Source organism: Prunus mume, linkage group LG3 (genome assembly GCF_029339155.1).
Source record: "Prunus mume cultivar Tortuosa linkage group LG3, ASM2933915v1, whole genome shotgun sequence".
Lineage (NCBI taxonomy): Eukaryota > Viridiplantae > Streptophyta > Magnoliopsida > Rosales > Rosaceae > Prunus > Prunus mume.
Genome location: NC_142700.1, coordinates 16,668,606 through 16,734,060, shown reverse-complemented (window position 1 = coordinate 16,734,060; position 65,455 = coordinate 16,668,606). Strand labels below are relative to the sequence as shown.

The window sequence follows — 65,455 nt, the reverse complement described above, 5'->3', positions numbered from 1 at the left end:
GATGGATGGTTGTGAGATATGAGTAGGGTAGGTGAGTACCATTCCCTAGTTACTAGGCTTCCCACACACGTCGTTGGCAGTGCCGGTGGGGTGGGAAGGCCATGAGATTACGGGTCTCACACATGGCGTTGGCAGTGCCGGTGTGTGAGACACTTTCCATACGTGTCGTTGGCGGCCGGCGCATGGGAGAGTATGTATATTGTTTGAGTATCATCACACACGTCGTTGGCGCGTGGGGTGATGATACTGTCTCGCGCGTAGGACTTGTTATGAGATTTGTGAGCTACACGTGTCGTTGGCAGTGCCGGCGTGTGAGCTATGGAGTTCCGTCCCCCTTGGACTACTCATCCCGGACGCGGTTCGGTTGAAAATCTGCGCCAGCCAACAATCCCTTGGATTGTCTCCCCGGTACATTAGTTTGGAGTGAAGTATATATACTATACTAGAGTCCTAGCTATATGTATATTTATATATGGGTATTTACGGGTGTTGAGAGTTGCATATATTTTGGGAAATGAGTTGTGAGCCTGAGTTGTGGAGATGTTTTGGACTTTGGGATTTTTGTGTTTGAGTTTTGGTTTCTGAATTGTGAAACTGCATGCTAGAGCATTATTTTTACATGGTGGGGTTACTATGTTGTTTTAAAGTGAAACTTTATTTCTGTCCACTCACATCTTTCTGTTTTGCGCCTGACAGTGAGTTGCTCCCGAAGGCATTCGAGCAAGTCACGAGCTCCGAACTTGTCGTCTTAATAGGTCTGATAAATTCTTTCTACTCCCCTGTTTGTTGTAAATAAATTCTGTAGACGCTCTGTTATTGCCCATGTTAGGCTACTACTTGAGGCCGGAGGCCATTTTGTGTTGGATTGTAGTTTGTAAAAGCATGCTTTGGCAGTTGGTTTGTATATTGATGTAAATTATTGCAGGTTGTTTATTGTTGGTTTGAGCATGTTACAGGGGAGACTCTGCCAAAATTTTGGTAGAATGTCTTGGGTTTTAGTAAGTGGGCCCGGCATCGATGATGTCGGCACTAAGATGGGTCCGCCGGTTTGGAGGAAATTCGGCGGGTCCTGTCAGCTTGGTATCGAGCATTAGGTTCATTTTCCTTCGACACTTGCACTTTTGCTGCATTGTTGATCTAATGATTCGATGGTTTCTTTGTGTAGAACCATGGCAACACGCCGACCGAGAACACGAGGTCGTGGTCAAAGATGGGGCCCAAATCCTCCACCACCATCTCCGTCACCACCTCCTTCACCTCCGGTTCCATCTCCTCCACCATCTCCACCTGCCGGAGAGAATGCCCTGACTTGCGCCATGTGCCGAGTCAATTCACCCGCACCATGACTACCGCTTATGGGAGGCGAGTACAAAGTTCGGAAATTAAAAGGGTGAAAGAGCTCGAGCCAAAGAGTTCATGGTGGCCCAGATCCGGCAGAGGCTGAGTGCTTTGGATTACTGATGTGGAGCGGATTTTCGAGGTACTGGAGTGTCCTGATGAAGATAGGGTCCGTTTAGCTACCTTTCAAAAGGGCCTATCACCGTGGAAAGCTGCAAAGAGGGGTTATGGGAATCCACCGCAATTACAGGGAGGAATTCCAAAGGATCTTTTCGACAGCTTCTATCCACCTTCCTATCGCTATGCCAAAAGACAGAGTTCTTATATCAAGGGTCTATGTCGTGGGCAATATGAGCACAAGTTTAATGAATGTCGAGGTTTGCACCGGAATTAGTGGCTACCGAAGAGGACCGGTGCGACGCTTTGAAGGCGGTCTATGGTGGAGATTCATCAGTGGTTACCGCTAGCACGTATCCTAACATGAGAGCTTTAGCCTGCTGACAGAGTATCTAGGACATGTGCCTTGGGTGCGGAAGACGCCGAGAGATGCGCAGGTTTGGGTGGCCCAAGTCGGGTCCATCCAAGAGAGGAGGATCTAGTTCCGCTCGCTAGTGGTGGATGGTCGGGTGGACGAGGATCCAGCCTGTAGTGGAGATCCGGTACTGGCCCAAAGATGGACTCGCTGTGAGCAAGAACTGCATCTAGCACAGCCTAGGACTCCTCCAGTGCATCGGGTTGACATGTTATGCTTGCGGGCAGGTGGGGCATTTTGCAAAGGATTGCCCTAATTCCTTTCAAGGGGTAAACCAAGCTGAGCGGCGCCCAAGATGCTATTTTTGTGGATGTGCAGGCATACCAAGAGGTTTTGCCTGATTTACCCCTGATGTACCAGCAGGGGATCTGAGCCAAACAGGGCAGTGGTACCATGGGTCAAGATCGAGTCGAGTGGTGCTACTTCCTCCGCAGCAGATCTTCCAAAGAGGTGGCACCGCCATCTTCTCGGAAGAAGTGGCAGAAATTAAGGGTCACCTGGCGTTCTACCACTCAAAGCTAGGGTGTTTTCATGACCCAAAGAGAGGCACAGGCCACCCGGATGTGATTACCGGTATGATCCCTATTTTCGGCTATCTTGCTCGTGTTTTAATTGACCCGGGGGCCACACATTCTTTCGTAGCACACAATTTTGTACCCTATGTCAGTGAGACCGACACCATGACAGAAGTTTTAGTATTTCTCTACCCACAAGTCATGCTTTGCAGACCGGGTATTCAGAGAATGCTATGTTCAAGTAGAAGATGCATGGTTGGAAGCCAATTTGATCCCTTTAGAATTGGTGGATTTGGATATCATCCTGGGGATGGATTGGCTAGAGAAGCATCATGCGTCTGTGGATTGCTACCGGAAGGAAGTGACATTCCGAGTCCAGACAGCCTAAAGTAATTTTCCGGGGGGAACGTAGAATTCTCCCTACTTGCCTTATCTCTGCTATTACAGCTAAGAGATTACTCGAGAAAGGGTGTGAAGGATTTCTAGCTCATATCATCGACACGAGAGATCACCTTGAATGGAAGATATTCCTGTTAGTGAGTTTCCTGATGTCTTTCCAGATGATCTTCCGGGGTTACCTCCCTGAAAGGGAAATTGAGTTCACTATTGAACTTCTTCCAGGCACCAATCCTATCTATCTAACTCCTTATAGGATGGCACCAGCTGAACTCCGGGAGTTGAAGATTCAGCCATTGGGAATTAGTGGATATGGGTTTCATCCGACCTAGTGTATCCCCATGGGGTGCACCGGTGTTGTTTGTGAGGAAGAAGGATGGGACCATGAGGTTATGTATTGATTACCGGCAGTTGAATAAGGTGACAGTACGTAACCGGTATCCTTTGCCGCGGATTGATGATTTGTTTGATCAGTTGAAGGATGCCAAGTATTTCTCTAAGATTGATCTGAGGTCAGGATACCATCAGTTGAGGATCAGAGAAGAGGATGTCCCCAAGACCGCATTCAGAACGCGGTATGGACATTATGAATTTCTGGTGATGCCGTTCGGATTGACGAATGCTCCAGCAAGCATTTATGGATCTCATGAATAGAGTGTTTCGACCTTATTTGGATCACTTTGTGATTGTGTTCATAGATGATATCTTGGTTTATTCTAAGACTTTGGAAGGGCATAAAAAGCACCTGAGGTTGGTATTGAGGACTTTAAGAAGGAAGCAACTCTATGCCAAATTTAGCAAGTGTCAGTTTTGGCTGGATAGAGTGGTGTTCCTTGGACATGTAATCTCAACGGAAGGAATTTATGTGGACCCACAGAAGATTGAGGCTATTGTGAATTGGGTACAACCCACAAGTGTAACGGAAGTACGAAGTTTTCTGGGGTTAGCAGGTTACTATCGTCGATTTGTGGAAGGGTTTTCTTCGATAGCGACACCCCTCTCGCGGTTGACAAGGAAGGACGTTGCATTTGAGTGGACGGAAGAGTGCGAACAGAGTTTTCAGGAGTTGAAGAAGCGCTGACCACCGCACTGCTTTTGGCTCTTCCCGATAACTCGGGGCTTTGTGATCTGTGATGCATCTTTACAGGGATTGGGATGTGTTTTGATGCAACATGACCGGGTGATTGCTTATGCCTCGAGACAACTCAAAAAGCATGAGCGAAATTATCCACTCCATGACTTGGAACTTGCCGCAGTAGTGTTTGCTCTGAAGATTTGGCGACATTACTTGTATGGTGAGACCTGTCAAATTTTCACGGATCATAAGAGCCTCAAGTATTTCTTTACTCAGAAGGAACTGAATATGAGACAACGGCGCTGGTTGGAATTGATCAAGGATTATGATTGTACGATTGAGTACCACCCAGGCCGAGCGAATGTGGTTGCAGATGCATTGAGTAGGAAGACTACTCGTGAACTTAGCCCATATTAAGGCGGCCTATCTTCCGTTGTTGGTGGAACTACGGAAAGATGGAGTAGAAATGGAGATGACTCAACAAGGTGGAATCCTTGCTAGCTTGCATGTGAGACCCATTATGGTGGAACGGGTAATTGCAGGCCAGTTGGAGGATCCTATACTCTGTAGGATAAGGGGAGAAGTAGAGAATGGAACGCGGAAGGATTATGTTATAAGGGGAGACGGAGCCTTGGTAAAAGGAGCTTGTTTATGTGTGCCTGGTAAGAATGTTGAGTTGAAAAGAGAAATCATGGAAGAAGCTCACTGCTCCACTTACACCATGCATCCGGGTAGTACGAAGATGTACCGGACGCTACGGGCATATTATTCATGGCCGCATATGAAGGGAGACATTGCTAAATATGTGAGCAGATGTTTGATATGTCAACAAGTGAAGGCAGAGCGACAGAAGCCATCGGGACTCATGCAACCACTTCAGATTCCTGAATGGAAGTGGAACGTATTACCATGGATTTCGTTTTTAAGCTTCCACGTACTTCAAAGGGTCATGATGGAATTTGGGTGATAGTGGATAGACTTACCAAGTCTGCTCATTTCCTACCCATCAAGGAGACCTATCCTTTGACAAGGTTGGCAAAACTTTTTGTGGATGAGATTGTCAGATTGCATGGAGCACCTGATCCATTGTATCGGACAGGGATCCTAGATTCACTTCTCGATTTTGGAGGTGTTTACAAGAAGCTATGGGTACTAGATTGCAATTCAAGATCGCTTTTCACCCACAAACCGATGGACAATCGGAAAGGACTATCCAGACTCTGGAGGACATGTTGAGGTCCTGTGTGTTACAGTTTAAAGATGCATGGGATGTTCACCTTGCCTTGGTGGAGTTCGCTTATAATAACAGCTATCATTCGAGTATTGGGATGGCTCCTTATGAGGCGTTGTATGGGAGGCAGGCAGGACTCCTATTTGTTGGAATGAAGTGGGTGACAAGAAACTGGAAAAAGTGGATAGTATCCGAGTAACAAATGAGAAGGTGAAGATTATAAAAGAGAAGTTGAAAATTGCACAAGACCGACAGAAGAGTTATGCAGATAACAGGTCCAAGGATCTTGAGTTTACAGTCGGGGATTGGGTGTTCCTGAAGTTATCTCCATGGAAGGGCGTGATGAGATTTGGGAAACGTGGGAAGTTAAGCCCTCGTTACATTGGACCCTATGAGATCACGGAGCGCATTGGACCTGTGGCTTATGACTAGCCTTACCTCCAGAACTGTCTCAAGTTCATGATGTATTCCACGTATCTATGCTCCTGAAATACATGCCAGATCCTTCCCATGTATTAGAATACCAACCTGTGGAATTGGAAGAAGATTTGACGTATGAGGAACAACCAGTACAGATCTTGGATAGGAAAGAACAGAAGTTGCGTTCTAGATCCATCCCGGTAGTGAAAGTTTTGTGGAGAAGCCAAACTGTTGAAGAAGCTACTTGGGAACCCGAAGAGCAGATGCGGGCCAAGTATCCTTATCTCTTCCAAAGAATAGTATGTGAATTTTGGGACGAAATTTCTATAAGGAGGGTAGAATGTAACACCCCGACCCCGTTTATTTTCCTATTTAATTTAATTAAGGGAAAATATTTAATTATTCCTGGGTTAAGGGTGATTTTGGTCACTTTCTTATCCGGGAAGATTTTGGGACCGTGAGTGGTGTGGTTGCGTAGGTGGTACTGAGACGAAACCGTAGACAAAGTGGTAGGCCCAATCGAGATTTAACGAAGCTTTGGCGATCAAAACTTGTTCGGTGGCGTAACCGTAATTATTTCAAGTAAGTTGGGGTAAAATCAGATTTTCACATTTACCCTCACTCTCTCTCCCTCCCGCACACTCTCTCTCTCCTCCCGCTTCTCTCCCCGACTTCTCTTTCTCTTCGATTCTCTCACCCGCAGATCGGAAGGGCCGCACCGGTTCCGCTCGACTCTCGACGCCACGATCACAACCCACCAGCTTATCTCGACCGAAAACGCGAACCGGCCAGTATCGATCGTTCAAGTCGGAATTTTCACGGCGCCGCCGCCTCCGCTGGGCCCAATTCCGTGAACCAGTGAGGTTTCTTCTCCTTTACGATTCTAGCTCTGTTGTTTAGGTTTGGATCGATTTTGAGTTTTGGAACCGAATTGGAAATCTAGGTTTTGGCCGGATTTCAATTTGAAATTCCGGCCACTTGCCGTCCGAATTGGATGTTGCCGTAGTTGGAAAAGTTGCTCCATTCTTCGAGTAGTATCTAGGATTGAAGGGTGAGCGTTGGTTTGGAGATTTTCCGCCGCCGAAATCTTCTACACACCCGCGACCGCCGGCCGCGTGTGGCGCGCGCGGGGCAAGGTGGGTGAAGTTGTTTTTCGTCCCGTTGAGATCCTTAGGCTGTCACGAGTGCGTAGGATTTCGCGGATCTCAATTTGATATCGCTTGACTATCGAACGGATTTCGCATATTGTGCGTTATTCGGTTCGATAAGTTCTGACCGCTGGATCGCTTCCAAATTGAAGTATGTTGATTTAGGTACTCTTAGAAACCTGTAGGAATTCGCGGATCGTGAATTGGAGCCCCGGATGTTCCGATTCAATAATGTGAAGTTTAGGGAAATCGCGATCACCGTGCGATTGGGAAGCGAATTCCAATCAGAATCGACCCTAGGATGTTCCTTTGGACGTGAGCGCACCGGGAACTTGGGGATTTAAGTATTTCCTTTCGTGAATTTCCGCTTTGGAAGTACGCATCGTTAATCAAGGATTTGTATCTTGAATAGGTACTTCGGTTGATCACTCAAGAAAGCGGACCCTCACGGGGCCGGGCAGCTTGGGATTACTTGTGAGTGGACTTTGTTTTAAGCATATGCATGGTTTTAATTATGAAAGTTTTGTGCATATACTTTAAATGATGGTGACTTTGATTTAATAAGTCTTTGGTTGATGATTTGAATATGTTTATATGTCTTGGCTATATATTTTGAGTATAGACATATATATTTGAGTATGATGATTATGTTGATATGGATTTTGGGATGGCTATCTATATTGTCTATGTATAGAGTATGAGAGGTTGTTGTGGTGAGATTGTGGAAAGATAGGAGTTTGATGGATGGTTGTGAGATATGAGTAGGGTAGGTGAGTACCATTCCCTAGTTACTAGGCTTCCCACACACGCTGCTGGCAGTGCTGGTGGGGTGGGAAGGCCATGAGATTACGGGTCTCACACATGGCGCTAGCAGCTGGTGTGTGAGACACTTTCCATACGTGCTGGCGGCCGCGCATGGGAGAGTATGTATAGTTGCTTGAGTATCATCACACACGCTGCTGGGCGCCGTGGGGTGATGATACCGCTCGCGCGCGAGGACTTGTTATGAGATTTGTGAGCTACACGCGTCGCTGGCGTGCCGCGCAGTGAGCTATGGAGTTCCGGCCCCTGCTGACTACTCATCCTCGGACGCCGGTTCCGTGCTCGAAAATCCGCATCACCCAACAATCCCTGCTGGATTGTCTCCCCGGTACATTAGTTTGGAGTGAAGTATATATACTATACTAGAGTCCTAGCTATATGTATATTTATATATGGGTATTTACGGGTGTTGAGAGTTGCATATATTTTGGGAAATGAGTTGTGAGCCTGAGTTGTGGAGATGTTTTGGACTTTGGGATTTTTGTGTTTGAGTTTTGGTTTCTGAATTGTGAAACTGCATGCTAGAGCATTATTTTTACATGGTGGGGTTACTATGTTGTTTTAAAGTGAAACTTTATTTCTGTCCACTCACATCTTTCTGCTTTTGCGCCCCTGCATGTAGTTGCTCCCGAAGGCATTCGAGCAAGTCACGAGCCCGAACTTGTCGTCTCGCTAATAGGGTCCAGATAAATTCTTTCTACTCCCCTGTTTGTTGTAAATAAATTCTGTAGACGCTCTGTTATTGCCCATGTTAGGCTACTACTTGAGGCCGGAGGCCATTTTGTGTTGGATTGTAGTTTGTAAAAGCATGCTGGCAGTTGGGTTGTATATTGATGTAAATTATTGCAGGTTGTTTATTGTTGGTTTGAGCATGTTACAGGGGAGACTCTGCCAAAATTTTGGTAGAATGTCTTGGGTTTTAGTAAGTGGGCCTGGCATCGTGATGATGTCGCACTAAGATGGGTCCGCCTGCTTTGGAGGAAATTCGGGCGGGTCCTCACACTTTCTCCATCTCTATAACCATATAATTCCTACTAAAAACAATCTCCACCATGGACAGGGCAAAAAAACCCTCAACCTTTCCCACAGCTAGTATCGAACCAACCCATTAATGTTGAAGGCAGTGGAGGAAATGGAAGACGTGGATAGATGCAAAAAGAGCTAGGATGTAGAGGATGGAGAGATGCAGACCCACCATGGATAGATGCAGAGATATTGCAGGAAATGGGTTATTTATGGTGATTTTTTTAGAGTGAGATTTATAAATATAAAAAAGGAAAAAAAGAAAAAGGATTTGGTTATTGTGATTTTGTTTTGTTTTGATGGTGGAGTGTGTTGTGTGTTTTGATGATTTGGTTGTTTTATCTTTTCCTTGAGAGAGGAGGTTGTTTCGATGGTTGCCACTACTCATAATATCCATGAGCCAACATCGCCAACCGCCAATGCCTCCCTCTTGTGCCACCGCCAACGCTTGCCTAAGATTTACAGATTGTATCGTAAGGGTTGGGCCTATAGGTGGGGTTCTCCATTTTTGTTTGTTATGTGTAATTTTGATGCGATGAGATTGTTGCTAGGGTTGTATGGTCAGGGGTAGGGTGGGTCGAGTTGTGGTTTGGGTGCGATTGGGTGGGTTGTTGGTTAGGTTCTGTTGGGGCACGAGTGGGTAGACAGAAGAGGTTGAGAATGAGCTGAGGAAATGGAGGAAGTGACGGCTGATGATGGGTCGACGTGGGAAATAGAGAAGGGGCTGGGTTGGTTTTTTCTCTTAATGCTTTTTTATTTGATATAATTTTTTTTTAGAATTGGTTAGTGGGTGAGTCTCATATTGGTCTCTTTCTAAATGCTGTTTGGTTATGAAGTGGGTCCCACAATCGCCACGCAAGATTTAACGTATGACTTTACTTCACAATGAATTACGAGCGTAAATTAGTAATACTTTGAAATGTCGGGTATGAAATTGATTTAATTGAAACCTTGGGGCCCATTTCGATACTAACACTAAACCTCTAGGGGCTAAATTGTAGGTAATCCTAAAAATAAATACAATCCCAACAAAAAAAATACAAATGAAAATATAGAAAAACAAAATTATTGGAAATAAAAAAATTTAAAATATAAAAACAAAAACAAAAACAAAAACAAGAGTCATCATCTTCTCCACAGCAGCACCACCACCACTCCCAGCCCACATCACCACTTTATCTCTCAGAAAACCCATCCCAGATCTCCACTTAGCCAACCCAGATCTTCCACCTAGCCCACGCACCACCGCAAGCAGATTTGGCTCCCTACTCCGCGAGCTACTACGGTAGGGAGAGACACAGAAGGAAAGAGAAACATAGATAGAGAGGGTTTGGGTCGTGGGGGGCTAGGTGTGCGAGAGAGAGAGAGACACACACACACAGGTAAAGAGAAACATATACAAAGAGGGTTTGGGTCTTGGGGGGCTGAGAGAGAGAGAGAGAGAGAGAGAGGATAGGGGAGCTTGGGGGTTGGGTCGCGGGTATGGATGAGTGGTGCCTTATGCCAGTACGAAGCTCGACCATCCATCGCTGGAAGCTTGCCGACAAAATCTCAGACAAAATACAGTCGCGGCCAAGGTTATTTCAATGTCACGATCAATATGCATTACCATTTGGATAGAAATTGGAAAAGAACAAAAGTTACTTTCAACAAAATCAAAGATTTCATGTACTATATTTAGAAAGTGAGTGGATGGGTATGGAGGCGGCTGGGGCGAGTGGGGGCTAGGTTTAGGGTTTGCTTTTATTTTTTTCTTTTATTTTTTATTTTTTCAATTTTATGTTATTTTTTTGTGTTGTTTAATTAATTTATATATATATTTTTTAAAATATTTAAATGTGAAAGATTTTTTATTAACATTTTGTTCATAGTGGAGTGAGCTCCACTTTGCCACGTTGCCCACATAGATTGGTGGTAAATGATCAATGTGTAAGAAATTACAAATATACTCTTGCCATATCATCAAACTTAGCGGACTTTTAGATGGAGTTGACGGCAGTGGGCAATGTGAGATACCAAACTTTGTAAGGGTGCAAAGTTGATTATTTTAACTTTGAGGGGGTAAAGTAAGATTTGACTAGAGTTTCAGGGGACGCTACAATAAATAAGCCTAATTTTAATTCCTAATCATATTCCAAGCAATGGTATACATATCACATTTTGGACATTGTAAACACTTCATTAATAAGGCTAAGACTTACTTCTAAAAGTGAATCTTTATCTTCTTCTTTTTTAATTAGCTTCGTTTTATCCAAATAAATGAGTAGGAGATTTATAAGTTTTTTACTTTTACAGCAATATTGCAGAGGCCATGAGGGCTCCGCGTCCAGGCCGTGGGTGTCAAAAAGATCCAGTGGGTTGTAGTTTGTACTGAACCTCTGAAAAACGGCGCCGTCTTAGCTAACTCCCAAATCTGAACGAAATGGCCATCTTGAACTGCCACTTTACCCACTTCCCCCAAAATAACCAAAACCCATCTGTCTTTACCTTTTTTACCACAGTAATGAACTGACAATTGCTAAGACACCCCAAGGTACCAGCAAAGCCTAGAAGAAGATTTTGTGTCATGTGATGAAAAGGCTTTGAAAAAACCAATTGCCCAAAAAATATGAGGAGCCCTTGAAAAATTATGTTACAGCTCGGTGTCTCACAAGTAGTCTTCTAAACAAATACATTTTACATTTCCTCCACTGCACAAACAACAACAACAACCCATCTCTCGTCTCTCACCGCTCATCTGATTTCCGGGTGCTATAGGCTAAAGGAAGGCTTCTTCTTCCACCACCACCTCCTCCTCCTCCTCCGCCCCTCTCTCTCTCCTCATACTCCGACCCCAACAAGCTCTAAACTGTTGGAGTAGTGCTACAATAAAGTTTCTTTATCACAAAGGAGCAGAGAGGGGTCTCTGTCAAACCCAATACCGCTATCAAAAAAACGAAAAAAACCCACAGAAACTCATCAACATAACCAATAGAAAGGGCAGCATAATTAATATGTAAATTTCAAAGAAAAACTAAGCAAGTGGGGGACACAAAAAAGTGCAGCTCAAATAGTTTTCTTTGCAATTATATACAATTTCTGCCTGGGTTGTGTGTGATATTGACTTGCTGGGCCAACCAGAATCTATCTTTGACATTGGTCTCTCTATTTCATTGATAATGACACCCAGCAGCAGCAACAACAACAGCGGTTTGCTACAGCAGAGCGAGGGAAGGTCGCCGCAGGAATTGAGCTGCGGCGGAGGAGGTGGTGGTGACGTGGTGGAGGGCAGCAAGGGTCTGAAGAAAGGTCCATGGACCGCGGTGGAGGACCAGATTTTGATGGAGTATGTGAGGAAACACGGCGAGGGCAATTGGAACGCGGTGCAGAGGAACTCTGGCCTCAATCGCTGCGGCAAGAGCTGCAGGCTCCGTTGGGCCAATCATCTCCGTCCCAACTTGAAGAAAGGTGCCTTCTCTCCTGATGAAGAGAGGCTCATTCTTGAGCTGCACGCCAAGTATGGCAACAAATGGGCTCGCATGGCTTCTCAGGTAACTACAAATGAGTTTTCATTTTTCATGATAATTTCCTCATTTCATTTCTGTGTTTTTGATTTCTTGTGCCCATGTTTTTGTTTTGGAAAACAAAATGCTGCTGGGTTTGGCCTTTTTTTGCTCTGGAAACAGATTTCATTTGGCTTCTTCCCCTGCTTTTGGAGGAAAAAAAAAACTGCTATGGCTTTTGCTTTAATTTTCTGTTGTGAAACAGAAACTTCTCCAGAGAGCATCTAATCTGATTGTTTCTGTTCTTTTTTGTATAGTTACCTGGGCGAACAGACAACGAAATAAAGAACTACTGGAACACGAGGGTGAAGAGGAGGCAACGCCAAGGCCTACCGCTATATCCCAATGACATTAAACAATCCCAACAATCCCATTCCCATTCCCGATCCCTACCCACAACCACAATCCAAAACCCTTTCCAATCCACCACCAATTGCACAACCCCAACTTTTTCCTTCCAAATCCAAAGCCCAATCCAAGCCCATCATCTGCACTCACTCTCTCCCACTCCACCATCTCTCTCTCCTCTCTCCTCCCCACACCATCCCAAGTCCACTACTCTCACTTCCCTCCCTCTCTTTGATCCCGGCAACCCCACCACCACCTCTTCCTTCTCCTCCTTCACCTTCCACCGTCCCGCCCCCATCCTCGGAGCCCCGGTACGCTACAAACGGTACCGTGACTCTGTCGGATTCTCCCCCCCAGTCTCCCCAACCCCGCAAAGAAGTACTTCCATTCTACGCGCCAATTCAATGCCTGACATTGCCTCTTCTCACTTAACAAGCACCAATTCAATGCCTGAGAGTGCCGCCTTTCAGTTCCCCGGACTTTGAACCCATCTTTACCGCCATTGCCATCGTCGCGAACCCAGTTCGAGTACTCTGAGAGTTTCTTGTCATCTACTGGCTCAGTTTACTCGGTCAAGTCGGAGCTCCCTTCAAGCCAAGTATCCCAAACGCAGTCTGAGGTTACCATTGATACCAAGGTAATCTCGGCAGCGGCAGCGGCAGCAGCAGCATTATCCGCCAGCCAGGCCCATAGCAGTAATGGGTTGTTGGAGGACTTATTACAAGAAGCTGAGGTATTAGCTTGTGGTGGTGGAAATCCTTCAAAGAGAGCAAATGGGCTATTCAGTTCATTTGAGGAGAAGCATGTATTGGATAATTATACCCGATGGCTGCAGTCTACAAGCTCCATGGAGGGCTCGTTATTAGGTGAAGTATTGGTTTTTTGTTAATTTTGTTATTCTTGTTTCTTTGTGATTGAATTTCGGTTTTCATCATAAATGCTCTGTTTCTGCTTGTTTGTGCTTAAATGCTCTGTTTCATTGGGTGCATGCAATTTCTTGAGTCAGACACATCAAATGCTGTTTAACCTGGGCTTTTGATGCTTTCTAAAACCTTAACTTCCTTTTGATCTGCTTTGATTTTGGTTCTTTTTAATGCGTTTCAACTGCTACCTTTACTACCACATAATTGAGTGGAGAAACATTTGTGTGGAACGGGAATTAGCACTGTTTTGCTATCCCGACCAATTATTGTAAGTGGAAAAGTTATCACACGTGACATACCATTATTGCTCGGGATAGCAAAATAATGAAATTCTGTTTCACAAAAGTTTTTCTAAATTGAGTGCGTCGTGAAAGAAAAAAATTATGTTTCAATTATGGTTTGTGACACTAAAAACAGCTTAGACGCATTAACATCTCAATTGTCAAAGTTCATATCCTCAGATTCCCCAAAATGAATTATGATTTGATTTTCTAATATTAGTGATAATGAACAAGTAAAATCATCTTCTGAAGTGGAAAACTTTGTGTGTCATTAGCATCTTTAGGTAAAGCCTTGATGTCCACACATTTCCATATTTCGAATATGGAGACTTTGTGTGTGAAGCGTGTGCGCATGTCTTTTCTTTTCTTTTCTTTTTCGCCCTTTTGAGTAAGTGATGGTTTAGATGGTGCAGATTAACTGACCCTGCCTCTAGAGTGGACTTCTCTATCTTTTAAATTTATTCTCAACTTCTCTTATCCTTGTAAGTTTTTGCGCATTTGAGGGTTGGAACCGAGGATGTCTGAGTTTACAGCTCGTCGCATGCTCATCTTTCATCATATTTGCAAAGCCTAGTTAAAGGCTGTGCTCTCTCTTTCTCTCTCTGCTAGGAGCCATTTTCTCTTTCTTAATTTGTTTGTTAATTAATCTGACTTTCATAATAATGACCTTTTCTGTCAATACATGCCAGAAGCAAAGCCAATCCAGGATGATCAAATTAGCTCACTGCCTGAAGATTTGTCAAAGCTGTTCAGTTTCATCCCTTCCACCGAGCCCATCTCCGATTGGTATAGCGACAGTGGAGAGCTCTCCAACGGTCACTCTTCCGGCGTAACGGATGCTTGTTTGGATTTTGACATGCAGCAGCATATGGCCGCATTGTTCCCTGTTACTGCCACAGCAGAGCATGGCAAAGCCTCTAGCTCTTGGGACAACTTGCCTGGAATTTGCTGAGGATGATATTCAACTATACAAAAATATTATTATAAATTATTACAGAGCATATAATAAAAGCTTTGATGGCTTAAAAGAGACTCTTGTTGTTTCATCTTCCTTGATGGTGTTTGTTTTCATCATGATATTGTAATATTAACTTATATATCTTTTTTTGGATCAATTATGGATGCCACATTATTAATTATAGATCTAATTTATCACTTATGGTAATTGATACTTCGTGTTGATTGCCTAATCCTTGTTGAAGAGCCAAGATCACCTGCCTAAAATGGCAGAATATTAATTAGTCAAAATTATGAATGTAGCCAGGGGCAAACTGAACCCAGAGCGGAGATTAATTCCACACTTCGGGTGTGAGGACACCTCGTGGTATTTATCAAAAAAAAAAAGTGACATGTGAGGATTATAATTAATAACTTATTTTGGAGGCCAGATTAATCATTAATGACATGCGAAGGTTAATAATTTTAACTTAATTTGCAGTCTAGTTATGGTATCCCCAAATTAGCTGGAAAAAAAAATAGCAGTTGTAACTTGTAGTATGCGTGAGAGTCAGTTGTTTCTTAGGACTTTGCTTCTTTTAAAAAAAAAAAAAGGAAGTACAAATATCAGGCTTTTGTTTTGCTTATAAATATTTACCGTTTAGGTTTTCACCTTTAGGAAACAGTCAAGTCACAAACCCTAGAAGCTGACCCTCATCGATCATGGATCCTCAGCCTCAGCCAGAGCAAGTCAAGTACATCTGCGGAGGTACCCACTTTACCTTTTGTTTCCCGAGAAAATTTACCCACTTTTCCTTGTGTTTCCCGAGAAAATCCGCTAGAAAAATTGAAAGAAAATAATTGTTTGGAAACATGAAAAAACAAGCCTTTTTTATTTTGTGATGTGAACTTGTAGGTTGTGGGGAGGAAGTCCCTTTGAAGCCAAACGAAAAGGTTCAGTGCCGTCACTGCGATTACACTGTCTTGTACAAGAAGCGTACTCGTCGTAGTAAGTTTTACTTTTTCGATTTAATTTTTTATTTAATCAATTATTAATATGTATATTTAAACAATTCAACCATTACAATAATTCTCGTGAATTTTTAGTTTTAGTGGTAGAGCATTTATTTTCACACGAATTCGACTTTTATTCTCTTTTTCTTTAAAGTTTTGAAGGAAAAAAAAAACTACTGTAATAATGCAGTTTAAAATATCAAAGAAGGAAGAGTGCTTTGATAAATTTTGAGAGCATTAGGGCATGTTTGGTATTCAACTTGAATCCAACATTTTAAACTCAAAAACAGAATTTGAGTCCAAAACAATGAAAACTTGTTTGGTAACCATATTTTTAAAAACTCAAACTCAAGAACAACTAAAAAAACACCTCAATTATTAAAAACAAAAAAAAAAATCTGTTTTTCAATTTTTTTTTTCTAACAACCCACAAGTTCTCAAATTTTAAAAACTTGAAAACAGTTTTCTAGTTGCATGCCAAATAAGTTTTTGAATCTTAAAAATAGATTTAAGAACTCTTTATTTTTAAGAAAAATTAAAGTTTTTTAATTCCCTATTTGAATAGGATACCAAACGCCCCTTTATTTGTCAAGATACATTCTTACTCAAGAGTCCAAAGTCACATTTTTTTGTGTATGTCACCTTTTTTTATTTTTTTGCGTGGACTGTTTGTAGTATTACTCTATTATATTTTAGGGATTATGTTGTCTAATTATCTTTAAATCATTCTCTGTCGCATGATTTAAGTGATTGATATATGATTTTTGGTTTTTGCAGTCGTGGAGTTTCTGGCACGCTAGGAGAGAATTTGGGATGAATGACGATGGAATAATTATATATACAACTGAGGCATGTGGTGTCCTACATGTTCCGATTTGCTCATGTGGGTTTGGGATTTATCAGCAATTTGTATATAGAAAAGAACGTTAGTAAGCAACTGGTATTGTTCAGCTGTAACTATTTTTCACTTCGTGATTAAAATAGTGTCTTCGCTGTTGATGAGCTTACAAGTCCATAAGCAACTGGTATTGTTCAGCTGTAACTATAAGAATATATTTTAGAAGAGCATAAGAAACTTGGGAAATAGAATGATTATGATGGTGCAAGTCATTCTACGACTAAACTTTCCAAAGCTCTACATAATTGTCATCGCCTCTTGCGAAAGCATGAGACATGACTGTTTGTCCATTTTCATTGGTGGCCGTCAGTCTGGTCCTAGTCGCCAGACAGGTATCAGATTTCAACCTTGTTGATCAGGACCAGCTGGTGGCATTTCGTTGTCCTTCAAAGAATGAGAAGTTGTGTCGTGTTTTACCAACCTTAAATGAGAATGCAAGGAATGGTGGAGTAAAGTGTTGTTCAAGCACTAATGGTGGAGTAAAGTGTGGTTCAATCACTTTAAGAAGAGATTGAATCTGCAGTAGGGTTTGAGTACCAAGCACATTCAATAGATATCATTGCACTCTAGGTAGGAAATCATCAAACACAAACGCAAAACATGAACAATTGGAAAGAAAAATAAACATCACGCATTCGACAATTTACTCACTGAACTCATAGAAGGATTAACCATATGATATTTCCAGCGTAAGGTCATAGATCCAACTTCTAACAGTAGGCATTATAAGAAAAGCAACCTCAAATTTGGGACTGCAATAGCAGAAGTTGAAATCCGAGAATTTACAAATTTTTCATCCTTCTTAAAAGTCTTATTTACATATCAACTTGACTGCACTGGCATTAACCAAATGTGTTTTCGCCACTGTAGGTCATGTAAAGGAAACCATCCTCATCTTTGTTTTCCTCATAGATTGCAGACATCATGGCAGCTGCAATAGCACAAAACCAAACATATGTTGAGAAATAGGTCATTAGATGATGGTATTTCTAGTATTTATGAAACATCTTTGGAGCATTATTCTTACCAGTGGGTGGCAAAATGTTCTTGACAAATATAAAAATAGCCTTCTCAGCACTGAGTTTTATCCTCTTACGAACCACATAAACAAACTGCCCAACAGTCAAATCAGCAGGAACCAGATATCTGTTTCGATCATTGATCATCACACAAAATCCATTGAATTAGATCGTGCACTGTGAAAAGAATGTTTTACAGATAGTGTAACAATCAAAAGTCCATTTGTTAGAAACTAACATTTCAGCTTCAATGCAAGGACTAGCTCTTCCTAATTTCTTCTGGTAATATTTATGAAGTGAGAACCCGTGATGGCTAGTGATACATGTGAAGTTAAATTTCTAGATCAAAGATGCATAACTTGTTTGTGCTCCACGGTAAACACTTAATGATACACATGAAGCACCCTATGTAGGAAATAATCTATAATGTAACCATAGTTTGGCGATGTCAAACTTAATCCCATGCAAGACGTATATAGCCAACAACACCACACACATTCTTTCAAAATGGCTTGGAAAATTGTAAAGTGCCAGCAAGCAAGCCCATGCAGAACTCATCAAAGCAGGGGAAACAAATCTATAACATAGAAGCATGTATCAAGTATTGACCTTACCAAAGAAATGTCACACAACACGTGCACATTCTTCAAAAGGAAAACCTTTTAGAAAATTGCAGAGTACCAGGAAGCAAGCATCATGACATAACTCATCAAAGCAGGAAAAATAAATAATCTATCACGTACAAGCCAGTATGAAGTCTTGATTACTAAGAAAATTGGGAACAACCAAAATAGAAATATATAAAGCACACGTGGAACAAATAAAGACAAGACTGACTTCTTCTTATCAATGTCTGGTATGTCACTTCTTTCAGCCTTCTCCACAATAACCTATATAGAGAAAAAAGAAGATGAACACATAATTAAAGAACAATTATGTATAGGACATACAGCCTATGGACAAGGATCTTGAAAATGTTATAAAAATGCACCACACTTCAAGCCCAAAGTTAAACGAGTATTGCATGGAGAATTTTCAACCTTCACGAAGTCCCTTTAGAGAGGCGCACAAGTCAAACACAAGAGCACATGCTGTTTTGCAAAGCACAAGGCTCAAACAAGCTTTTCTTGGTTCAAGTTTTGTATTAATTAACATTCTGAGAAGTCAAACTTTATAATTGCATATTGCTTAGGCTCTAAAGGGCCTTAGCTTCTAACTGCCCCATGACCATTTTTATAAGATGGCTCTTGATGAATTGCAAATGATATTCATACCGGAATTCTGTCAGGATACTTCTCCCTGATCCGAGCAGCTTCCGCCTGCCTCCTCTCTGGCAAAAGAAAAAACAATAAAATAATTAAAACAAAAGAAAGTAAAAATGAATAAGCTTGTAGGATCTGATCTACTGGAAGATATCAGAACTACAGTGATGCTCACTCTATAGAATGCACACACAACGAAAATCAAAACAGAAAGGCCTAGAACAATTCAATTACAGAATTAAAGGTAATATTCATATACTGAGGTTGACAATTCATCACTCAATTAAATCTCAGAAAATCAGCAACACAGATCATACAACTCATAAATATAAACAAAAAGGAAAACAATAAGGGAAAAGAAGAGATAACCCAAATCAAGAAAGATGAAGGTTGAAGCTTAATTCAGTATAAAAATAATCAACAAAACCCATATGTAACTCCAGATCAATCACATCAGAGAGGGAGAGAGAGAGGGAGGGAGAGAGAACCGAGTGGGTGTTCCAGCTTGAAGGAGCTTTTAGCCATGGAGGATTGCAAGTCTTGACGGTTTCGCTAGCACTTCCGAGTTACGATCACAGCATAGAAAAAAGAACCGAATTAGGGTTTCCGATTGAAAAAAAAAAAAAAAAGGTTAATCGAAAGATTACAGAAAACAAAAAAGTCTTCTCTTTTCTGCAACTTCTTACCACAGAATATCTGAAGAACAAGCAAAGGCAAAATATTTGGAAAAGAATCTGCGAGCGAGAGAAATAGAAACTGAAGAAATACGAAAGCGATCGGGAAATTGATATTGCTCAAAAGAAAGAATGTGACTCCTTTTACTACTTACCCCGAAAGCAAATTTCTTCACTCGTCACTCATTCACCTTCTCCACTAAACGACGGTCGTTGTTGTCGTTTCGTTTGCTGTTCAGAGGGCCACAACAATTGGTTGAGTTGTCCTTGGACTAATCTGGACTGCGATCCTTTCTGATCCTGCTCCATAGTGGGCCGAGTTTCCATGGACCACAAATAAAACTGGGTCAAGTCTGACCAAAAAACAAATACAATGCTAAGCTTAATAGTTTTCTTTAATTTGTACTTTTCTAGAGGATTCAAATCCGAAGTTTCACCTTTCAAAATACCATTATTTATGTATTTTCATGACTCAAATTGTTTTTTCCTTTAATTTGAGTCCACAATTTCATTAAATTGTTAAAGAATGATATAATCCTTTTATATATATATATATATAATAAATTGATGAGTATTTATAGAGTTTAGGATGTGTTTTGAGGTCGTATTGAACTTAGAATAATATATTTACTTATTTTTGCTTTTGGATTTAAATTTCAACTATTGAATTACTTTTTTCCTGTTGATCCAGCCAAGTTTTAATATCAGCCATTAATTTCTAGCCTTTAGATTTAAAAAAAACAAAACAAAACAAAAGAAAGCAGCCCATTTGAAATGCAACCATTGAAGTGCAACGTTAATTCCGCCTAGATTGGAATCTCAGACCAAATCCCACCCCATTTTTCAGTCAACCCAAGTTTCCCCCCCTCCAAATACCAGGATTGGAGAAGGTTTGGGGCTAAAAATTCCAAAATTTGGATTTTTGTCTCCCTGGTTGGAGAAGGCCTTATGTCCAAAACTGGAGTCAACTTACAGATTTGTCACCGGTTGCTGTTGCTGGCATTCTTCTGCGGATCGTACTGAAATCTGTAAAAGCGACAACCTAAGGCACCAATATGGTACCAACCGAAAGCACTATGATTAGATTAATAGATTGAGGAATTAATTTGACAAAGTGACAGTGCACTTTGCGATTTCTTATATTGAACTATTGGAAAGACGACGTGGCCACATGGTTCGGCAAGGGGCCGGCTAGGTGGTTCAGCGACGGTCATCACTTCAAGGCCCACTTCTTACGAATTATGCTGGATCAGATATAGTATAAAATTCATGCACATGTTAGGATCTTCTTATCTATTGGAAATGAAGTTTAAATTTGGTCCTGATTTGAGTAAAGGATATAATGCCAAAGAAATAAATTTGGAGGGTGCAGTAGTACTAACAATCAAATGGACCTTCTGCAAATGTTAGGATCTCTTTGAAGTACTACGGTTTCAATGTAATCGATTTTACCTTTGTGGTTTCAATGTAATCGGTTTCAAGGAATGTTTGTCAATTTTTGTCGTATAAAAAAATTGTTATTTTTTATTATTTTCGTTTTTACAATTGATGAAGAAGAAGAAAATCAAACTTAAAATCTCTTTCAATATTGAGATGCTGGCATGAAATGCATTTTAAATGACAGTCACACTACTTTTCGACAAATTTTTGGAGCTTCATCTTCACTCTAGTAAGGCCCAGTTTGGAATCATTGTCACTTTTAAAAAGTTGCTTTTATCTTTGAAAATAATTAATGTAAAGAAAGCAATCCATGTTTGGTAAATAATATTTTTAAAGTGCTGCTAGTACAAAAACAATGTCAAAACCGTTTAATAAGTTTTAATATAAAATTATTGTGATTATGAATAATGACTAAAATAGACATGATGTTAAAAGTGTTATGTATTAATCATGTGGTAGTAGTGGTAGTGGTGAAGTGGAGGTGGTGGTGGTGATGAAGGTGGAGTTGGTGGTTGTGGTAGTGGTGGTGGTGGTGGTAGGGATGGCGCTTGTAGAGATGGTGGTAGTGACAATATGGTGGTGGAGGTGGCAGCATGGTAGTGGTGGTGGTGTTGGTTGTGGAGGTGGTGGTGGATGTGGAGATTTTGGAGGAGGTGGTGGTGGTGGTGGTGGTTGTGGTGGAGGTGAAGGTGGAGTTGGTGGTGGTGGTGGTGATGGCAGTGGTTGTGGAGGTAGTGAATGTGGTGGTGTAAGTGGTGGAGTTGGATGTGGAAGTAGAGGTGGTGTTATTTTTAAAATGAATGATAGTATTTTGGGAATTAAAAAATCATTAAATATTCATCTCTCTTTTTTGAAATTACTTTAAAAGAATCCATAACTCGCTTAAAAGTTCTGTCAAAAGACTACTACTTTTAAAATAAACGGGATATTTTATTTTTATCAAACATCTTCAACTACTTAACTTTAAAGTAAAGCAAATTTTTGGCCAAAAAAAGGAATCACAAACGGGTGGTGGAAGGTTCTGCTTTGGGTCTGGTAGGTGAGAATATGGACTTTTAGTGGACGGAAGTGCTCCACTTGTCAAACAAGATGATTTGTGTTAGAAGCATAGACCTTTATTTGAATCTGGAGAGACAGATATTCCAACTACTGGGAAACACTTCAAAACTAGTCATTTCACAAATATACATACGTACATACATACATACATACATACATACATACATATATATATATATCATATTTCATTTTATGTTCTTCAGATTTATGGAAGAAAACCCATCTAAGTCCTCTCTTCATCCACCTCTTTATGAGAAACAGCAGGTGGCTCAAACATGCTAAAGACCCTATAAGCTGAAATCACAGCTAAGACAATGAAGCTGCAAAGGGCCAGGGCATGGAGAACCAAGGCCACCTTCATTCTACTGCAGAATCTTCCATAAGAACTACAAGCTTCACTCCATGAGACTGTCCTGTCACCATTGGAGGCCAAAGACTGTATCTCCATAACTGCAGCTACAGATGTGAGCATTAAGTAAGCCACAATCTGCACCCAAAATTCAAACAAAAGAAAAGGACACAAAATCAGCAAGGCCACCCTCTTACATATATTTGTGCCAAATTTGGGACCTTAATTAGTGGTTTTCAACATTACAATTAAGCCTTCAACACAAATCAGGATAAAAACCAAAATGGGTAATCACACATTTTATCAAAATGTTGACAACCTTTGAGGACATATGTGAAAAACATAATAAGAACAGAACTATTTATGAGGGTAGGTATTTCATTTTTTCCCCAAAATTCCAAACATCCACCTCCTATATATTATTATTATTATGTCTGAAAGTGAAAAAGAGAAAGAAAATAAAATAAATTGAAGGGGACAAAGAAGGATAAAGAAAATGAACCTGGTCAGAGACAAAGAAAAGCCAAGCTTTAGTCACCAAGCATCTGATCCATGAGGCCATAGTTGCCAGAAAAACATATGCAGCAGAAATGGTGCTGATGCAAACCATGTACCTGCAGAAAGACAGCTCAAATATTAAATTTAAAAACAGAAGAATTAGGCAGACAAATTAATGTCCAAGAAAATGAAAAAGAAGATGAATGGGGTTCTTGCTTGAGGCCCATGAAATTGCTGAACTCTATCTTCCCATAGCTGATGTTGTCTTGTTTGTTTGTCACAGTGAGCCATATGGTTGCAATGCTAAGAGGAATCACTGAAACCCTAAGGGAGCAATCTAGGAGCTTCAGGGCAGGAACAGGAAGGTTGGAAGTGAAGTTAGGAGAATTTTCATCAAAGTTTTCTCTCATTTTTGGGCAATGCAAATAAGACCAACTTTCACTTTGACAACAACCTCTGGTCTTATTATATGAGAGTGCAGGCAGACTGCACAGAAAGATAATTTCTTTTCTTTTCTATTTTTTTTTTAATGCACAAGAGAGATGAAAATGTTGCTAAGACTAAATGGTAATGTGGGTAATAAATATAAAACAGTTTAGGGAAGATGTTACATATACTTATGTACTTGTACCTTGTTTTTTTTTTTTTTTTGGTGTGGAAAAATAATCAATATGGGTTTATTTTTATTTTTCTTTTATTTTACTTAGCTAAGGTTTTATTTTATTTTTATATATAAAACAAAATGCTTGAAAGAATGTGTGGAGATACATTACATGAAGTCTTGTTAGTGAGAGGGGAAAAGATAGATGATAGTGGGGCTGTTGCTTTTCAAGTGCAGGAAATCATGACATGGTGTCGTGATTATCTAGAACAAATGCCATGATTGATGGTGATTCTACATGACATCAGGCTTCCCTGATACTTTAACTACTTTATTATGAGAAAGGAAATTCTTAAGCTCACCATCTTTTAACTCTAGTATAAAATTTAATTATATTGCGAACAATTGAACTTATGCATTCAAAAGCATAATCAATTCAACCATTGAAAGCATAGTTCCTCACTTTCATCTCTTTCAAGTTCATTGGGTGCACACTTTTTAATAGATACAACCACACATATTAGCTATATTTAATTAATTTTTTTTTTAAAGTACAAACGATAGTTTAAATTACAGAGAATGGAGATTTCTCACACACACAAAACTATGATGTCGTAGCTAAACTCCATTGGCAGCTATGGTTAATTATAATATAACAGTTGGCAAACATTGAGTGAAATGATGAAGCTCCACCACTTAAAAGTAAAGATAATGAGCAAAATTATTTATCCAATTCCCATTCAAGTCCTTGTGTGAAAACTTCATTAACTGAACTAGAAATCCACCCTAGAGAGGATTGTTGATCATAAGTCTACATGACCTCACAGTGACATATTTAATCTCTTCTTGTTTTTTGTGTTGGGAAACATAATTTCCTAAAAGAGCCACCCAGAATGCTTTAAGTACAAGAGATAGATAATCTCCTTGGTTGCCTCTGATGGTGATAACTTATTTGTCTTCACCCATAATTTTTTATTTTATTTTATTGGTAAATTTTCTCCCATCAATTTGGTTGAGCTGTTCACTTAATGGATGACCTTTGTTTGGTCACTTGATGCTTTTATAGTTCACCTACTCAAATTCATTAGTCTGCGCCAGGCAGATGGGAGTATTAATTGTGAGTTACATTTAATGCAGTATCTATGATCAACAAATTGTTAACTCAGTAAATTCAAGTGAATTGAGTCAACTAGCCTGTGGTCATATATGCTTTGCACAGTGAAGCTTCATCATCAAGAAAGAGCACCAAAAAATATCTATCCTCATTTCTTCTACTATCATGGAAAAGGTATAAAACCCACAAAAAGTTTAACTGCAATGCACTAATTTATAAAGTAAAAGGCAGCAGGACATTGGCACTTATTGTGGAGCTCCATTAGCCATGGAAGACTTACAAATGGCCCCGGAAGCACTCAAAGAATGAATTAACTACAATCTCTTGCCTCTTTTAAGTTTGTTATTGGGGTTCTCTCCTCTTCTAAAATGGAGTAGAATCCCAGAAATAGGAAAGCAACTTCCCCAGCAGGGTGCCAACCCATCTCGCTATGCATCTCATTTTACATATTGTGTTACAAACATTTTTCTGTGCGGAACTTTATGATACAAGCTCAAGCCATTTACATGTTCCTCCTGAGTTAGGAAGAAAGTTGCTGGTTAGAAAACTGCATTCCACAAAGCATTCTCACCTTCTCCACAACGCCGATGGACCTCCTTGATCCTCTCGGAAGATTTGCAGATTCCACTGCAAGTCCAATCGAACGAAGCAACACAGACATTGCCTGCCTGAGCCTTCCATTCACAATCTGTGGTAACAATTAACACCATTAAACTTCTAATTGTACATTTCATTATGATAATATCTGTTCCTAGCTTGAACCATGCACCGTTAAGTTTCACCCCCATTTTGTTTTATTTGTAATTTTAACATGCAAACTTATCATGAATGAATGGGCAAATCCACACAACTCACCCACTAATAACATGGAAAGAGCACCACAGGGAAAGACAGGTGTCTTTCACCCATGTTGTTCCGCACATGATCAAACCTGGCCTTGAAGTCTTAAACAGAAGTCACATGAGAACGTACGTCATAAACAGAAAGAAGCGAACTTCTGGTAAGAAATGGTCAATAGGTCGGAAGATCCAAGCTAAGATCTCATGACGAGTCTTAGATGTGCCGCTAGTCACCATGATCAAGTGTCACCAGCTAAACAGCAAGTGTGGCAATTAATGGGCCATAATCAACCCAAAACACAATCCTAGATATGAAAGCCACTGCACAGACTTGTGTGTTGTAACAAAGGTCATAGCTAAAGGGCAGGCGTGCTTTAAAGTGGGAGTAGTCATCTCTTCTAATTATTATTATTTTTCAGAACAGTAAACACAATGGGTAATTGTGTCTTTCCCACCTTTTTTTACACTAAATACATCCTCTGGCATTTCAATTCTATGGGTCTGTAATGAGTGAAAAACTCAAACCTCAGCTGCCCGTGGACCTAGGCCTTGTATACCATGTAAGCCAATGCCTTGTGTCACAATCACCAAACTATCCCCATTCCTAGTGTGCCACATAATGAAAATTGTGCTACCCAAATAAATAATTCAACTTGTTTGCTATAAGAGTCAGAATAATAAACAATGTCTTGGTGATCCATTGGCACTCTAAATAACTGAAACACAACGTTGAAGATATGGTTTGTGCAACAACCCAGGTTAATCAGATTCTTAGAGACCAAAATTTCTTTTCCCAAAACTAATGCCATAGCAATCCTCATTAATACCCAGATAGTTGAAAGGAAATGGGACAAAATAGATGCATATGAAATTACCAGGTGGTGTTCCACAACATAATCTCCGGTCATCAATCTGCTCCACATCCAATCCAATGAACCACGACCCCAGAGAAACATCCTCATTGGCATACTTGTGTAGCACATGCCTACATGATTAGCATAATGTAAGAAATATGTAAACGTACTTTGGGCAGAAAGATTGCCACCATACAGAATATGGAAACATACTGGTTGATTGATATGTAAGTAGCCAAGTCTTTTGAGATAGCATAGAGCTGTCCAGTGGCATGACGGAAATATTTGTTCCCTTCCTCGCCAAATTTCCAATACTCGGGCTCATGATATCTCACTCCCCTGTTGATAAACAAATAAGGTAAGGGAAAGAATGGCAAAAATGACTAGCTGAACGAAATAGTTTGAAGAGCGTTCAGCTCACTTTCGAGCAAGGACTGGACCAGATTTCATGCATCCAATATACACCCTGGGGTTTGATCTATGTCTAGCTAAAGTTGCTCCAAGTGTTCCTGCAAAAACAAGATGAATGAATTCGACAATAAGGAAAATGGAGAAAGATATAGGCATAAGTTATTACACACTGGCTGCAGCAAAAATGCCAAACATTAATGACTACTTAAACAAGACTCTGATTTCAGCTTAATCAAGAAAAGCCAATTTCCAGTTTTAAAACCTTGAAAACACAAATTTTCAACATTTTTGGCCACAGTACTACCCACTTGGTTGCAAAACATAGTCATATAAAGACAATGCTTTACATCACTCGGTATTCATCATGAAAACATTTAGAGGTTATGTAAAGCATGAATACATAGGAAACTTTATGAATACCAAGTGGACAAGTAATTTTGAGCTTGAATAATGAATGCTTCAACTCAATAAAACAAAAACAAAAACAAAACAAAAAACTTTCCTGAGTAAAAGATTTCTTATGCTTTTATACCTACAAAAGAAACAGAACACGTGATAAATATATACCTATATTTACATGTACATCATCATCAACTTTGACGTAGAAATCTGCATCCCATGAAGCAACAGCAGTGGCAAAAAATATCTTTGTCTTTGCTGACAATTCAAGATAGCCCTCAACATGATCCTGCTTTCACAAAATTTATGAAGACAAATTTCGATCAGCTTTTTCCTAAGATCAACACATTATGAAATGTCCCTACATAGTATATCTGTTGTGCAGTCAGATAAAAGACTAACTGAACTAGTTGAAAAGATAAGGGCTTTACCAGCCGCAAAATGTCACCATGTTTTTTGTCCTCTGCTTCAACAGCTCTATCAAGGATACCACCTGATGTAGCACTAGCAATGGAACAGGTGATAGAGGAAAGACAAATCAGTTTGTGATCATTAAAGTTTATATTTTTTATCTTTAAAGAAGTGCAAAAGATTTCAAAGTTGAGGTGACTATATCGTAGATAACCGGGGGGTAAATCATGTGACAAAAAATTAACTTTGAGATAAAACATAAAAATAAATAAGAAATAAGAAATGCAGTAGTGAAAACAGAATGCATACATACACATATAGACAATGGAGCCTGAAAGCTGTCTAGCATGCATACTTGTAGTGTTTCTTTACATGATGGAGAATAAAATTATGATGTGGATAGTATAAGGGAGGGGGAAAAGAAATTAGAATTTTAAGACATAACCAAAGGGGAAAAGAGTATTTGATTCTATCACATTGTATGATTCCCAGAATGTTTTTAATAAATAAAAACTCTCTACATAGATTGAATCTATGGCAGGCTAAAGATCTCAATAGCAAAGAACCAAATTACATGATTTCCTTGTGAAAGACTGAGACCTTCATGAAATATATTGATAGAATACCTAAACGATAAATCAAAAGAAAATTGGTATCAACAAACAGCTTTGAACTCAAATGCCCACCTGTGACCTATTACAAATCGAATTACAATGCCCTTTTCTTCCTCAAGCTTCTTTCTTTTATCGCCTAATCATATAGTAAAGAAAAAGTGGAAAGGAAATGTCAGACGCTTTCAAATCTAATTAGAAAATTATACAAGAAAGCAGGTTGTCAATCAACAAACCTTGAGGCATCCACGTAGCACGAACTGAATCTCTGCGCTTTCGACTGCTAAAAGCAGTATTTATCCCTACGACCATCAGATATTTTCTTTTCTTTCTTGTCTCCGAATTTTTAAATTTTCTGCAATAGGTGAACCATTAAGTATGGATTCCTGTGCAGCCCTTGCAGCAGCTAATTCCATCTCCAAATTTGAAATTTTTTTATCCAGTGTGCTGCATTTTGTAAGAGTCATGAGATATAACACTGGCAACTTCAACAAAATTTAGATAAGCTCCGGCATTGGCTTACTGTATAGCATGATGAGTCATTGAAACTTCCCCATAAACATCCTTCTGTTCATGTTCTACATCCTTCTAAACAAAAAGAAAGGTAGAGATAAATAAACAAACAAAGAAAAGAAAAGGACATGGTTATTTGGATAAAAGATACTCACAATTGTTGGATCACAGCCAGAAACTAACTGCAGCGTTTCTTCTTCATGCCTTGCCGTCCTCGCTATGCCTTTAATTTCAGGCACTGACCACATTCTGCTGGCAGAGTTTATTTATTATTTTATAAGTATAGAACATGCCTGGAATTATACCCTACCATAGAACATGCTACTTTATCGCTTCTGATAATGTTCCAAGTAATAACATGTTTTGATGTGTATGCATGCACATTTTGCAGAAAAATAGCACGTAGCAACGGGAATGTGACGTGTAAGCAGATAAGCGATGCCAGAGGATGTTATCAAAAACCGATATCCTAATCTGGAAATCATGCAGGAGAAACCCATCAAAAGGTTTTCCGTCAATGAGAAGCAAAGAGAGGGAAAGGAAAGGTCAAGGGAGGGAGGGGCCGCACAGAAGATGGTGCAGGACCACTTAATGAAGAAGGGACCAGAGTCCTCTCTTGAACTAAATGATTAGGACATCAACTGATGTCCAAGCATGATGTCTGAATTCAAGCAGTACGATGAATAATATTCATATAAACTTTCAAAAGTTAGATCTATTCCATGAAATTCAGATCTATCACAATCTCATAATTGTAATACAGAAAAAAGAGAATTCCAGGACACATAAGCTTCATTGTCTGATTAGTAAAACTGCATTTAAAAACCACGGCCATCATCATTAATCTCCACTTTAAGATTCCCAGAAAACAATTAACAAATACACTAAAGATGCTTTAATTACCAAACCCAGAAAACCGTTCAAAATCCATCATCACTCGCCAATATTCTTTAAGAACTATTGGCTGACACAATTGATGCCAATATACACAAACCCACCAAAATTCCAAATCTTTTACTAAAATTAAGGGGAAAAGGAAGCTACAAACTTCACCAAATTAGAGTTACAAGCTAAATACTTAAAAAATGGATCGAATTCAAAGAAAAATGGAAGCTTTATGTGAGTAGAAATTACCTATCAGAGAAGAGCATCCCAGCACAAAAGCAACCAATACAAAACAAAATGGTCCATTTCCGAGACACTGCACTCTTCGAAGCTGACTCGGCTCCTCTGCTCTTCCAAGACATTGTACTTCTCTTCACTCTAACCAAACCCAATAGCTAAATCAATACATGACTCATTACCAATCCCAAGTCAATGAAGTCAACTCACTTGCTTGACCCAAATTCAGATCCAAAAATTCCACGCTCCTCAGGAAAAATCGAACACCCAAATTTTTTCACAGAAACCTCTGCATGCTCAAAGCATGGAGGTCTGGTCTCTTGGGTTTCTGGGCCGGTGTCGTTGTGTGTTTCTAATTGGTGTTAAAGAGAAGGTGGAGGTGCGTGGAGGTGAGGAAGACCCAACAACCATTGGTGTTGAAACTTGAAATACTGTTCGAAAATTACATAACTGACCTCAACAAAACTTTTTAAATTCAATTTTCTGTCCCAAGTTGTACGTCTGAAGTTCTGCCATACGCGATAGACATCTTAACCACCTAATGATTTGTGAAGAAGCCTTTGTGCCTCAAAAATACTATACCACTTGAGATCTTGAGTAAATTTCTGACCCAAAATAGAAGGCCTATGAAAGGCTTTGAGTATGAGAAGTAACAAATCCATAAGTAAGAAGCTTTATGTGACAAGAGATATAGACAAAAAAAAATGGATTTTTCGCAGCTATGATCCCGCAACTATACCCGTAATTGTATTTGGGTCACTAAACTCAATTATTAGTGCAGAGGTCACGCAACTATGTGTTTCGTTGCACCAAAGACTCCTTCCGTCAAGTCCGTTAGTTTTTTCCGTTTAAAATGATGACGTGGCAAGATCTATATCCAATTATTGATGACTTTTCAGTTAGGATTATTTGTAGCGTTGATCCCTCAACTATACTTGGAGTTACATTTTGATCACTTAACTCCAAAAAATAGTTATAGAGGTCACTCAATTAGATGTTGTGTTGTACCATTAGTCCTTTCCATTAGAGAGACTTGACGGTAGGGACCAACGGTGCAACGAAACACATAGTTGAGTGACCTTTGCAACTAATAATTGAGTTCAGTGACCTAAATGCAATTACAGGTATAGTTGAGGAACCATAGCTACGAAAAACCCATTAATATGTGCAACCGTGAACCCAAAAATGCCATATTTTTCTTTTTTAAAGTTTAATGAAAACTTATGAAACAACATGTAACTAGTAAGAAAATAATGAAAGTTTTGAGTTATTGGCCTCCTCAAATATGGAAAGGTTAGCTCCGCCTATGTACCTATGATAGTTAAGTTTTTCCAGACACAAGATGGAATTGGTAAGTGAAAGGGGAAACATCTGCATAGGTATTTGGCAATGAAGCAAAATTGGAATTGGATGGTTTTAAACTTGTTTGGAATGTTACTCAGAGGATTATGGATTTTAGACAGACATTACAAAAGAACTTCACCAGACCATAGATCAAAGTTTTTTCTTTTGGTTTTTTCATTTGAGCATATCAAAATTTACAGGCGAAAATTAGGCGTATATTGAGCATTACCCTTGTCGGAAGATGCTAGACTTACCATATTTTTATATCACATTGTGTACCACCTCTCTAATAGAGGTGGGTCTTATTATATTAGTGGGCTCCACCTCTATTAGAAAGGTGGTACAAAATGTGATAAGCCTAGCATTATCCTTGTCGCTAAATGTTAATGAACTAAATTGTATGATTTAATTTAAAACGTACTATTACAAAATTAATACAATATTGCATTGTAAGTGAAGAAAATAAATGTTTGTTGAACAACCAGTGTCACATGTCGGCATAAGGTGCAGAATAATTTAATTTATTTAGAGAATCAAACGGTGGACTCTTTACTTCTAAATTTATTTGTCTTCATAAATGCCCAACTACCCTTACATCCAGAAGACGGCATGCACACATGGACCACGTGCAAAGAACATGACTCAAATGATGGATTTTACAGGTCCAGAGGCCCCATCAAATGAAATGAATGATCAAATACCTGCAATGACCCATTATACATACCTTTTGTTCAGGGTTATAATTTGAAGAACAAGACCCACCCCAAACCCTATCTAAGATTTGACTGGGTTCAAGCGGGTATGAAGCTCGGGTTGAACTTGCGATAGATAATTTCTTGGATCTCATCAAAATCAAATTGAGCTTGATTAGCCAAAATTTAAATATTAAGCAATAACAATAATTAAAATAGAAATAAAAAAAATATGCATTGGTGGCATAAATGTAATTCAGCACATTTTTGCTCGTGCCATCATTAATAGAAAAACTTGCATGTTCTAAACTAGGGTCTAAACGGAACATGTTAAACCATGTTACGTCTTTGGCAATCTTGACATCTTTTGGAATAGTCAAATGCAATCTTTGTCTACGATATCGGTGATTTAAAAACACGGAAATATTAATGGAAATATCGAAAAATTATCGATATCGGTAAAAATTGAATAAAAACCACGAAAATTGAAAAAACTTGAAATTTTTAATTGAAATTTTAGAGGTTGTTTATTTAGTCAATTATCTATTATTATATCACCCAAAAAAAAAAGACGGAAAATGAGTATTAACATGTCAACAACATGATAATGGATTTTAGTCACACACAATTATTGATTGCTAATAGTATATATGTGATGTGATACATCGTAGATTTGTATATCATCGTGGACTGGCCACAAGTCACCACCATTCATCTAGTTATCGACCTTTTGGAAATTTGGAGCATTACAAAATCCATTCCATTTCACCCTAATTCAAACCGTAATGTTATATTAGTTCGGTATGCAATTTGAGGCGTAATCAAACTCGTGATATTACATCATTTTGGCGTGTGATTTAAGGCCTAAACCAAACCAAACCAAGCATAATTTAAGAATCATCTCTTGCCTTTCATTTTCATTTTATATTAAAGATTAATCATGTTGTGGTTTGTGTCATGGAAAAACATTAGAAAGAACAGTTACTGCAAATCGAAATGGATAAGTAACCACATGATACACTCGAACACAACTTAATTCACCAAAAATTCTACCATGGACCTGGTGTATCAGTGCTCGAATTTTTTCAACGTTGGATCAATTGTAATCAACGGCTATTGACAAATGTAGAAAAAGCTATAATTGGAACTTGCACAACCGGTAAAAAGAACAAAAGTATGAGAGAGAAAAGCAAAACTAAAAAAGGTTTTTTAAAAGAGCCTAAACAAAACAAAATAAGTTATATCCATTAAAAAAAACAATTAAACCCCCCAACTCCCCCAGCTAGGGATGGTAATGGGTCGAATGAGGGGTCGGTATGCCATTCCCATCCCCATTCCTATTAAGTTTTTCCCCCATCTCTGCATTCATACCCACAATATTTATATCGGGGATTCCCTGACCCGCCCCATTACGGAAGAAAAAACCAATATATAACTACTTTGTTGAAAAAAAAAAGTACTAAGGCATTAATGAATATATATATATATATAATGTATACTTATGAGACAATATGAGAATGTTTATATATGTACTGGAAGTGAACTAAATAAATAAGTAATGTGACTTAAGGTTTGTATAAATTATATAAATATAATAATATAAAATATAAAACTTAGTCGGTACGATCACTTTAATAACATATATATATATATATATATATTTTAAGTTGGAGATTAAAATACCATCCCCACCCCTCCCCAAACACCATACCCAAAAAATTCCCCGTACCCATCCCCTTACCCGTTTTATGTCCTTCATACCTGACCCATTAGGGTGAAATTCCAGTGAAAACCCTTACCCATGGGGAAAATTGTCATCCCTACCCCTAGCCAGCCATCCCTTCCCATTAGATAATTCCACTTCTTCCTTTTTTTCCTTGTTTTTTTTGGCTACATGCTTTTCAACTTATATTTGTCTGCACTATATTTTCTTTTCTTTTTATACCATGCCTTATATTTTCTTTTTCTTTTTATACCATGTTATATATTTTCTTCTTTCTTTGGTTGTCATGTGTCGCCATATATCGTTTAATTTAATTTCTAAAAATTATAATAAATAAATTATAAATCCAAAAAATGCACCAAAATTTAATACAAACTCCTTGTGACATTCTATACTCTCTCATGCTCCAAAAATATAATTTTGACACTTAAAAAAAAATAAAAACAAAAACTCATGTTTGTTTCTAAACAAACCAAAGCATTAGTTAGTGTTCTTTAATGGCATTTTCATTCTTTAAGTTGTTTTGATGGTCATATAGAATTTTATGCCGCATAAAAAAAAAGAAAAAAAAAAGAACTGATTCCTCCAATCAAGAACTGAAACCATTGAAAGCATTGCATAGATAAATAGATGAAAGAGGTATTATTCAATTAATCACAGAAACATGGAAACGAAATAATAACGGAAAGGAACTGATAAAAGAAAATTGCTCAATACCCTGTGCGGAAACCATTTCCAATTGCAGGTAAAACCTCTTTGAAGATTACATAAACACAACCAAATTACATAGATATGGACATGTATAAGCATATGCACCAAACCTGTAAAAAAAAATCCCCAAAATCAAACAATCCAAAATTCAAAGATTCCAAAACCAACTAAAACAATCTCTAACCATTCCCCAAAATAAAAACAAACACTAACAGACCAAACAATTTTTTTTTGCTTCTTCATATTTCCAGCTATATATCTCCGATAGTTTTTTTTTTTTTTTTTGGTCACTCAAGCTTGCTTCATTAAAGCATCAGCCAAAGACACTAAGGACCAGCAAAACAACAGAGAACGACAAACAAAAATAAAATATAAACTCAAGGCACCCGCACAAGAACACGAGTAGGTTAAGTAATAGCCCAAAAGGGAACCCCTCATGCACACTCAAGGCACCATTATGGGAAGCATTGTTGGGACCAACAGGAGTCATTCTTGGTAGTCCTTCGCTTAGCACACTCCCTCTAATCAAATAAAATTCACCAAAATTTGACAAGAAATACCTTAAAATCTAAGCTTGTTAAGTGGACCTTTGAAGAGGTAATTAGAGAAAAATTTCATATTCAATGAAAATTTCAAAAATTGTGAGAAGATCATCATTATATAACTTAACACATAACTTTAGAGAAAGAGTTTATTAATAGTAGGAAAAGCTAAGAGCATAAATATGATTATATTCACAGAATCCATATTTACAAAACAAAAAAAAAAAGATGCAGCAAAAAGCTGTTTTAATTTGTATAGTAAACATGAGAGAGAGAGAGAGAGAGAGAGAGAGAGAGTGGAAAATAACATACAGCAAAAACGAGAGAAAAAGATGTGTGGGGCGTAAGAGAGAGAATACATGAGCAAAGAGAAGAGAATAAAAGGAGAGAGGAAATGAGGTAATAATTAAAAGGGTATTTTAGGAATATTAGTGGGTGGAAAAATATAATTGTATTTTTAAAAATTTATATGATGAGTGAGAAGATAAGGTAATTGAGAAAATAAGACATGTGAGTGAAAATAACAGCTATTTATATGATATTACCTGCTACCTGCTGTGGCAGTTATGAAAAATTGGCGCACCGGTGCACCGGAGACGTTGCCCTTAATTCACTAATATGTGATACATGTGATGTGGTACAGTACAGCTATATAAAGCTCCAAACCAAAAGTATTGATCGGCTGGTTACAACAACCCAAAAGTGACAATCGCACAGCCATTCATTTGATTAGATGTTTTGTCTTTTATTTTTCAGTACTGTAAGTGGGCATACGACATGCAGCTCAGTTAATTATGCAGACAAGGAGGGCCACACGACGTCACTTGCTGGCAAATTAGGCAGAGCAAAGATTCCACGAATGAAGCAGACGACAACAAACAAGAACAAACCTACCTCTGAGACTTTCCTATATAATTGTATCTAACCTCTTCACCTTCCTCTCTCAATAAGCTTCTCTCACGCCTCCTCCTATCCTAGATATGGCAGCTGTCCTTCGCATTAGCATCAACCCGAACCCATTGGCAACTATAATGTCAAGATCAAATCCTAGCCGTCCATCTAGGACCACGACGGCTGTAATGTCGCAAGATCATCCTTATTGGGCGTCCGTGCATGCCGAGATAGAGGTCCATCTCAAGCAGCACATCCTTGTCAGGCCTCCACTCTCAGTGTTTGAGCCCATGCACCATTTCGTGTTTTCCGCCCCGCCAAGCCCCGGACCGGCCTTGTGCGTGGCCGCATGCTCGTGGGCGGCCACCGCGACCAAGCCATTGCTGCGGCGGCTGCCGTGCACCTCATGCATGCCGCAGCTGTTACTCATGAGCAACTTCTATCAACCGATAGGCCCAAGACCAAGCCCAAGCCCAGGCCCATGGTTCACAGACCAGGGGTAGAGCTTCTCACTGGAGATGGAATATTTGCATTTGGGTATGAGTTATTGGCTAAGTTAATGGATCCGGGCCAAAACAATTCGGACCGGATTTTACGGGTTATCGTTGAAATGACACGTGCCATGGGGTCACAGGGCATGGTGGATGGGCAATACCATGAGATACTGATGCTGTGCAAACAATCAAGGTACTACAAATACGTGTTTGAAAAAAAGGAAGGTGGGTTCCATGCATGTGGGGCCGCCTGTGGGGCCATATTAGGAGGTGCAAGTGAGGAGGAAACGGAGAGATTGAGAAGATATGGTCTGTGTGTGGGAGTGATGAGAGCGTTTTCAAATAGAGTTGAAGAAGGAAATGAGATGGAAACAATGGAAGTGGTGAAGGAGCTCAGAAGTTTGGCACTCAAGGAACTAGAATTTTTCCATGAAGGAAAGGCTGAGGCAATTTCTAGCTTCCTTCGTTTCTTCAGCCTTTGACGTTGCGAATCGATATATAAAAATGCGAGATTATATGTATATATGATTGATTGATTGATTGATATAGAATTTGCAGTAAGTTCGTAGTGCATATACGCGTGGAGTGGCGGAGCCAATATAAGGTAATTTGACTCCAATAATTTCGAAACGTGCCTTCATGGACGACTATTTTTAGCCAAACTACAAGCAAATAATTGAACTAAGAAGAGGATTATGATTTCCCTGTTTTAGAATGTATGTCGACAAATCAATGCTGTAAAGTTTAGGCGAAAAAATAACAGATAAGGGATTTAAAAGGTAAGAGCACTGAGCCACCATGTGGTTGAACTTGAACCTAAATTATTATTACTTGTACAAAATAATGCATAAGTTTTGTCGTTGAGTCTTGAGTGAGCATGTACCGCACTTATGATCACCATCTTAGCTAATGAGTTTGTTTTGTTTTTCTTGGTAATTATTTATTTATTATCCCAAAACTTCAAGGCGTATCACATTTGGGCTTCAGTAGTCCAAAATGGCTATTTCAATATAGGTGGATTATTGTCCTTACATTTGTGTAGAACGAGAATAATATTATTTTGTTATTTATGATTAATTCGACATGTTAAATGAAAATATATCACACGTTAAGTGAAAATTTATCACGTGTGATATATTGTAATTGACTAAAAATAGCAAAATAATATTATCTCCATTTCACACAAATTTGTATGCTCTTCTAGAAATATATTGTAATTGATCATCCTTTCCTTCTGCTCTATAAATTAAAAACTACAAAATACCAAGACCACGAATGAAAAGTCAGTCAAATTTTTGAAATTTCTGATAAAATACTCTGAACTGAAAACAATTTTACTGAAGCCAAAATTTGCCATCTCAGCATAGAGTGGAGAAAAGCAATATATTTTAAATAAATAAAGTGCAATTACCATAAATAAAAAAAGCAAAGAAGGGAAAGAAAGAGACAACACGTGGTCGTAGCCCAAAGGTCAAAAGAGGTAAACTGATTAAACAGTTAAAGCATGATTAAGTGGGGAGAGTAAAAAAAAAAATTAAGAAAGCTCAAGGAAAGCTTGTTTTCTAGCTGAGGAACACTCTGAATTGAAAGAGATTGCAGCATTTTTATTTATTTGAGGAAGAAAAAACAAAAAAGAAAAAGAAAAAGAAAGAGACTAATTCATTCATTGCAGTTGGTAACAGGTCTTTTTCAAATTCTCAGATTTATCTGTGTGGTGGTGAGGTCCTTCTTCTTCTTCCACATCGTTGAGGAGGCTGGGCACGCAGTAACAATAATTGGGTTCATTCAAAGGGCAAAATGCCTTTTTGCCCATGTGGGATGTGGCCCAATAAAGGTAACTTGCTTAGACAGCAGAGGTAGATCTTTTATGTATTTTAGTGTTGTGCAATTATGGATTAAAAGAAATGTTTTTGTTGCTTAAATGGTTAGGGGCATTTACCTCTGCACCCGAGATTCTAGATTCTAGATTCGATTCTCTCCTTTTCAAATATCGATTGTATTAAAATAAAAAAAAATGTTCTTCGTGTGGCCGATGCACGGAATTTTATAATATTTCCTTCCCACCTAACCATACTTGAATAGAGATCATTCTGGGGCCAGGCCAACCCAATAAAATGAATGTATATTGCGAGTCAATTTTGGCCACGTTCATAAGGGGGCAATGAGATTCTAAGATAATGTTAGTAGCAGTATGATATGTTCCTGGTTCTCATTATTTTAGTTCTGACATTACTGATTTTATGATTTTGTGGCATATGAATGAAACTTCATGCTTTCACCCTGAAAAAAACAACGGCAGCAGCTCGTTGCTGTACCTGCAATTAGTTATGCTTTGGGCCATAAATATTCACATATTAGGACAGTAAAAACCTATACATGGAAAATGGAAATGTGCAATTAAAAACCCATGAGGAAAAGGGAGATGAATTTCATGGCAATTCTACAAACTAAAATTGGATTTCTTACACCCTAAAACATTAACTGCACAAGACATTCTCTGACCAAAAAAAAAAAAACCCATCACAGAAACCCCTATACATGACATGACAATTATAGCAAGACCTTCATGATTGATTGCATTGGATGAGACCTGATCACAATGATTCAAGGAAACCAGTTTTTGTTAAAACAGCGTTTCTCACTTTGCTGAGGTCCCTCCCTTTGAGGGTCCTTCCAGCACCTTCAACAACAGAAAAAGAAGAAATCTGGCTCCTTGCAAGCCTCCTAGCAATAAATTCATGAGGGGGTACCTTTGAGTCATAGTCTTCCTCCTCATCATCATCATCACTGTCCCCATCATCATCCCCAACTTCTTCTTCATCATCAGCATCATCATTCTGCCATGAAACATTCTTGGGGGCCTTCTTTGATTTCTGTCCATATACTTCTGACCAATCAGGAATGTTGACAGGTGCTGATTGTTGCACAATTTTGGCTTCATGAGTGATGGTGTTGCTGCTACTACAGCTACTGCCACTTCCATACTTGTGACTGCTAGCTTTTGGGATCATTCTTGAAGCAGTTGGGAGGTGTCTTGGAACAGAAACAGAGGATTCCTTGGATCTACCAACCATTTTGTTACTAGAAATGTTCCTATCTTTTAGAACCTCCCAAACATCCTCTTCCTCAAAGTCTCCATCTCTCAAGGCCCTCCAAACTCCACTGCACTGCCTTGTTAGACCATACCTATTCTCCATTGGTGATTGCCTACCTGTCCAAAGATGACAAAAACATTTCATAGAGGTCAGAATTTAGATGCGGATCATCTGCAGTCCAAAGAAGCTGTTATACCAAAAATGAATACAAGTTGGAAGTTGAGAGAGAGAGAGAGAGAGAGAGAGAGAGAGAGAGAGAATTCTTAAGATTACTTCAGAGGGTTGCCACCCTTAAAAGGGTGTCTCAGTTGAGGGAAATAAGAATCTACCTTTCTCTGATTGAGAACTGCCAGGCACCACAACTTTCCCAAGATTCCAAAGGGGTATCTGTAACATGGGAAAGCAAGATTATGTTAAAGAGAAAATTTTGAGTAGATGGTTTTCTTTTCTATTACCAGAACTTAAAAGCAGAGGGAAGACGATGGTTCTTATAAGAATCTTATTTCTTCTATACAAGGTCTTACCTGAGGATGATTGGAAGAATTCGACTAGGGGTAGATTTTATGGAGAACCCAAGCTGCCACAGGTACAAAAGGGCAGTGAAAAATGACATGAATAAGACAGACCTGCCTTTTGTAGATCTCCAAGTTGATGGTTTCCCATGTATTTACTTTTGGTCCCCAAGAAGTCTGACTTCGAAGAAGGTAAAACAAAACCAGTTAATAAGATCTTTCTCTTTGTAAATTCCAAGCAAACCCCAAACAAAAAAACAAAACCAAAAAAAAAAAAAAAAAAAAACCATAAAAGAAAATAAAGAATATGTCTTTGTAAATTTATTTGGCCAGTAGGGATCTTCTCAGATGATGCTATGTCTGGTTTAGAGAGAGAGTGTTCCTTTAAGAAAGAAGAAAAAGGTGCAAACAACAAATGGAAAACAGGGAATGAGGGATGCTGAATTGATTAGTTTAAAGTAGTGGATGCTTTCCTTTCAAGTCCACTGGGATTTGAGGTTATTATCATTACATTTTAAAGTTTTATTGCAAACGTGGGGAGTGTCATACAACAATAATATAAGGCACAATTAAAGTTTTCTCTGCCTTCTGTCTCTTCCTCAGATTTGATTCACATTTTTCTTAAAGCAGGAGCTATACACATGTTACATTCGGAAAATATAGCTCTGCAATGCAGGAGAGTCAATACTTGTGACTAAAGCAGCTGAAGCAAAGACAGAAAAATTATGGGGCTGTGACAAATAATATTTTAGCTAAGATCCCTACTGTCTTCCTTTATCTGTTGTTTCTCTTTTTTATTTCGATCTCTTTGGGCTGGCTTGCCCTGGAGGCTTTGCTTTGTAATTCTCTGTTTCGCATAAAAAAACGAAAGAAAAATTCCTTAGTAAACAAAAAGAGAGAGGATAATATTAAAAGAAAAAGCAGCAGAAATGGTAGCCCAACCTTGTCTTCACAGCGCACAATTTAGTTACTATCGGGAAACAGAGACCAAAAGTAAGAAAATAAACATGAAAGATTGAAAGAGAAAAGTGAATTGTATACGTCAAATGGAAAAGATTAAAAAAGCACGCGAATCATATAATAAACACAAAAAAGGTTTAACCTGAGAGAGAGAGAGAGAGAGAGAGAGAGAGAGAGAGAGCCGTCTAGGAAAGTTCTGGGACGACAAAACAAGAGTGATGCATGCATTATGCATATGTAATAAAAGAAAGAATCACAACCAAGACAAAATTGCACATTGAAAGGGAAATCTAAGTTTGGAAGGACCTGTTATAAACAGCAATATGACCCACAAACAATGCCGAGAAGCCGTCATTCATCGTACCTGGGCTACCGACTTGCATGCCAAAGAAAAAAACAGATCATTTTGCCATATGCACGACAAACCAACAAAATTTTCCAATGCTTTTCACCAATTCAACCACCTCCAAGATTACTTTAAAAAAAAAACAAAGGAGAATCTTAGCAAAGCAATCTTAGCAGATTCAAGTTGCTGATGCTCATGCAATGCATTGGAGGGCTGTGGCCATAAGTGGGGTCATCAAGTGTAACCATAAACTTGTGGAAATCTTATTATTCTCGGCTGTTTTCTTCTGTTGTTGGTCCACAGTGAGACTGAGGAAGGAACAAATTTTAACTTTCCCCCGTTGTAAATTTTAGCTTTTTTACCAGCAGCAAAGCAGGACAAGTAAAAACAGACAGATAACAAGAGTTAGCATTCCACCAAGAAAAATATAAGTGACTTTGTCTTAAGTTTATGCGTTTATATGACTCACTAATGTATTCTAATCCATGGGAGGAGGAGATGTTGAGATTTGAGAAGTCTGTATATTCTGGAAAGCTGCATATTAATTACATTATTGCCCCCGAAAGATACCTTCTTCTCTTCAAAATATATGGTGGTCACTATCAACACTCAACGGTGTGATGAATTTTTAAGCACCTAGAAGTTTCTCCTCCATTTTTCCCCTTTTTTTTCAAGGAAATGAGACTGATAGTTTCCGTATGACAACTTCTTGATTGATTTCTTCATCAAGCTCCTAAATTTCTATCAGAGTTGCCCAATCAATGTATGGAAACAATCTTTCTACTAGGATTTTACAATCTTTGAAGATTAGAATTCATTAATGCAACATTTCAAGAGTAGATGATTTTGTAATTCTACTAGTTGATATCATCATCTGCATCTCCACACTGCTAATCAATGAACAAGAATGATATTATTTTTTCCTCCATTTCATAATATGGTTCTCAATGTGAGAGCTCAGACTATCATTACAATTAAGAAACTCTCTAGCTAATGATGCTTTGCACTAACTTATTGACTATGAATAAGTCACAAAACTTCCACCATGAAAAATATGGGAAAAAAATGAACGAACTACAAAAAGAGGAAGATTGAGATTACTCAAAATCTTTTAGTGCCTCAGCTCCAGCAACAATCTCCAATATCTCCCCTGTAATCTTTGCCTGACGTTCCCGATTGTAAGAATTCGAAAGAGTCTTCTTCAAGTCATCTGCATTGTCGGTCGCATTACTCATAGCATTCATTCTCGCTGCGAGCTCACTAGCTGTTGATTCCTGCAATGCCCTCAAAATCTGACTGTTCAAGTAGAGAGGCATCATGGCATCAATAATCTGAACAGGGTCTTGTTCAAATTCCATAACCGGTGAAAGCCCTTCCCTCTTTTTCTTCGCACTATCCCTCTCCACACTCAGTTTGCCTCCCTTTGTTGTCAGCCTAAAGAACTCATCCTCCATTGCATCAACGCAATTCCCATTCCCATCAACAACCTTGCCCCTCGGTGACAATGGAAGCAGGGTTTGAATAACCGGTTGGGATTTCACCAATGACACAAATTTAGAGTACACAAGTTCAACTTTATCAACCTCCTCGCTAATAAAAAGTGAAAAAACATCATCCGCAATGGCCTGAGCCTCTTTTGTTGTTGCAAATAGGCCACCTTCTATAAACCTATCAACGCTAATCTCAGGCCTACGCATAAAATAGAAGTTACCCTTTTTGCCGACACTGATCACAGTGACATCCAATCCAAGTTTCTTCAATTCGGCGATCCGGGTCTGGGTCTTTTTTATCACTAAGTTGTTGAAACCACCACAGAGACCGCGGTCGCTGGTGATGACCACAAGAGCAACTCTTTTGACGGGTCTAACACTTGTCAGGGGCACATCTATGGCTTCACCTTGAAGCCTCTCATTGATGTCGTAAAGGACCTCCGCGAGGGTCTCGGCAAAGGGTCGGCCATTGATGACTGCTTCTTGGGCTCTTCGAACTCTGGCAGCTGCGACGAGCTTCATGGCTTCGGTGATTTTCTGGGTACTCTTTATGGAATCAATTCGCACTCGGAGCTCACGCAGACCACAGTGGATTGTTGGGGTCAGTGAAGATTGAGAATGGAGACTTGGACGTGAGATTTGGGGCAAAAGGGGTTTAGGGTTTTGGAGAAATGAGCTAGAAAATGGAGGTTTTGCAGAGACCCACATGATTGAATTGGACAAAGCCATTGGCTTTTGTTGGGTTTTGCAGAGATTGAGCAAATTCAAGTCTCTGCAAAATACCTACTTGGTTAATGGACAATTGAAGCTTTATGAAAGCATCAAAATTGAAAATTTCTTTAGGTAATTGAGTCTCTAAGAACCCATTTTGTTGGTGGAAATCTGCTCCCACAAATTGGGAGTTAATTTGATTGAGCTTATCTGGAGATAGACTGTAGAGCTGAGCATAAGTTTTGAATTCTCCGGAAAGCCTAAATGCCAATACGAGTAGACACCGTACGAACACGTATAACACTGTTTGGTTCCCGAGATTCTTGACGGAGGGGAAGCCAACACACCAGTAGTCATTTTAGTTTGACGAACATTTCATTTTGGTCCTCACTCCTTATTTTATTGTCAAACATGTTACTGAACTTCGCATAGTAGTTGAGGAATACATCAATGACTTTTTTACTTAATTGGAATGAGAAAGGGATGAATGGAAGAAGTTAGGAATATGTCAGAAAATGAAATAGTATGAGATTAACTATTTTCTAATTCATATATATATATATATATATATTTTCTAATTCTTATTATGTGTTTGTAAATAAAAGGGAAGTTAAGAATAAAAATAATTCTTAAACTTAAATATTAGTAAACGTAAGGGGAAGTCCGAAATGAGAGTAATTCAATCTTTTTCAAGTTTATTGGTTTTGTAATGAAAAGTATAGGGTTTTCTCACCTGTCCAACTATCTCTTAATTCAAATACTCATTCCATATAAGTAAACATGTCACAAAGAGTTATCCCAACTCGTATATCAATTCTTTCACATAATGAGTAATATCACACACATCAAGATTTTTTCCAACTCTTTTGTCAAATTCTCTTCCATAGAGTGAACCTTATATGAATCATACAAACTTTTATAGTATCATGCTCCCTTTATGGGAGAGAATTTGAAAAAGAGTTGGAAAAAATCTTGGTGTGTGATATTACTCTTTTAATTATCATACTTTTATATGCATGCTTAGTAACCGCATAACCAAATTTATGTTACGCAGTCATGTATATTGCACTCACAATTAAATCAAGAGCATTTTGATCTCTCCTAGCTATTAAAAAAATATATTTTCAATGTTGTGAACATAGCAAAAGCATCAAAATTCCATGGATATAGTGGTTATGCAATAATCATATGATCACCTTTCATCGAAATCTTAACATACGTTAAGCTTTCTCTATAAATTAGAATTCAAATAATTGTTCTAGATTAAGATCTAGAGCATTGGTTGACAGAATAAGTAAACCTAAATTTGGAAAATGACCTAATGGTTAGTAGCACTATGAGAATTCTAATTTTGAGTGATTGATTTACTTTTGTGCTTCCGATTGCGTTTGTATTATTTTGCACTTGTTCTTTCTAAAAGATGAAAGGTCTGATTCCTAACACATCTATCCATCCACCTATTTAATTTGGCATATCAGAGTTGATTGCGAGCTAAACTACAATACATGCCCTCAATTGTCGCTATATATGTAAACAAAGTGGAAAATGAACAATGTTGATTTGGGTTCGGTTGATCAAATTGGGTTGGGTTTGAGTTGACAAAACCTGCATTCACGCTCAGCCCAATTTTTATTTGGGTCAGAGGTTATTTGACCCAAACTAAACCTAATTTGTACACTTCTAACCCGGCCATACAGTTCAAAATTCGGGTTGAACCGTACAAGTTGCATCGCAAACCCCAACAACGACCACGACGAGGTGGCTTAACTGGTATTATTTTGACCGGCGAGGAGGCGCGTGGGTTCAGAGGGATTAAGTTAAACGGAGCCGAGGACGATGCTGTCGTAGATTCAAACTAAAACCCATAATTTGTTTCTTCTATAACCCTGCAAACTGCAAACGACTGTCGAACAGAGCTAAACATTTAGGGACATCAAAGAAGATGCTGGTGATGGCAATATACTGATAGCGAAGTGAAGCCCATTTGAGATTTCATTGGATTTCGGGAAGAGAAATGTCGAAGTTTTTTCAGAGGGTTGCTGGGTTCTTCACCAACAGGACTATGGTGGGAATGGACAAAGCTGGCAACCGTTACTTCGCCAAAAAAGATGAGGTTGATGGCATCAGTATGTGTCTCTCTTTACTCTCTCTCTATCTGTTTTTTTATTGGTTGCTTATTCTTTTTGCTGCAATTTTGATTCATGGGTCTTGTTCAGATTGTGTTGAATCTTTGTTTTTATCATTATACTCTGTTGTGTTCTATCTGTTGAATTAACCAATTGGGTTGTCATGACTATGCATTGTACTTCAAGTTTTGCTTCATGGGGTTTTAAGGAATTGCATTAATTTCTTGAGGCATGAATGAACACTATTGTGATTTATGATTGCATTAGCTAACTTGGTAATTGCGTTGTTCTTATAATTTTATGTTGTCTTTGGACAAGAAAATGTATGCGAGTATAATTAAATGTGTCTTCTCTTATTAGTAAGAATTTTTCATACTGATAAACACATTACAAACAGAACTAAAGCTGCACATACTGCATCACAGAAAACAAATCAAAAGAGGAATTAGGCCCTTACAAGTACTGACGGAAAATGTCCGAGGGAACTGCATACTCACACAGAAGTATAGTAGCAGAAGAACCTTTAACATTTCTAAACCCAGCAACTTTAAAACAAAAATCTTCAATGATCTTTTGCACAATCTGCAGTTCAGTGTGAGTAGGACCCTTACATAGTTGATTGTTTCTTCCAATCCAGCAGTGTTAGATTCCATTCGATGTCAATTTAATAACCAATAGAAAAACTAGTCACTGGCCTGTTTAGACGACACTCATTCAACAAGTCTATCCCAATACTTTTGGTGAAGCTGCAAGTGCAAAAGAGGTGGCATTTTCTCTCAAAGAACCGATGAAAAAAATATACACATTTTAAACCACATGCATTTCCATGAAACTCATTCTCTTTTCAGTAGATAAAATGTCTTGAATTGCTAACCATGTAACAAATGAATGCTTTGGGAAGCAGAAACATGGTCTTCAATGGAATGATTGGGCTGAATTAGAAGATAGCCGCAGGTTGATTGGGCTGAATGATTGGCCGGCGTCTGCCGGACACCAAAAGTCACTGAGCTAACTTTAGAATTTATAGAGCTAGCTGCATAATACATAAGTCTTTGTCCTAACAGAATCCAATAAAGGCCTCTCGTGATGCTGTTCAAGCGACAGATGAGTTTTTCTACCTTTTTTTTATTATTATTTTTTTAATGATACTTATGAAATCTTCTAGGATGAGGTCGTTTTGAAAATAAATAAAAAAGGTTGTAGCAGGAGGTCTTAAATTTAGCATCATCCTCCATCTTGAGCAACATTGACAAGGTTTATTAGAAATATGGAAATCCTTGCTTTGCAGCACATAACTCCTTACCCAGGCCACCCACAGGAACCAGCCAGGGCATACATACTCCAACTTCCAAATATGTCTTACAATTGAGGCCTTATTTTGGTCTTCGAATTTCTAAATCTTCAACCACCTTCTCTTTTTCTCCTTCATATCAGTAGCTTTACCTTCCTGTAGGAAAGCTTCCATTTGTCGCTCAGTTCTTCTCTTTATAACTTCTGGGTACACTTCACTAGTTCGTGAGCAAAAGTATATTCTCCAAGATTTTCCTCCTGAACAAAATTCGCTTGATTCATACTGATAAAATCTGGTGGAAATTTCTTGATTCTGTTGGTCAGTGTCTGAGGGATACTTTTATAAATGAGGTTGCAGCAAGAAATGGGTCGGAATTGACTCATTTGAGAAGGATTCTTCACTTTAGGAACTAAGATTATAGAAGTGGCATTCACCTTCCTGGTAACTTGCCTGGATCATAGAATGATTGAGTCAATTCCGACCCATTTCTTGCTGCAACCTCATTTATAAAAGTATCCCTTAGACGCTGACCAACAGAATCAAGAAATTTCCACCAGATTTTATCAGTATGAATCAAGCGAATTTTGTTCAAGGGAGGAAAATCTTGGAGAATATACTTCTTGCTCACGAACTAGTGAAGTGTACCCAGAAGTTATCCAGTACCACAAATACGAGAATATACTCCTTTGTATTGAGTTGTGGCATGATAGAGTTCATGTGATATAGCTTGAAGAACATGAAGCTGTATATGTAAATTGTGCGGGATTTAATATTATGTTGTCAATTCACTTCAATTAAAGTACAACTAATATTCGTGTTTTGTTATTTTTCCTTTTCTCCCCTTCTCTTTGACGCACTAGTGAAAGAGAAAAGATGGGTGGTATTCAAGAGGGAGGAGGACCCAACCTCTATTCCAGGTAATTCTTTTGAGTTAGTACAGCTTTTGTTCAGTTTAACTTGTTTTGGTATCTTAGAGATACTATACACTTCGATTTGGAAAAGTTTGCATTCATTGTTTCTATGGCTTCATTGTTTCTTCTACTACCTTTATGTTCACCCTTTGATCATATTAGTTGAGTGGATATGTTGGCTCAACGGACAGCGGAAAAGGGCTCCAACACCAGAGGTAATCTAGACATCTGCTTCTCTTTAATTCCTTGGTGTATTAATTTCCCTTCTTCCATTAATTTGAAAAAAAAAGAGAAATTTGTGCAAAACATTTTGGTAAAGAAGGTGGATTATTTGTCTGCCATCGTCTAATATAAAATCACCATTGACAAATCTTCCCAGATGCTCATGCTATCATGGACACTATTTTCTTTCCTCATAATGATATCTTGCTTAAGATACATTCTGGATTTCCGCTTCATTTCTACCGTCTGACATTTTTTTTCTTTCTATGCCTCCAGGAACTGATGGATTTGGAAGCAAGACGTGAACGTGTCCGGCAGAATGTTGCTCGTATGTGTCATTTCTGCCATTAGTTAACAATTTTGTCTGGTTTCTTCTGCTACTTTCTGGCTCTTTTTGAACCATCGAGTTGTAGGTTTACTAAAAAAGATCTTTATTACAAAATCAATATTCAACTTGTGACTTTTGTAGGAGCATCGTTTAAAATGTAAGGTAAGTGAATGAAGTCATGCATTAATTGCATATTGAGGTAGTATGCGTCTGTTATAATATCCCAAAATAAGAAAATATAGTGGCTAGTAGTACAAGATTACCCCTCATCAGTAGCACATAACTATCCCAACTGCCTTAAAATATGCCTCTTAGTGGTAAATACCTGAATGCTGCCAATAGCGCCAAAATCAGAAGTTATCTTACTTTCAAATCTTATGTGTGATAACTGTTCTGTTTTATTTTTAATCAAGAGATTACTCTAAATGGACTGTTTTCCGTATCTTTGGATTGATTGTTATGTTTCAACCTCAATCACCTTGCAAATAACATGGGGATTCACAATGGTATCAGCCATAAATTTTTTATAAATTAATTGGATTCAGAATGGGATTTTATTCAATGACTGGATTCTGTTGTTGTTGCATTTTTTACTGAGGAATGAAAAAGTGATCCACAAAGTCCCTCCACCTCCTCACCATGTTTATCTCCTTAAAATGGCATGTCTGTTATCTATATAACCTTTTTTTCCCGTCTAAAGGCTGGTAATTTTAAGATTTAGTGGAAACTGGTGTCACTAACTTATAAGTTTGATTGCTCTACTACACTTTTCAGTTTAATACAGATACTTTAAAAAAACATTTATTTATTTATTTTTATTTTGTAAAGTTCTAAAGAAAGAAGAAGAGGAAAGGAAAGCAAGAGAAGGCAGTGCACGTAAAGTCATCAACACTGGTCAGCTTCTTACTGGAACCTTTTATGGTGGTATCTATGCCATTATGCTCATGCAATTATTCATGATTATACTCTGTGTATAGATAAAGTTGGAGGTCCAGATTTGAAAAGTTTCATTCGGCAATTTGGTGATCCTTCTGAAGGTAACTTGTCTTTTATCCTCTCCCGCCTTCACATACACGTTGCTTAGGTGTTAGGATGAAGATTTTTATTTGAAGTATATCCTTCAGATTGCATAATCATTCAGTATTTATCTTGCATTACTAACTGTTGGGTTAATTACTGTTCTTTCTAGGTAGATTATGCCAGAGTAATGTACTTTTCCACAGAAAGGTTTCTTAGAATGTGGATTTTTATTTTAGGGCCATCTTTCAGATTGCAGAATCTTTATTTGCTATTGATTCTGTGGCGCATTACAATTTTGTCACATTAATTTGTTGTTTTTTAGCTAGATTATGCTAAGTTGATTTGGTTTTTTATGTTTGTCTTCCTTGTTTGTTCACAAAGGTGATGAAAATCAGGAAGAATCTGTTTCGATGGAAGGAGTGAGGTAGGTCTGCTAAGATTTACACACGCGTGTACTATTCATGTAGTTGCTTTGTATTTACTTTTTAAAAAGAGTACAAGCATTTTATTTTTCTTATATATACCCAACCAGTTTCTTCTTGAACCGTGATTACCAAAGAAAAATAAAATAGAGGAACAAAACTCCCTGACCTGCAGTCCTGCTCAAGTTTGTTTTTTCACCAGTATTTCATGTTTCTTTATGTTAGGTGGGGGTGGGAATGCTCATGTCTTCATGCTTACATTGTTGTGCTTGTTAATATGGCAGGAACTCCAAAGAGAAAGAAGCTAAGAAAGCAAAACAAGATCCTGAGTATGTTCGATATATTCTTCATCTGCGTGTTTGTGCAACCATCACTACTTACACCTTGAAATCATAAACAATATACTAATGAGGGGAATTGTAGATCTCCTTGCTCTTAAATCTTCATACAAAGAGACCTAAAACCTATAAGTTTAAAGTGACCTGATACATTACAATGAATTCAGTTTTCCTAGTTCTTCCCTTAAAAATGCACGCTGTGTTGACTATTCTACATCGTTTGATTATTCTACATTGTTGAACTTTTGTTTTCCAGGTCTACAGAGCCAACAGGATCTGGTCAAACATTCAGGCCAGGAACATGGCAGCCACCAACATGAAGTCACCCCTTGTGTCTAAGCATAAAACATTGATGTGTTCTGCCAATGCCGACGGCCATGGCCCATAGCTGAGTTGTGAGTGAAACTGTAAGGTTTTAGGGAGGGCTTTTTTGGCGGCACCATGCAATACATTTATACTTTGTTTTCCCTTTCGGGCCAGAAAAATGAAAAACCCAGACAAAATACATCCTTGACCACGCATTGATTGAGTTTTGTTGCCCCTTTAACTTTCAAAAGTGTATACAAAGTTGTACGCCCAATTTATTATATTGATGTACATGGAGTTCCTTTTCTTTTTCTATGCTCTAGGTGAAGGTGTCTACGATAATGCCTTTTTCTCTTAATGATCTGGCAAAAGTAATCATTTGCTTATTGACAATAAAATCTTTTAGAGGAATACATGAATTTTAGTTTCTGAGTCAGCTTTTTGAGCGTTGAATGTTATTTTTGATCGGTGTGTTTAAGCATTATTGTCAACATCATAATTCATATATGTATACTTTCCTCATACCACTATGGTAGCACTTCAGAGAGAGACGTGGGAAAGGGCTGATACAAAAAAAAAGGCCTTTGCCGGAAGTGATTGTCTTGCTTGTATCCGATCACGGCTGCATGTGGTGGGTTGCCCGTAATGTTGAAAGTTGTTCTGAATATAGGAGGTGATTATAGATCTAAAACAAAAAACAAAAAAGTAATTTTTTGGTGGCGCCTTATAAGGGGTCCTCTTTTTCATATTTATACCTATCTTTGACACGTGGAGCCTAAATGATTGAGGGATTTCTTTTTTTCCCAAAAAAATATAGTATAGCCGGACGGCTATACCACGTCCTCTTCTCATGATGACTTCACGCTTTTACTAGGGGGCGAGTGTGGGCAGAGTAGCCTGTCACAAGCGACAGTAGTCCCATCTGGTCAGGTGTTAATTTAGGTGGTTTACACGTGACTTTTAAGAGGACATGGGCACACTTTATGAGGTGCAGCGAACTTGTGGTCATAGGAGGTCTTGTCGTCGACATGGTTGATTTGCATCCCTTCGAATTTCCCCAAGGTAGCTCCGAGACCGAAATTAGGACTAACTGCTATGGTGAAGGACCATGAAATTACCTGCATACTGTTGGTTAAGGCTATAGAATTACGTTAGTGAGGCTTTTGCCACCTTACAAGTGGAATGTTTTCAGATAAAAAGCTAGTTTAGTCATATTAGGGTATTACATTAGTCCCCTGGTGGGTTGGCTGAGGAGGAATGTGTTTGTTAGACAGCTACAATCTATGAATTCAGGGTAGCTGCTTGGATTTTTGATCGTTATTTTTGGCAATACAAGGCGTTTAAGGCTATGATTATTTAGGGGAATGGTAGAGGAGAAAGAGCAGAAGAAGTTTCGTGCAGAAATCATGGCCAACAGTGGCTGGACGGTGAGGATTTGGTGGCTGGAAGTTATGTGACTGTTCGAGAGAGCACGTGAGAGGGGAGATAGAGGAAAGATAAAGTGGGGAGAATCTAATATGATTTTTAAGAATTTGACTTCTCGAAAATTATGGTTATGCCACTGCACTTTCGTTGATCATAACTTTATCGTTAAAACTTCGATTTGAACCTACTATATGACTACAAACTCGTGAGGCGAGCTCTACACAATAGAACGAAGAAAATTTTCAAAATTAGTCTCGAACAAAAAGTTAACCTTAAACCACTGAAAAACCCTAAGGGGGAAATTCGTTAATTTTTTTTTCTTTTCGAAATTATGAAAATAAAATTAAAATTCGGAACTCGAGAAAATGAAGAGTCCAAGGAAATTATAAAAGAAGGGCTACAAACAAAAGAATTCATTTGAGTCCTTAGAAGTCATTTTATAAATGGGTAAATTTGTCTTTAAATTTTTTGAAAATAAGGTGGGTGAGGAAATAGGCCAGGGGGGTTGTAAATAGCAGCACTCTTTATATTTTAGTAATCTATGAGGCTGTTTGTTACATATGCTTGGCTTGGGCTGGTTTAGACTAAATTTAGTCCCATGTTTGTTTCATATTGTCCTAGTATTAAATGAGATTGCTAATTCCGGGCTCACCAAAAACACTTCTTTAGGAGGGGACTAATAAACCTATGTGGAAAGAGAGGATTACTAGTTTCATGCTCACCAATGTATAAGATGCATATATTATATTGTAATAATAATAACATATATTATTATTATAATATACCTGTATATATTATTATTAATATATTATATTACAATATACATATATGCATATACTATAATACACATGTATACATGTATAAACTTATATACATATATACACGTATATTATTATTATAATACACCCATATATATTATATATTATGATATATATGTATATGTATTAATTATACCAATGTATATTTTATAATATACATATTATATAATATATAATATATGTATGTATGTTATATAATGACATGACATGTCTTCGTGCATCTGCCGTATTTGTGCCTTTATTGTGTTCCGCTGTGTACTCTGCTATGTTTGTGCATATGTAGTATTTGTGTCTCTGCTGTGTTCTGTTGTATACTCTGCCATGATTTGTTAAGTTTCTGCTGCAATCATGGGTGATAACTCTATTGTTAGTGTTGTTGCTGCTAAATTTGTAAATTTGTGTGTTTCTGATTCTATTCCAAGTACTGGCTCCAATACTTGGATAATTGACACTGGTGCTTCTGATCATATGACTTATGATGCTAAATTTTTTGATGAGTTGTATAGTAACACCCGTGATCCATACATAACTAGTGCTAATGGCTTGCTCTCTCCAATTACTGGTGAGGACACAATCTCTCTCACTACTACTCTGTCCTTGTCTCGTGCGTTTCTAATTCCTAATATTCATTGTAACTTGTTATCTGTTGGTTGATTACTTTATACACTTAATGCTTCTGCTACTTTCTATCCTACACATTGCTCTTTTCAGGATCTCAAGACTCAAAAGACGATTGAGCATGGTAAACGGATAAGGGGGGTTATATTATTTGACATTGCCTTTTGCACCAGTTCGTGATCATGCCTTAATACTTTTCAAAGTTGCAGTGTCAAAGACAAATAGCAAATTTGGTTATGACATCGTCACTTGGGACACCCGTCATTTGGCTACCTTAAGCGTCTGTTTCCATCTTTATTCCACTCTTGTGATGAGTTCAGTTTTAAGTGTGAAACATGTATTTTGGCCAAGAGTCATCCCATTGTGTTTCCTTTGAGTGACAGTAAAGCTGCAAAACCTTTTGATTTAGTGCATTATGATGTGTGGGGTCTGGCTCGAGTTTCTTTGAACGAATTTCGTTGGTTCGTCACATTTATTGATGATTGTACCTGACTCACTTGGGTTTTCTTGTTGAAAAATAAACATGATGTTGCTTCCATCCGTCCAGAGTTCTGTACTATGGTATCTACTCAGTTTCATACTCCGGTCAAAGTATTCCGGACTGATAAAGGAGACGAATATGTGAATAACACTTTGACATATTTCTTCCGTGCTCAAGGTATTTTTCACCAAACGACAACCTCATTTACTCCTCAGCAGAATGGTGTGTCTGAACGCAAGAATCGTTAGTTACTTGAAGTTGCCCGCTCGCTCCCTTATGTTGAACATGTTTGTTCCCCATCATCTTTAGGGGCATGTTGTTTTATCTGCTGCCTATTTGATTAATCATACTCCTAACTGGTTCTTGATTTCAAGACTCCACATGATGTGTTTGTGATGCAATGGAACAAGAACAAAATATATAATTTTAATTCCGTTGATTCTAAGAATGCCCGGAACTAAACTCTAATCTGTTAATTCTGAGAATACCCAGGAAAAGAGTAAAGAGATGAGAGAAAAATCTCAATCTTCATTCAATAACAAACATCAATGCCTTTCTTACAATTTCATGCATTATTTATAGATGTCTCTCAATCAAGATGAGATAACTCCTCATAACTCACAAAGATGAAAAGACTCTTCATAACTTTATTCATGCACCTACATAACTCCCACATACGAAGAGACACTTATTTCAGACATTTATTTAATATAGGTTATTAAGACTTTCCTCATACACGAACGTGATCCCAATGGTCCATGTATGTATTTGCTAAACTCACTGCATCATCCTCTCTGGGTTGACAAAAATTCGCCCTCGAATTTGGATCATCATCGGAGTTGGAGCCACGGAAAGGAACAAGATATTTCACATTGAACACATCAGACGTGCGAATATGGCTGGGAAGCTTCAATCTGTAAGCATTCGGATTAATCTTTTCAAGAATTTCCACAGGTCCAATTTTGCGAGCAGCCAATTTGTTATATTCACCAACAGGAAAACGATCCTTGGTAAGAATGGCCCAAACAAAATCTCCAACATTAAACTCCATAAAATGACGCTTCTTATCAGCATCATGTTTATACTTGCTAGTAGCGTCCACCAAGCGCTGTTGTGTTGTGCGATGGACTTTTGGAGTTGTGAAATCAAATCTTCAGCCTTGCCATGAACTCTCTTTAAATCAGCAACAGGGGCTAAATCAATTGGAGCTCGGGGATTGTAGCCATAATTGACAAGAAATGGACTAAAGCCAGTGCTGCGATTAACTGAGCGGTTAAAAGCAAATTCTGCTTGATATAATTTCTGATCCCAAGACTTTAGATGTTCACCCACCAAACTTCGTAATAAATTACCCAAAGATCGATTCACGACTTCGGTTTGTCCATCGGTTTGTGGATGGTAAGCGCTGCTGAAATCAAGTTTGGTGTTAGATAGACGCCACAAACAACGCCAAAAATGACTAAGGAAGCAGGTGTCTCTGTCTGACACAATGGACAAAGGCAGCCCATGAAGACGATAAACTTCTCGAAAAAACAGTTGAGCAACATTGATGGCATCAGTAGTCTTCTTGCAAGCCAAAAAATGGACCATCTTGGAAAGTCTATCTACAACAACAAAAATGGAATCATTTTCACGTTGGGTGCGTGGAAAACCAAGGACAAAGTCCATACTAATGTTGGTCCATGGTTGTCTTGGAACAGGAAGTGGCATATAAAGGCTAGCATTCGAAGCGACACCTTTGGAAATTTGACAAACACGACAGCCCTCCACAAATTTGGTGATTTCTTTCCGCATGGAAGGCCAAAAGTAAGTATTCATCACAAGCTGCAAGGTCTCGTCACGACCCAAATGACCTTCATTATGCAATTCTCGAATAATTTTCAAGCGTAGGCTACTAGCAGGAACACACAATTTATTTCCTTTAAATAGGAAACCATCATGCAAAACAAAATCTGTATGCTTTCCAATACCAACATCAGGAAGTATTGGTCCAAAATACGGATCAGACGACAACAATTCATGAAACGAATCAAAACCAAGTACCTCATTTCGCATAGAAACCAAGAGTGTTGAACGACGACTCAAGGCATCGGCAACCTTGTTTAAAGATCCTGATTTATGCTTGATAACAAAGGTAAACTGTTGAATAAAAGCAGCCCACCTTGCATGCTTAGAGGAGAGCTTGTCTTGGCTGTTAATATGTTTCAAAGCATCATGGTCAGAATAAAGAACAAACTCACTGTAGGCAAGATAAGAACTCCAATGCTTAAGTGCTCGAACTATAGCATAAAACTCAATGTCATAAGTGGAGTAATTTGACTTAGAACCACTCAGCTTTGCACTAAAAAATAAAACAGGCCTTCCTTCTTGGCTAAGTACAGCACCTATGCCAATTTTGGAAGCATCACAATGTAACTCAAATGGTTGAGTGAAATCTGGCAGGATGAGGATGAGAGCTGAAGTTATTTTCTGCTTGACTTGTTGAAAAGCTTCCGTTGCAACTTCAGTCCATAGAAAATGTCCGGCCTTCATGCAATCTGTTATTGGCGCCATAAGAATGCTGAAATTAGGAATAAAGCGGCGATAGAAGGACACCAGCCCATGAAAGCTACGCACTTCATGAATATTCCTTGGGATTGGCCAATTTAAAATAGCTTCAACCTTGGACTCATCAACTGAAATTCCATCCTTAGACACCACATATCCAAGGAAAATAACACGGTCTGTCATGAACACGCATTTATTCATGGCTGCGAAAATTTTTTCCCTGTGCAAGACTTTCAGAACTTCTCGCAAGTGCTGAACATGCAGATTGTGGTTAGCACTATAAATTAATATATCATCAAAGTAAACCACTAAGAACTTGCCAATAAAGGGACGAAAAATTTCATTCATCACACGCATAAAAGTGCTTGGTGCATTAGAGAGCCCAAAAGGCATTACCAACCACTCGTATAGGCCATCACGAGTTTTAAACGCCGTCTTCCACTCATCACCAGGCCGTATACGGATTTGGTGATACCCACTTTTCAAATCCAATTTCGAAAAGATTGTTGCTCCACTCAATTGGTCCAAAAGATCATCCAACCGCGGAATAGGAAATCTGTAGCGGACTGTAATCTTGTTAATTGCACGGCTATCCACACACATCCTCCATGTGCTATCTTTTTTTGGTGTGAGTAAGGTGGGTACTGCACAAGGGCTAAGACTTTCCCGAATGTGTCCCTTTATAGAAGCTCTTCCACTTGGCGACGAAGTTCTTCATGTTCTTTGGGACTCATGCGATAATGTGGTCGATTGGGCAAAGTCGAACCAGGCACTATGTCAATTTGGTGCTGTATTTCTCGAAGTGGAGGTAAACCACTAGGAAGCTCACTTGGAAATATATCTTGGAACTCTGCAATCAAACCTTGGGCTGCTTCTGGGATGCCATGTTGTTTTTCACATTCTTTTCCAATCAACACATAAACAATCCCTGATTTTTTAATCTCATCACTGAACTGTCTCCTTGTTAATAGAGTATTAGTTTCCACAGTTATTGATGGCTTGGAAACAATCTCCTTATTGGGAAATAAGACAAGTCTGGTCTTGCCAATCAAAACGTTATATGTATTCTTCTTTCCATCGTGAATTGCACCCCTGTCATATTGCCACGGCCTCCCCAACAAAATATGGCACGCGTCCATAGTGATAACATCACACCACACTTGATCTTGGTATTTAGTACCAATGGAAAAAGAAACTAAACAGCGTCTTGAAACATTTACGTCATTTTCTTTCTTTAACCATGATAATTTGTAAGGATGAGGATGCTTCTCTGTCTCCAATCCCAACTTTTGAACTGCCTCTTCAACAACTACATTTTCACAGCTACTAGAGTCAATAACAAGTCGACAAACCTTGCCCCTAATTGTGCATGTGGACTGGAAAATATTATTACGAAGCCATGAATCACCATCAGCTGCTCGTGGAGTGAGACAAACCCTTCGAACCACTAATAAAGGACCATTATCACCATGAACATGTTCTTCTTCAAAATCGTCATAATGGCTATCAAACTTGGGGTCTTGTTCAATATTATATTGCTCGTCTGTTGGTGTGTCTTCACTGTCAATGAATAATCCCTTCCCGTGATCGATCTCCCTTCTTGCAGTAAGCCATTTTATGCCCAGGTTCACCACATTTAAAACAGCATGTTGCAGCTCCACTGGTTCCGCTAATAGCTGTACGGGTAGGTGGAGGGTTTACTGGTGGTTTTCAGTTGGTGCTTGAGAATTGACACTTCGAGACTGAATTGGGGATGAGGTATTCTGGCGATTACTACCACTACCTTGCATTCCTGGCTTTCTATTCATTTGCTTTTCTAATTGCAAAGCTCGCTGGTGTGCTTCAGAAACAGAAATAGGATCAAATAAATTCAATGAATCTTGAAATTGAATTCTCATACCTCTAATATAGCGAGATACCAACTGATCTTCAGACTCTCCCAAATCAATGTGGGCAATCAATTGATAGAAGTCTGTTGTGTATTCATCGACAGAGCGAGAACCTTGCCGCAAGTTCTGGAGTTGTTGATACAATGTTCTGGAATAATTGTGTGGAAGGAATGTGGATCGCATATACTTTAGCAATTTTTCCCACGTATCAATTTTCTGCTTTCTGGACTCGAGTTTGCTTCAGTTGCTTGCCACCACGCAGCCGCTCTGCCTCGAAATCGAGTAGCCACTAAGGGAACCCGCTTGTCTTGTGGCACATCCTTGAAATCCAAAACTTCTTCAACTGCAGCAACCTAATCTAAGAATTCTTCTGGCTGCAAACATCCTTTAAATTCTGGAATTTCGAGTTTGAAACCTGACTCCCATCGTCCATGATCTCGTGGAGGGACATGTCTTCTCTGTCTATGATTCCCAAATGGATTTTCAATTTCTTCACTTTCATAATGTTCTTCCTCATCTTCATGACGACTTTGAGATCGGTTCTCGATATTCAGTGCAGTAATCTGTTCTGCGATCATGTCAAACCGCTCCTCAAATTGCTGGATTCGTTCCTCCAAACGTGCGTACCTTACATCCTCAGCATTTTGTCGTCCACCGCGGCCTCCGCCTCTTGGAGCCATAGAGCTAGACTTTTTTTTTTTTTTTTTGGGCACAAGGATTTCGAAGTGCAAGCTAAAAGCCCGCCTGATACCAACTGGTGCAGCGGAACAAGAACAAAATATATAATTTTAATTCCGTTGATTCTAAGAATGCCCGGAACTAAACTCTAATATGTTAATTCTGAGAATACCCAGGAAAAGAGTAAAGAGATGAGAGAAAAATCTCAATCTTCATTCAATAACAAACATCAATGCCTTTCTTACAATTTCATGCATTATTTATAAATGTCTCTCAATCAAGATGAGATAACTCCTCATAACTCACAAAGATGAAAAGACTCTTCATAACTTTATTCATGAACCTACATAACTCCCACATACGAAGAGACACTTATTTCAGACACTTATTTAATATAGGTTATTAAGACTTTCCTCATACGCGAACGTGATCCCAATGGTCCATGTATGTATTTGCTAAACTCACTGCATCAGTTTGGTGACCATGTTTCCCTTGTCTTAGTCTCCAAGTTGCCCCCTAAAGTTTTTGGGTGTGTTGCCTATGTTCATATCTACTCTCATCAACAGAGTAAACTTGATCATTGTGCTCTGTGATGTGTCTTTATTGGTTACTCTTCTATTTAGAAAGGTTATAAGTGCCATCATCCACCTACCTAGAAGTTGCATGTTACTTTGGACGTGACTTTCCATGAAAAAGTGCCTTATTATGTCTCTCTCTCCTCTCCAATTCAGGAGGAGAAGGGGAGTGAATTGGAGAGTCTTGAATTGGAGAATGATGTGTTTAAAGATACTCCTCTCAGGAAGGAAACGACTTGTAGTATCGAAGCAAGTTAATGGTCGCCTATATCTGAAGATGAAACTTGTCGTCCCTCGTGAAAAAATGACTGATCGCATTTTGGAACTCGACTACGCTCATATCCAAGATAAAGCAGTGCTCTCGGTGTCGAAACAACCACCACACCAAGTAAGTGACCCGTCAGATCTGAAAATAATGACAATGATTCTTGTATGGATGAGTTCGATGCAATACCCTCTTTGCTCTGCTAATGCCCCAATATACTCATGATAGTGAATCAAGTGAGGTAATTTCTAATGATCTATTTGTGTCAACTTATCAGTTACCCCCACGAACCACTCGTGGGAAACCTAAAGTACAATATTCTCCTGATATACATGCAAAATTTAAATATTCCATTAGCCATTATGTGTCAACTCATTGTTTGTCTAAGTCATATGCATCATATTTATGTCAATTATTTAGTGTATGTGTGCCAACTAAGCTGAAGGATGTTTTATCTAACCCTAAATGGGTGGAAGCCATAAATGTTGAAATGGATTCCTTGAACAAGAATAAAACATAGGATTTAGTTCCTTTGCCAATAGGGAAGAAAGCTGTTGAATACAAATGGGTGTTTACTTTGAAGTATAAAGCTGATGGTTCCATTGACCATTAGAAGGCTATATTGGTAGCAAATGGTTATACTCAGACCTATGAAGTGGATTATTTGGAGACCTTTGCTCCAGTGGCAAAACTCAATACTGTGCGTGTACTATTGTTCCTGGCTAACCGCGACTGGCCCTTATTATAATTTGATGTCAAAAATGCATTTCTACATGGTGACCTCAAGGATGAGATTTACATGGATCTCCCTCATGATATTCCTGTAACCTATAAGGAGGGTGTTGTGTGTAAGCTGCGGAAGTCTTTATATGGATTGAAGTAGTCTCCAAGAGCGTGGTTTAGGAGATTTGCAGCATCTATAAAGAAATTTGGATTTGTGTAGAGTAACTCGGACTATACGTTGTTTCTAAAGCGTCATAAAGGTAAATTAACAGCTTTAATTATTTATGTTGATGATATGATTGTGATCGGAGATGATTAGGCAGAAATGAAAATCTTCTGAAGTATCTGGTTTCCGAGTTTGAGATGAAGTCATTGGGTGATTTGAAGTACTTTTTTAGGATTGAAGTTGCCAGATCTAAACATTGTATCTTTCTGTCTCAAAGAAAATATATTTTGGATTTACTTGCAGAGATTGGAATGTTAGATTGTAAATCAATTGATATCCCTACAGATAAAGAGCGTTACCAACAACTTGTGAGGAAATTGATTTATTTATCTCATACACGTCCAGATATTGCATATGCAGTGAGTGTAGTGAGTCAGTTTATGCATTCTCCTAGTAAAGATCATATGGGTGTTGTGATGCGCATCTTGAGGTATCTGAAAGTAACTCCTGGAAAGGGGTTAATGTTTTGCAAGTATGGTCATACAGATGTGGAAGGGTATACGAATGTTGATTGGGCTGGTTCACTCACTGATAGACATTCTATGTCTGAGTATTTCACATTTGTTGGCGGTAATCTTGTTACTTGGAGGAGTGAAAAGCAAAAAGTGGTGTCTAGGTCTAGTGCCAAGGCCGAGTACTATGGGATGGCTCAAGATGTGTGTGAGTTACTATGGTTGAGAAGATTATTGAGAGATCTTGGGTTTGGACCCCAGAAACCCATGGATTTGTATTGTGATAATAAAGCTGCAATTGCAATTGCGCATAACCCTGTGCAACATGATCGTACAAAGCACGTGGAGGTTAATCGACATTTTGTAAAAGAGAAGTTGGATGCTGAAATTATTTCTTTTTCGTTTATATCATCCGAGTATCAACTTGCAGATGTTCTTACGAAAGTTGTGTCTACTACGGTCTTTCTTAACTCACTTGACAAGTTGGGCATGCATTATATCTTTGCTCCAACTTGAGAGAGAGTATTAGCGAAATCCTAGCTTAATTAAGATATTTATTTCCTAGTTTATTAGGATTATATTTCTTTCCTTTTTGTACATATATTGTGTAATTATGTTTTTATCTTGTTTCCTAGTTTGACCCTACTAGGGTTACATCCTTGTACTATAAATACATTCTTTTGGAGAATGAAATACAACCTGAAAAATATTCTACATATATTGTTTGACTGCATCAACCTTTAAGTAATATTATTTCTGAAAACAATCGAGGAGCTATGTTCAAATTGCTCCACCCATCTGATACAATAGATACAACATGAGAGTACCACGTATCTTTAATTGGAATAAAATCTTTACATTTCTCTTGCACGCGTCAAATAAGGAAATTTGGCCTTCTCAAACAATAGAGCCTATTCAGGTCCATTATTATGGCAGTCACATACTCATATCAACCATATCCCTATCCATTAATTTGAATGTGTCTTCAATTGATCCCTTCATTGATGATGGTTATTGCCGCATCACTGTTGAAGTTTCTAGGAATCGAGAAACACCTTTGCTTTCTGCGTCTTGTACTGTTTTACGTATTCTTTCCAACAATCTCGTTCTCTTAGATTCCATGGTCCAAGAGAGTTGTGGTCACCCACTCCCACCTTTATATTAGATATAAGGGTTGATCTTAGTTGGTGTCAAAAATTCAGAAATAAAGAATTCAATTTGAATTTTAAAAAACCATAACTAATCTAAAAACTGAATAAAATAAGGAGCCACCCATGCCCTCAAAACTTACATCATATACTAAAATTTACTCAATCTTCAATGTGATGGTCGCAATTATGATATTGCTTGGGTTCTACGAGCAGGGGATGGGTTGAAATGAGTTGCGTTCTCGTGAGTGGGATAAGAGGGGAAATGGTATGTGGGTAAACTTGTAAACGATTCGGATTCAAATCAGATATACCTCAATCCAACTCCAAATCCATTTGTAATTGGATTATTGGATTCAGATGGTATTGAGAATTAAGTATAAGTTCATGGGCAATTCACTAGTTTACCTAAAAAAATGGTGATTGTGAGATATAACGAACATTGGCAAGAAGCAAATAAATTGGACCGCACTTGAATGTTCGGCCATTAAAATGGGCTGGATTGTTTCTTCGGCCTGGGCAGGCCGGTGTATGGGTCCAAACTTCAAAATTAAAATATAGCCATGCCTCATAACTGAAGCCCACGCGATTCTCTCTAACTTCGTCTTCGCAAAGCTTCATCGTCTGCTTCCGGACATTAAGTCCAGACGAGGATCTTACAGATCAGGTCTCTCGGTTCAGTCCGTACAGGTATAGCCCCTATCTCACCTTTCTCAATTCATCTTTCTTTCTTTCTTTTTTTTCTTTTTTTTCCGTACCTATTACATAAATTCATATATTGTTTTCAAATCTGAATTTCGGTGTATTTAGATTTGAATAACGTGGTGGTTATGGTATTGATGAGTCTGGTTATTAACTTATTTGGTGATACAAATTGGAATTTTGGTCCGAATCATTAATGATCCAAAGTGGTGATTTGAATTCGGTGATTTAATCAGTTCTCAAATCATATCAAGCTCGCAATTGCATGGTATAATATGTTGAATAGGGATCACAGATTTGGTTATTTGGAAATCATATTCCATTTCACGCTAATCAAATGGAGTGGAGCTAAGGCCCTCAAACCCTTTTTGTGAAATGTTTGTTTCAGTTGTTTTTCTTGGTGAATATTTCAATGGGATTGAATTTCTTGTATATATATATATATATATATATATTATATGCGTGTGTGTCTATATAAGTTATATGGTTTTTCTAATGGAAGTTTTTCCCCTTTCTTTTTCTTTTTCTTTTGGATGCTGATAGGATAGTTTAGTTTCGAGAGGTTCACAATGCCCTCAGCTCAAGATCCATTCTATGTTGTCAAAGAGGAGATTCAAGAATCTGTAAGTTGTCAAATTACTTAGTCACTTTGAAGCTTTCGGAATGAGACATGGTTTATGTATTTTATTGAATACATATTATCAGTTCAATGTGATTCCTTTAGTAGACTTTCATACTTTGTTTGGAGTTGTTACCATCATTTTTGGGCTGTTGAATCTTGTCACTTCCTCTCTCTCTCTCTCTCTCTCTCTCTCTATATATATATATATATATATATACACACACACACACACACACACACACACACACACACACACAAACCCGTTTGCCTCAACACACTACCATCCTCATCCTTCACTTTTTCGTTGACAGATGAATTTGGTATGCAATTATTTTTGCGGAATTTGTCTCGTGGCATTATATTTAGGAGTAGTAGAAATGAATTCTGACTATTATATTTCCTTCTTGATTAGATTGATAAGTTGCAATCTTCTTTTCATCAATGGGAACGCATTTCATCTGATACTGGAGAGCAATTACACCTCACAAAAGAACTGATTGCTACTTGTGGAAGCATTGACTGGCAGGTGCGCCAATATTACGACATTTGATTTGATTTTATCCGCCTATCATTTTTATTTTATTTTGTTTGATAAAGAATAGATGGTAGGCATCTGTCATGGTAATATAGTCAGAGATTACTCATGCAAAACTGGGTATATTGGCGAAAAATCACTATTTTTGGTGTCCAGAAATGAAAATTTTGGGGAGGGTTAGTTAATTTCCACTGAAGGTGTTGCAGAGACTTTTGCTGACCACATTAATGTCTGCATGAAACAATAGAAAAGGCTGGAAGGAAATTGAAAATTGAGTGATAATTGTCTAATTTTCATAACATATCCCTATAACAAATTGGAAAATTGAGGGATATTTGTCAAATTTCCATAAACATATCAATAACAATGGGCTTTTGTGCGGTAAAAAAAGATCTTGACACTAGGTGGTGCCTCGTCGATTGATGATCAGAAAATCAAGTTTTCTAATGCACATGGTTCATGGTTTGGTTCTCTTTCTCAGTTTAAAAAAACTGGTTATTTTGAGCTGTGGAGGGTTGGGAGTTGATGTGGATGTCAAGAGTATAATTCTAGGACTAATTTCAAGCCAAAAAGTGGGCGAATTCTGGTAAAGGTGGTCATAAGTTGTGGTTGACCTTAGTGTGCTGATACCAAAGTACTGAATTTTTTGACCACTTTTTTTAATTATTTTTTATGTAGCTGGTTAAGGAGCATGGGTTGATGGGTCTGGTCTTGATTTGGGTTTAAAAATTTGTGCTTTTTAATGGGCTGGTGCGCTAGCAGCAGCTAAGATCAGTTGAAAAAGAAAAAAGTGGGTTTATTTCTTGAAAAGAGGATAGCTTAAGACCATTTAAACTAGGTTCCTTAGCTAGGTAATTCCTCAAGACAATTAAAGAAATAGATTGAGCCAAAGAATGATCATGTTACATCATCTACAGGACAGCACAAATACTCATTTAAACAGAATTTCCATAAGAAAAAAGAAAAGGAAAAAAAAAGTCAATAGAAAGAAGAGGAGGCTGTATGACCAACCAATCCATCCACCAATTGTTATTTTACCTTATCCATCCATCCTAAAATTTGTATCTGTGTCAGAGAGAAGCTCTGAATTTAACTAGTTCTCTTGGTTTACCATGTGCAATGTTTTCTCTTATCATCTAACTCGAAGCTTCAACTTCTGCTTGCAACTAATGAAAGCATGCTTTCTTGATAGGAAGGTGGATGAGTTGGACAAAGCAATTTCCGTGGCAGCTAGAGATCCTACTTGGTATGGCATTGATGAAGTAGAACTTGAAAAAAGGAGGAGATGGACGAGCACTGCTCGTGCTCAGGTATGAAGTATCGTCTGTTAAGCTGTCTTTTTTTAAGATGTTTTAGTGCCACTGAAGATCTTATATCTGGTAATCCTGTGAAGTTGTCATAACAGACCTTGCCTTGATGATTTACGATGACTACCTACATCTTTTACATTGTGACAGTCGAGTGTGGTTTTGTAACCTGCAATAGTTTTCATTTTGTTGTGATTTTTGGATATTCAATTACATAATGAGCCTTTGTGTGGTTTCCATTCTGTTATGTATTTGTACAGCATATTACATGGTTATCTTTTGTGTGCATTCCCTAAATTAGTAAGATAGTTTATCAGGTGGGTGCTGTAAAAAAAGCAGTGGAAGCTGGAA

The 65,455-nt window shown here is 38.4% G+C and overlaps 9 protein-coding genes and 1 long non-coding RNA gene across 16 annotated transcripts in view; 5 read left to right on the top strand and 5 right to left on the bottom strand.

The window, feature by feature from the left end:
- The first annotated feature begins 11,513 nt into the window (after positions 1-11,513).
- On the top strand, positions 11,514-14,706 carry LOC103326501 (transcription factor MYB97-like). Its single transcript, XM_089049376.1, is given in 4 exon segments — positions 11,514-12,030; positions 12,300-12,864; positions 12,867-13,256; positions 14,284-14,706. Coding segments are annotated over 4 exon segments (1,590 nt in total). The 5' UTR covers positions 11,514-11,658; the 3' UTR covers positions 14,547-14,706.
- Positions 14,707-15,157: 451 nt separating this feature from the next.
- LOC103326440 (uncharacterized) lies at positions 15,158-16,687 on the top strand. The gene is made up of 3 exons (XR_513700.2): positions 15,158-15,299; positions 15,447-15,539; positions 16,322-16,687. It is a non-coding gene; the product is annotated as an uncharacterized LOC103326440 (long non-coding RNA).
- Positions 16,688-17,098: 411 nt separating this feature from the next.
- LOC103326441 (autophagy-related protein 8C-like) lies at positions 17,099-19,567 on the bottom strand. 2 transcript variants are annotated; one of them, XM_008228660.2, is made up of 6 exons: positions 19,410-19,567; positions 19,212-19,281; positions 18,736-18,791; positions 18,299-18,351; positions 17,470-17,588; positions 17,099-17,373 (listed from the first exon to the last, which is right to left on the bottom strand). In XM_008228660.2, the coding sequence occupies exons 2-6, from the start codon at positions 19,246-19,248 to the stop codon at positions 17,285-17,287; spliced, it is 354 nt and encodes a 117-aa protein (XP_008226882.1). In that variant the 5' UTR covers positions 19,249-19,281; positions 19,410-19,567; the 3' UTR covers positions 17,099-17,284. The 2 variants fall into 2 exon arrangements, with proteins under 2 accessions (XP_008226882.1, XP_088904851.1); XM_089048725.1 differs by having other exon boundaries at positions 19,212-19,275; positions 19,410-19,497.
- A 2,363-nt stretch (positions 19,568-21,930) lies between these two features.
- On the bottom strand, positions 21,931-23,284 carry LOC103326442 (CASP-like protein 2D1). Its single transcript, XM_008228661.3, has 3 exons — positions 22,960-23,284; positions 22,748-22,859; positions 21,931-22,383 (listed from the first exon to the last, which is right to left on the bottom strand). Exons 1-3 carry the CDS (start codon positions 23,151-23,153, stop codon positions 22,120-22,122), a joined length of 570 nt encoding a protein of 189 aa, XP_008226883.1. The 5' UTR covers positions 23,154-23,284; the 3' UTR covers positions 21,931-22,119.
- Positions 23,285-24,651: 1,367 nt separating this feature from the next.
- Positions 24,652-30,121, bottom strand: LOC103326443 (Galactosyltransferase family protein). 4 transcript variants are annotated; one of them, XM_008228662.3, is made up of 11 exons: positions 29,631-30,121; positions 28,652-28,745; positions 28,507-28,571; positions 28,220-28,430; positions 28,059-28,122; positions 27,393-27,465; positions 27,130-27,250; positions 26,573-26,660; positions 26,365-26,490; positions 26,173-26,282; positions 24,652-25,146 (listed from the first exon to the last, which is right to left on the bottom strand). In XM_008228662.3, the coding sequence occupies exons 4-11, from the start codon at positions 28,293-28,295 to the stop codon at positions 24,998-25,000; spliced, it is 807 nt and encodes a 268-aa protein (XP_008226884.2). In that variant the 5' UTR covers positions 28,296-28,430; positions 28,507-28,571; positions 28,652-28,745; positions 29,631-30,121; the 3' UTR covers positions 24,652-24,997. The 4 variants fall into 4 exon arrangements, with proteins under 4 accessions (XP_008226884.2, XP_088904277.1, XP_088904278.1 ...); XM_089048151.1 differs by having other exon boundaries at positions 28,652-28,748; positions 29,631-30,027; XM_089048152.1 differs by having other exon boundaries at positions 28,507-28,568; positions 28,652-28,748; positions 29,631-29,982.
- Positions 30,122-35,325: 5,204 nt separating this feature from the next.
- Positions 35,326-36,672, top strand: LOC103326445 (heterodimeric geranylgeranyl pyrophosphate synthase small subunit 2, chloroplastic-like). Its single transcript, XM_016792964.2, is given in 2 exon segments — positions 35,326-35,872; positions 35,875-36,672. Coding segments are annotated over 2 exon segments (885 nt in total). The 5' UTR covers positions 35,326-35,610; the 3' UTR covers positions 36,498-36,672.
- Positions 36,673-38,412: 1,740 nt separating this feature from the next.
- LOC103326446 (senescence regulator (Protein of unknown function, DUF584)) lies at positions 38,413-39,726 on the bottom strand. Of its 2 annotated transcripts, XM_008228665.3 has the most exons (3): positions 39,635-39,726; positions 39,440-39,497; positions 38,413-39,226 (listed from the first exon to the last, which is right to left on the bottom strand). In XM_008228665.3, exon 3 carries the CDS (start codon positions 39,210-39,212, stop codon positions 38,610-38,612), a length of 603 nt encoding a protein of 200 aa, XP_008226887.1. In that variant the 5' UTR covers positions 39,213-39,226; positions 39,440-39,497; positions 39,635-39,726; the 3' UTR covers positions 38,413-38,609. The 2 variants fall into 2 exon arrangements, with proteins under 2 accessions (XP_008226887.1, XP_008226886.1); XM_008228664.3 differs by lacking the exon at positions 39,635-39,726 and having other exon boundaries at positions 39,440-39,628.
- A 2,100-nt stretch (positions 39,727-41,826) lies between these two features.
- Positions 41,827-43,525, bottom strand: LOC103326447 (ATP synthase gamma chain, chloroplastic-like). The gene has a single exon (XM_008228667.3). It carries the CDS (start codon positions 43,145-43,147, stop codon positions 42,026-42,028), a length of 1,122 nt encoding a protein of 373 aa, XP_008226889.2. The 5' UTR covers positions 43,148-43,525; the 3' UTR covers positions 41,827-42,025.
- Positions 43,526-44,858: 1,333 nt separating this feature from the next.
- LOC103326448 (NADH:ubiquinone oxidoreductase, 17.2kDa subunit) lies at positions 44,859-50,406 on the top strand. Its single transcript, XM_008228668.3, has 9 exons — positions 44,859-45,255; positions 47,407-47,463; positions 47,620-47,672; positions 47,956-48,007; positions 48,836-48,901; positions 48,985-49,044; positions 49,409-49,451; positions 49,734-49,778; positions 50,044-50,406. Exons 1-9 carry the CDS (start codon positions 45,144-45,146, stop codon positions 50,105-50,107), a joined length of 552 nt encoding a protein of 183 aa, XP_008226890.1. The 5' UTR covers positions 44,859-45,143; the 3' UTR covers positions 50,108-50,406.
- A 12,026-nt stretch (positions 50,407-62,432) lies between these two features.
- Positions 62,433-65,455, top strand: part of SYP61 (syntaxin of plants 61) — a 4,650-nt gene continuing 1,627 nt past the window's right edge. Inside the window, exons 1-5 of one of the 2 annotated variants that reach the window (XM_008228669.3) lie at positions 62,433-62,628; positions 63,184-63,263; positions 63,675-63,788; positions 64,994-65,107; positions 65,422-65,455. The exon at positions 65,422-65,455 is cut by the window's right edge and continues 151 nt beyond it. In XM_008228669.3, the coding sequence (XP_008226891.2) occupies positions 63,210-63,263; positions 63,675-63,788; positions 64,994-65,107; positions 65,422-65,455 (316 nt within the window). In that variant the 5' untranslated portion in view covers positions 62,433-62,628; positions 63,184-63,209. The remainder of the gene's footprint in view (positions 62,629-63,183; positions 63,264-63,674; positions 63,789-64,993; positions 65,108-65,421) is intronic. The other variant, XM_008228670.3, reaches the window with a different exon arrangement.

Coding starts and splice junctions, on each gene's coding strand:
- LOC103326446 (XM_008228664.3), bottom strand. CDS start 39,506: ATGTTACAGATACCCCTTTGGAATCTTGGGAAAGTTGTGGTGCCTGGC. Junction 39,227..39,439: donor CAGTTCTCAATCAGAGAAAG/GTAGATTCTTAT, acceptor ATCTTTGGACAG/GTAGGCAATCACCAATGGAG.
- LOC103326441 (XM_008228660.2), bottom strand. CDS start 19,248: ATGGCTAAAAGCTCCTTCAAGCTGGAACACCCACTCG. Junction 18,352..18,735: donor AGTATCCTGACAGAATTCCG/GTATGAATATCA, acceptor TTCTCTATATAG/GTTATTGTGGAGAAGGCTGA. Junction 17,374..17,469: donor GAACATTTTGCCACCCACTG/GTAAGAATAATG, acceptor GTGCTATTGCAG/CTGCCATGATGTCTGCAATC.
- LOC103326443 (XM_008228662.3), bottom strand. CDS start 28,295: ATGGTCGTAGGGATAAATACTGCTTTTAGCAGTCGAAAGCGCAGAGAT. Junction 26,661..27,129: donor TGATGTACATGTAAATATAG/GTATATATTTAT, acceptor TTGTTTTTGCAG/GAACACTTGGAGCAACTTTA. Junction 26,491..26,572: donor GGTCCAGTCCTTGCTCGAAA/GTGAGCTGAACG, acceptor GTTTATCAACAG/GGGAGTGAGATATCATGAGC.
- LOC103326442 (XM_008228661.3), bottom strand. CDS start 23,153: ATGAGAGAAAACTTTGATGAAAATTCTCCTAACTTCACTTCCAACCTT. Junction 22,860..22,959: donor AGCAATTTCATGGGCCTCAA/GCAAGAACCCCA, acceptor GTCTTTCTGCAG/GTACATGGTTTGCATCAGCA. Junction 22,384..22,747: donor TTTTCTTTGTCTCTGACCAG/GTTCATTTTCTT, acceptor TTTTGGGTGCAG/ATTGTGGCTTACTTAATGCT.
- LOC103326448 (XM_008228668.3), top strand. CDS start 45,144: ATGTCGAAGTTTTTTCAGAGGGTTGCTGGGTTCTTCACCAACAGGACT. Junction 48,008..48,835: donor TGTCCGGCAGAATGTTGCTC/GTATGTGTCATT, acceptor TATTTTGTAAAG/TTCTAAAGAAAGAAGAAGAG. Junction 49,452..49,733: donor GTTTCGATGGAAGGAGTGAG/GTAGGTCTGCTA, acceptor TTAATATGGCAG/GAACTCCAAAGAGAAAGAAG.
- LOC103326447 (XM_008228667.3), bottom strand. CDS start 43,147: ATGGCTTTGTCCAATTCAATCATGTGGGTCTCTGCAAAACCTCCATTT.